We start from the raw sequence: 60,948 nt of genomic DNA on the forward strand, positions 1-60,948 counted from the left end.
TATTCAACAGCCAGTGAAATAGCAGGGCGGCAAATTCAAAACAACAAAAATCTCATAATTCAAATTTCTCAAACAAACAACTATTATATCCCATTTTATAGATACACTTCTCGTTAATCCAACCACATTGTCCGATTTCAAAAAGGCTTTACGCCGAAAGCATAACATTAGATTATGTTAGGACAGCGCCGAGACAAGAAAAACCACACAGTCATTTTCCAAGCAAAGAGAGGCGTCACAAAAACCAGAAATACAGCTAGAATTAATCACTAACCTTTGATGATCTTCATCAGATGACACTCATAGGACTTCATGTTACACAATACATGTATGTTTTGCTCGATAAAGTTCATATTTATATCCAAAAACCCCATTTTACATTGGCGTGTAATGTTCAGAAATGTTTTGCCTCCCAAAACTTCCGGTGAATGAGCACATCAATTTACAGAAATACTCATCATAAACGTTGATAAAATATTCAACAGTTATTCAAAGAATTATAGATACACTTCTCCTTAACTCTTACATCTAGACGTTCCGCTAGCGGAACACCTGCTCCAATATCCAATGATAGGCGTGGCGCGAATTACAAATTCCTCAAAAATACAAAAACTTCAATTTTTCAAACATATGACTATTTCACAGCATTTTAAAGACAAGACTCTCCTTTATCTAACCACACTGTCCGATTTCAAAAAGGCTTTACAGCGAAAGCAAAACATTAGATTATGTCCGCAGAGTACCCAGCCAGAAATAATCAGACACCCTTTTTTCAAGCTAGCATATAATGTCACAAAAACCCAAAAGACAGCTAAATGCAGCACTAACCTTTGATGATCTTCATCGGATGACACACCTAGGACATTATGTTATACAATACATGCATGTTTTGTTCAATCAAGTTCATATTTATATCAAAAAACAGCTTTTTACATTAGCATGTGACGTTCAGAACTAGCATACCCCCCGCAAACTTCCGGGGAATTTACTAACAATTTACTAAATTACTCACGATAAACGTTCACAAAAAGCATAACAATTATTTTAAGAATTATAGATACAGAACTCCTCTATGCACTCGATATGTCCGATTTTAAAATAGCTTTTTGGTGAAAGCACATTTTGCAATATTCTAAGTACATAGCCCAGCCATCACGGGCTAGCTATTTAGACACCCGGCAAGTTTAGCCTTCACCAAAATCAGATTTACTATTATAAAAGTTTGATTACCTTTTGTTGTCTTCGTCAGAATGCACTCCTAGGAGTGCTACTTCAATAACAAATGTTGGTTTGGTCCCAAATAATCCATCGTTATATCCGAATAGCGGCGTTTTGTTCGTGCGTTCCAGAAACTATCCGAAATGGTAAATCAGGGTCGCGCGCATGGCGCAATTCGTGACAAAACATTTCTAAATATTCCATTACCGTACTTCGAAGCATGTCAACCACTGTTTAAATCAATTTTTATGCAATTTATCTCGTAAAAAAGCAATAATATTCCGACCGGGAATCTCCTTTTCGGCAAACAGAGGAAAAATCACAAAGACGGGGGCGGCCAGGGCACGCGCCTAAGCCCACAGTCCCTTGATCGGCCACTTGAGAAAGGCGATAATGTGTTTCAGCCTGGGGCTGGGATGACGACATTCAGGTTTTTCCCGGGCTCTGAGCGCCCATGGAAGACGTAGGAAGTGTCACGTTAGAGCAGAGATCCTTTGTAAAAGATAGAGATGGCAAAGAAGTTCAAGAAATGGTCAGACAGGCCACTTCCTGTAAAGGAATCTCTCAGGTTTTGACCTGCCATTTGAGTTCTGTTATACTCACAGACACCATTCAAACAGTTTTAGAAACTTTGGAGTGTTTTCTATCCAAAGCCAATAATTATATGCATATTCTAGTTACTGGGCAGGAGTAGTAACCAGATTAAATCGGGTACGTTTTTTATCCAGCCGTGAAAATACTGCCCCCTAGCCATAACAGGTTAATGCAACCGCTGTGTCAGATTTCAAAAAAGCTTTACGGCGAAAGAAAATTTTGCAATAATCTGAGTACAGCGCTCAGATATCAAAACAATCCATACAGATACCCGCCATTTTGGAGTCAACAGAAATGACAAAAATTACATTATACATTTTCACTTGATGATCTTCATTGGAATGCACTTCCAGGAATCCCAGTTCCAGAATAAATGTTTGTTTTGTTCGAGAAAGTTCATCTTTATGTCCAAATACCTCCATTTTGTTCGCGTGTTTAGTCCACTACTCCAAATGTAAGGCACGCGCTTACTAAGTCCAGACGAAAAGTCAAAAAAGTTATACTACAGTTTGTAGAAATATGTCAAACGATGTATAGAATCAATCATTAGGATGTTTTTATCATAAATCTTCCATAATATTCCAACCGGACGATTCCTTTGTCTTCAAAAAAGAAAAGGAACACAGCTAACTCCCACGTCAGTGCGCGCCACTGAGCTCATGTCATTTTCTCACTCATCTACTTCGAGGAGCTCTTATTCTCTCCCTATTCACAGTAGAAGCATGAAACAACGTTCTAAAGACTGTTCACATCTAGTGGAAGCCTTAGGAAGTGCAAAATGAACCCTAAGTCACTGTATACTGTATAGGCAATCACTTGAAAAACTACAAACCTCAGATTTCCACACTTCCTGGTTGGATTTTTCTCAGGTTTTTGCCTGCTATATGAGTTCTGTTATACTCACAGACATCATTCAAACAGTTTTAGAAACTTCAGAGTGTTTTCTATCCGGATCTACTAAAGATTTGCATATCCTACCTTCTGAGCCTGAGTAGCAGGCAGTTTACTACGGGCACGCCTTTCATCTGGACGTCAAAATACTGCCCCCTACCCTTAATCAGGTTGTAGCATAAGCCTGTGAAACATTAGGAAACTACATATAAAGTGGCAAGAAAAAGTATGTGAACCCTTTGGAATTACCTGGATTTCTGCATAAATGTGTCATAAAATTTGATCTGATCTTCATCTTAATCACAACAATAGACAAACACAGTGTGCTTAAACTAATAACACACACATTATTGTATTTTTCTTTTCTATATTGAATACATAATTTAAACATTCACAGTGTAGGTAGGAAAAAGTATGTGAACCCCTAGGCTAATGACTTTTCCTAAAGCTAATTGGAGTCAGGTGTCAGCTAACCTGGAGTCCAATCAATGAGACGAGATTGGAGATGTTGGTTAGAGCTGCCTTGCCCTATGAACACTCACAATATGTGAGTTTTCTACTCACAGGAAGCATTGCCTGTTGTGAACCATGCCTCGAACAAAAGAGATCTCAGAAGACCTAAGATTAAGAATTGTTGACTTGTGTAAAGCTGGAAAGCATTACAAATGTACAGTCGTGGCCAAAAGTTTTGAGAATGACACAAATATTAATTTCCAGAAAGTTTGCTGCTTCAGTGTCTTTAGATGTTTTTGTCAGATGTTACTATGGAATACTGAAGTATAATTACAAGATTTCATAAGTGTCAAAGGCTTTTATTGACAATTACATGAAGTTGATGCAAAGAGTCAATATTTGCAGTTGACCCTTCTTTTTCAAGACCTCTGCAATCCTCCCTGGGATGCTGTCAGTTAACATCTGGGCCACATCCTGACTGATGCAGCCCATTGTTGCGTAATCAATTCTTGGAGTTTGTCAGAATTTGTGGGTTTTTGTTTGTCCACCCGCCTCTTGAGGATTGACCACAAGATCTCAATGGGATTAAGGTCAGGGGAGTTTCCTGGCCATGGACCCAAAATATCGCTATTTTGTTCCCCGAGCCACTTAGTTATCACTTTTGCCTTATGGTAAGGTGCTCCATCATGCTGGAAAAGGCATTGTTTGTCACCAAACTGTTCCTGGATGTTTGGGAGAAGTTGTTCTCGGAGGATGTGTTGGTGCCATTCTTTATTCATGGCTGTGTTCTTAGGCAAAATTGTGAGTGAGCTCACTCCCTTGAGAAGCAACCCCACACATGAATGGTCTCAGGATGCTTTACTCTTGGCATGACACAGGACTGATGGTAGCGCTCACCTTGTCTTCTCCGGACAAGCTTTTTTCCGGACGCCCCAAACAATCGGAAAGGGGATTCATCAGAGAAAATGACTTTACCCCAGTCCTCAGCAGTCCAATCCCTGTACCTTTTGCAGAATATCAGTCTGTCCCTGATGTTTTTCCTGGAGAGAAGGGGCTTCTTTGCTGCCCTTCTTGACACCAGGCCATCCTCCAAAAGTCTTCGCCTCACTGTGCGTGCAGATGCACTCACACCTGCCTGCTGCCATTCCTGAGCAAGCTCTGTACTGGTGGTGCCCGCAGCTGAATCAACTTTAGGAGACGGTCCTGGCGCTTGCTGGACTTTCTTGGGCGCCCTGAAGCCTTCTTCACAACAATTGAACCGCTCTCCTTGAAGTTCTTGATGATCCGATAAATGGTTGATTTAGGTGCACTCTAACTGGCAGCAATATCCTTGCCTGTGAAGCCCTTTTTGTGCAAAGCAATGATGACGGCACGTGTTTCCTTGCAGGTAACAATAATTGATATAGGAAGAACAATGATTACAAGAAACACCCTCCTTTTGAAGCTTCCAGTCTGTTATTCGAACTCAATCAGCATGACAGAGTGATCTCCAGCCTTGTCCTCGTCAACACTCACACCTGTGTTAACGAGAGAATCACTGACATGATGTCAGCTGGTCCTTCTGTTGCAGAGTTGAAATGCAGTGGAAATGTTTTTGGGGGATTTAGTGCATTTGCATGGCAAAGAGGGACTTTGCAATTCATTGTAATTCACCTGATCACTCTTCATAACATTCTGGAGTATATGCAAATTGACATCATACAAACTGAGGCAGCAGACTTTGTGAAAATTAATATTTGTGTCATTCTCCAAACTTTTGGCCACGACTGTATCTCTAAAAGCCGTGATGTTCATCAGTCCACGGTAAGATGAATTGTCTATAAATGGAGAAAGTTCAGCACTGTTGCTACTCTCCCTAGGTGTGGCGGTCCTGCAAAGATGACTGCAAGAGCACAGTGCAGAATGCTCAATGAGGTTAAGAAGAATCCTAGAGTGTTGTAGAGGAATTCTGCCCTCTGTTATACAAGAGACCACAGGAAACTTCTTTGATCAGGGGTAGTTTTTTTAATAAGGATTGCAAGCCAGATTGCAACCCGGAGTATACACTTACAGTAATTTGCAAGTAACACACTCAGCACAAAATATGGTGTTTTCCCTTTTTATCCCCATATAAGCTCATAATTCATAGTTGCTAATACAAAGATATCTCTGCTAGGCGGGGTTCAGCTTATTGCGTTATTGGCAGTTAGTTGCCCAATCACTCTTCCCCTTATTGTAATCATGTGCTAGCAGAAGTAAGACTGGAACATAGCAACAACAGGAACTCTTGGTTCCCTTTATCCATCTGTTACCTAAAGTATAGTTTTAACACACAGACATATGACTTTGTACAGTTGACCTTTTCATGCACTTGCAAGGTCTATCACTGATTCTTAACCTCAAGCTAAAGGAAAACATTAATCATTATACTTTTGTAATCACAGGTAGAATTGTAATGTATAGACAGCCACTGCTGTCAGCCACTGCTGTCAAAAAAAACATTGCTCCACGTCTGAAGTTTGTAAAAGAGCACCTGTATGTTCCACAGCGCTTCTGGCAAAATATTCTGTGGGCAGATTAAACTAAAGTCGAGTTGTTTGGAAGGAACACAAAACTCTATGTGTGGAGCAAAAAAAATGCACAGCACACCAACATCAAAACCTCATCCCAACTGTAAAGTATGGTGGAGGGAGCATCATGGTTTGGGGCTGCTTTGGTACCGCAGGGCCTGGACAGCTCGCTATCATCGACTGAAAATAATTCCCAATTTTATCAAGACATTTTGCAGGAGAATGTAAAGCTATCTGTCTGCCAATTGAAACTCAACAGAAGTTGGGTGATGCAACAGGACAACGATCACACAGAAGTAAATAAACAACAGTATGGCTTCAACAGAAGAAAATACCCCTTCTCGAGTGGCCCAGTCAGAGTCCTGACATCATCCCGATTTAAAATGCTGTGGCATGACCTCGAGAGAGGTTCACACCAGACATCCTAAGAATATTGCTGAACTAAAACAGTTTTGTAAAGACGAATGGTCCAAAATTCCTCCTGACTGTTGTTTGGTTGAGTTTATTGCTGCCAAAGTTGGGTCAACCAGTTATTAAATCCAAGGGTTCACATAATGTGTTCAATAAAGACATGAAAACGTATAATTGTTTGTGTGTTATTAGTTTATGCTGACTGTGTTTGTCTATTGTTGTGACTTAGATGAAGATCACATTTTATGACCTTTTTATGCAGAAATCCAGGTAATTCCAAAGGGTTCACATACTTTTTCTTGCCACTAAAATTCTTGTTTTACAATGACGGCCTACCCCGCCAAACTTTTCCTAGTGTAGTTTTATTCCATAAACTGTCAGGTCCAAAATGATTGGCTCCGAAGAAGAAGGCAGACGTTTGTTTATTTGGGTTATTTGTAACTTTTTTTTTTTGTTGTACATAATCTCTTATGGCCGAAAATAACTTCTGAACATCAGGACTGCGATTTCTCACCACGGACTGGCAGAATCCTTTTTTCCCTTTAACGAGTCTGACGAGGCCGACACAAACGATATACTGCTTTCTCGGGAACAGGTCCAGATCCCCGTAATTTGCCTGAAGAGGAGGCGGAGAAAAAGGGGCCAGAGAGCGGGCTGCCTTCTGAGAATTCGTAGGCGATCGAATAAACCCCCACTTCCTTCTATTCTGCTAGCAAACGTGCAATCTTTGGACAATAAAATAGATGACCTACGCGGGAAGTTTAAACTACCAACGGGACATTCAAAACTGTAATATCTTATTCTTCACGGAGTCGTGGCTGAACGACGACACTATCAACATACAGCTGGCCAGTTATACACAGCACCGGCAGGATAAAACAGCGGCGTCTGGTAAGACAAGGGGCGGAGGACTATGTATTTAAGAAAATAACAGCTGGTGTACGATATCTAAGGAATTCTCGAGCTATTGCTCGCCTGAGGTGCAGTATCTCATGATAAGCTATAGACCGCTTTATCTACCTAAGGAGTTTTCATCTGTATTTTTCGTAGCTGTTTACACACCACCACAGTGGTATGAGGCTGGCACAGAGGCTGGCACGAAGACAGCATTGAATGAGCTGTATTCTGCCATAAGCAAACAAGAAAACGCTCACCCAGAGGCGGTGCTCCTAGTAGCCGGGGAGCTTATAAGAAATCCCGCTATGCCCTCCGACGAACCATCAAACAGGCAAAGTGTCAATAAAGGACTATGATCGAATCATACTACACCGGCTCTGACGCTCGTCGGATGTGGCAGGGCTTGCAAACTATTACAGACTACAAAGGGAAGCACAGCCGAGAGCTGCCCTGTGACACGAGCCTACCAGATGAGCTAAACGACTTCTATGCTCGCTTCGAGGCAAATAACACTGAAACATGCATGAAAGCACCAGCTGTTCCGTAAGACTGTGTGATAACGCTCTCCGCAGCCGATGTGAGTAAGACCTTTAAACAGGTCAACATTCACAAGTCCGCAGGGCCAGAACGATTTCCAGGACCAACCGGCAAGTGTCTTCACTGACATTTTCTAACTCTCCCTGTCCGAGTCTGTAATACCAACATGTTTTAAGCAGACCACCATAGTGCCTGTGCCCAAGAACACAAAGGCAACCTGCCTAAATGACTACAGACCCGTAGCACTCACGTCTGTAGCCATGAAGTGCTTTGAAAGGCTGGTCATGGCTCACATCAACACCATTATCCCAGAAACACTAGACCCACTCCAATTTACATACCGCCCCAACAGATCCACAGATGATGCAATCTCTATTGCACTCCACACTGCCCTTTCCCACCTGGACAAAAGGAACACCTATGTGAGAATGCTATTCATTGACTACAGCTCAGTGTTCACCACCATAGTACCCTCAAAGCTCATCACTAAGCTAAGGAACCTGGGACTAAACACCTCCCTCTGCATCTAGATCCTGGACTTCCTGACGGGCCGCCCCCAGGTGGTGAGGGTAGGTAGCAACACATCTGCCACGCTGATCCTCAACACTGGAGCTCCCAAGGGGTGCATGCTCAGTCCCCTCCTGTACTCCCTGTTCACCCACGACTGCATGGCCAGGCACGACTCCCACACCATCATTAACTTCTTATGGAACACTGGGACGCTAGCGTTCCATCTCGACAACTTCCAGTGAAATTGCAGAGCACCAAATTCAAATTAAATTACTATAAATATTTAACTTCCATGAAATCACAAGTGCAATACATCAAAATAAAGCTTAACTTGTTGTTAATCCAGCCGCCGTGTCAGATTTCAAAAAGGCTTTACGGCGAAAGCAAACCATGCGATTATCTGAGGACAGCGCTCAGCAGACAAAACATTACAAACAGTTAGCAGCCAAGTAGATTAGTCACGAAAGTCAAAAATAGCAATAAAATTAACTTTTTTAGGATAGGGGGCAGCATTCGGAATTTGGGATGAAATGCGTACACAAAGTAAACTGCCTGCTACTCAGACCCAGAAGCTAGGATATGCATATAATTGGTAGATTTAGATAGAAAACACTCTAAAGTTTCCAAAACTGTTAAAATAATGTCTGGGAGTATAACAGAACTGATATGGCAGGTGAAAACCTGAGGAAAATCCATCCAGGAAGTGCCATTATTTTGAAATGGCTGTTTTTCCAATGAAAGCCTATCCACCATTTAAAGGGATAGGACCCAGATTCCGTTCCCTATGGCTTCCACTAGTTGTGAACAGTCTTTAGACATTGTTTCAGCCTTTCATTATGAAAGATGAGGGAGAATTACCAGTTTCAATGAGTAGATAGTGGGATGTCCCCAGAGCTGGTTACTGCACATGACCTTTTTTGTTTTTCTTTTATATTGACAATGCTATTGTCCGGTTGAAATATTATCGATTATTTAGGCTAAAAACAACCTGAGGATTGATTATAAACATCTTTTGACATGTTTCTACGAACATTACGGATACTATTTGGAATTTTCGTCTGCCCGTTGTGACCGCATCTGAGCCATTGGATTACTGAACAAAATGGAGGTTTTTGGATATAAAGAGTGACTTTATCGAACAAAACAAACATTTATTGTGTAACTGGGAGTCTTGTGAGTGCAACCATACGAAGATCATCAAAGGTAAGTGATTAATCTCTACGGGATCAGTGTCCCTCCACCGGGATGGTTGAGCTAACATGCGCTAATGTGATTAGCATGACGTTGTAAGTAACAAGAACATTTCCCAGGACATAGACATGTCTTATACGGGCAGAAATCTTAAATTCTTGTTAATCTAACTGCACTGTCCAATTTATAGTAGCTATTACAGTGAAAAAAGACCATACTATTGTTTGAGGAGAGTGCACAACAACAAAAAATGTTTATCTTGGCAACTGGTTTGATACATTCACCTCTGAAGGTAAATAATGTACTTACATTCAGTAACCTTGCTTTGATTTATCATCCCGAGTGTCTGAAACTATGCACTTACACTGCTGCCGTCTCGTGGCCAACATCTAAATTGCGCCTAAACTGCAATAATTTATTATGGCCTTTATCTTGCATTACAAAGATGATGGGGGAAAAAAAGGAAGAAACTTATATATTTTTTTGTTTGTATTATCTTTCACCAGATCTAATGTGTTATTTTCTCCTACATTAAAAACCAAAGCCAGACTAACATTTCAGTAGCCTAACTAGGACTGTGGCATGTGTTTATACACTTTCACTCTGCTGTGCAAGTTAAAAGGGACACATGAAAGCATCGGAATTGATGTTGAATTCACTGATGTGAGTGCATCAGGAAGTAATTTCATAAGTAGATGACTCAACTGTTGACTCATTTATACTCATTCCTCAGGGGGAGTTGGGATTTGCCAAAAAATACAACACATTTCCAATTTAGAGATATGTATAGTACGAGTATGTGAGAAATAGGACAAATATAAGCACCCACCTGAATACAAAAATAAAACATTTTAGAAAAAGCTCAGTGCCGCTATTCTTGCAAGGTAAGATATTGAAAGGTATTGAAAACAGAGATGACAATAATTTTGAGAAGAAAAATAAAATCATATAGTACAGCTCAGTATTTGCATTATTTATTTTATACAGTCTTTTTGCTTATCTTTATACAGGGTGCCAATCAAATCAAATTGTATGAGTCACGTGCGCCGAATACAACAGGTGTAGACCTTACAGTGAAATGCTTACTTACAGGCTCTAACCAATAGTGCGACAAAAAGGTAGGGGGGGGGGGGGTGTGTGTGTGTGTGTGTGTGTGTGTGTGTGTGTGTGTGTGTGTGTGTGTGTGTGTGTGTGTGTGTGTGTGTGTGTGTGTAGGTAAGTAAAGAAATAAAACAACAGTAAAAAGACATTTGAAAATAACAGTAGCAAGTCTATATACAGACACCAGTTAGTCAGGCTTATTGAGGTAGTATGTACATGTAGGTATGGTTAAAGTGACTATGCATATATGATGAATAGAGAGTAGCAGTAGCGTAAAGAGAGGGGTTGGCGGGTGGTGGGACACAATGCAGATAGCCCGGTTAGCCAATGTGCGGGAGCACTGGTTGGTCGGCCCAATTGAGGTAGTATGTACATGAATGTATAGTTAAAGTGACTATGCATATATGATGAACAGAGTAGCAGCAGCGTAAAAGAGGGGTTGGGGGGGCACACAATGCAAATAGTCCGGGTAACCATTTGGTTACCTGTTCAGGAGTCTTATGGCTTGGGGATAAAAACTGTTGAGAAGCCTTTTGTCCTGGACTTGGCGCTCCGGTACCGCTTGCCATGCGGTAGTAGAGAGAACACTCTATGACTGGGGTGGCTGGGGTCTTCGACAATTTTTAGGGCCTTCTGGATGGCAGGCAGCTTTGCCCCAGTGATGTACTGGGCCGTACTCACTACCCTCTGAAGTACCTTGTGGTCGGAGGCCGAGCAATTGCCGTACCAGGCAGTGATGCAACCGGTCAGGATGCTCTCGATGTTGCAGCTGTAGAACCTTTTGAGGATCTCAGGACCCATGCCAAATCTTTTTAGTTTCCTGAGGGGGAATAGGCTTTGTCGTGCCCTCTTCACGACTGTCTTGGTGTGTTTGGACTATTCTAGTTTGTTGTTGATGTGGACACCAAGGAACATGAAGCTCTCAACCTGCTCCACTACAGCCCCGTCGATGAGAATGGGGGCTTGCTCGGTGCTCCTTTTCCTGTAGTCCACAATCATCTCCTTAGTCTTGGTTACGTTGAGGGATAGGTTGTTATTCTGGCACCACCCGGCCAGGTCTCTGTCCTCCTCCCTATAGACTGTCTCGTCGTTGTTGGTGATCAGGCCTACCACTGTTGTGTCGTCTGCAAACTTTAAAGCTTGACAATGTATAACCAAAAAAACTAAACCTGCAACAAAACACCATGAAAAGGAAAAACATGTAGGCCTGTTACAGCAACATTTGAGTAGTAGCCTAGGCTACTCAACTACAAGCCATTTTGAGTGCACCATGCAGCAATGCTGCTTTTAACTGCCAGGGTAATCCATGAAGTGCAACATTTAAAAATAAAAAAAACGAGTTTAAATGTTACAACCACCTAGCTACGTTTTTGTTATTTGGAGTTATTAAATACTTTCTTTTAGGGTCTTTGCATATTGTGCACATCTGCAAGCATAGCAGCAAAGGCTGGACAAATATTATTGATCTGTTTTATATATATATATATATATATATATGTGTATATATGTGTGTTAAAATGCAATATAAAGCATCCTATGTTCATTCGTGGACATTATGAAAATACATATTTTTTTCTAACAAACAACAGGCAGTTTGGGTTGCAGTTTTACGCGTGTTTTTTTGTAAAAACAAACATGTTAGCCCGCAAATTCATTGTTTTTTCAATATGGCCCTTGTGCTGATTTGAGTTTGACACCCCTGATGTAAAGCAACACTTTCTAACAAAATCTCTATGCCACATAGTGTTGTCAGTCTTCTGTAAACCACATTCAGATTTGATTTCTACTGATATGAACCCATAGAGAAGTGGTCCATGTCTGTACTAATATGATGACATAGAGGTAGTATGTACATGGAATAAGAGGGCAGACACAGTAGACTGAAGGGTTATGTTGTTGCTATGAGACCAATCACCATATTAGTTTCTACAGTGCCTTGCGAAAGTATTCAGCCCCCCTTGAACTTTTCGACCTTTTGCCACATTTCAGGCTTCAAACATAAAGATATAAAACTGTAATTTTTTGTGAAGAATCAACAACAAGTGGGACACAATTATGAAGTGGAACGAAATTTATTGGATATTTCAAACTTTTTTAACAAATAAAAAACTGAAAAATTGGCCGTGCAAAATTATTCAGCCCCCTTAAGTTAATACTTTGTAGCGCCACCTTTTGCTGCGATTACAGCTGTAAGTCGCTTGGGGTATGTCTCTATCAGTTTTGCACCTCGAGAGACTGAAATTTTTGCCCATTCCTCCTTGCAAAACAGCTCGAGCTCAGTGAGGTTGGATGGAGAGCGTTTGTGAACAGCAGTTTTCAGTTCTTTCCACAGATTCTCGATTGGATTCAGGTCTGGACTTTGACTTGGCCATTCTAACACCTGGATATGTTTATTTGTGAACCATTCCATTGCAGATTTTGCTTTATGTTTTGGATAATTGTCTTGTTGGAAGACAAATCTTCGTCCCAGTCTCAGGTCTTTTGCAGACTACATCAGGTTTTCTTCCAGAATGGTCCTGTATTTGGCTCCATCCATCTTCCCATCAATTTTAACCATCTTCCCTGCCCCTGCTGAAGAAAAGCAGGCCCAAACCATGATGCTGCCACCACCATGTTTGACAGTGGGGATGGTGTGTTCAGGGTGATGAGCTGTGTTGCTTTTACGCCAAACATAACGTTTTGCATTGTTGCCAAAAAGTTCGATTTTGGTTTCATCTGACCAGAGCACCTTCTTCCACATGTTTGGTGTGTCTCCCAGGTGGCTAGTGGCAAACTTTAAATGACACTTTTTATGGATATCTTTAAGAAATGGCTTTCTTCTTGCCACTCTTCCATAAAGGCCAGATTTGTGCAGTATACGACTGATTGTTGTCCTATGGACAGAGTCTCCCACCTCAGCTGTAGATCTCTGCAGTTCATCCAGAGTGATCATGGGCCTCTTGGCTGCATCTCTGATCAGTCTTCTCCTTGTATGAGCTTGCACAGTGCTCCTTGGGATGTTTAAAGCTTGGGAAATCTTTTTGTATCCAAATCCAGCTTTAAACTTCTCCACAACAGTATCTCGGACCTGCCTGGTGTGTTCCTTGTTCTTCATGATGCTCTCTGCGCTTTAAACGGACCTCTGAGACTATCACAGAGCAGGTGCATTTATACGGAGACTTGATTACACACAGGTGGATTCTATTTCTCATCATTAGTCATTTAGGTCAACATTGGATCATTCAGAGATCCTCACTGAACTTCTGGAGAGAGGTTGCTGCACTGAAAGTAAAGGGGCTGAATAATTTTGCACGCCCAATTTTTCCGTTTTTTATTTGTTAAAAAAGTTTGAAATATCCAATAAATTTCGTTCCACTTCATGATTGTGTCCCACTTGTTGTTGATTCTTCACAGAAAATTACAGTTTTATATCTTTATGTTTGAAGCCTGAAATGTGGCAAAAGGTCGAAAAGTTCAAGGGGGCCGAATACTTTCGCAAGGCACTGTATATTGTGATCCACAAGAATGAAGAGTAGTTACAGGCCTGTCCTGAAGGGGGCGATAAGAAACCCCAGATCTCAACCTTGTTTCTTGGCACAGTGTCTCACACTCTACATCAAACCACTTAGATATTTTTAGAGGTAAATAGTAAAAAAAAAAAAAAAAAAAAAAAATCTGCATTTATGTATTCAGCATGTAATGATGTGAAACTATTGAAACTCTACACTTTAACCTGGAAATCTAGTTACCCAGCTACAGCTTTGAAACTCCTCCCATCTCTGGTCAGTGGTAATAAATTCTGCACAGCTCTGCCTCTGATGTACACACACACACACACACACACACACACACACACACACACACACACACACACACACACACACACACACACACACACACACACACACACACACACACACACACACACACACACACACACACACACACACACGCGATACAGTACATGAACAATAGCCCTGATACACAACACATAAACATACATATTGAAATACAACCATAAACAACACAATAAGAAACATATATATCTATGAAGACAGTATCTAACTAAATGTATTCCTCATAATTGAGGGGGTGACTGAAGATGTCAATTTCCATTGTGGAACAACTGAGGTAGCTGGCTAGGCTTGCCACCTGAGAAAATGTTTGAGTGGAGGCTTACAGTACTCTGTCTGTCTGTCTGTCTGTCTGTCTGTCTGTCTGTCTGTCTGTCTGTCTGTCTGTCTGTCTGTCTGTCTGTCTGTCTGTCTGTCTGTCTGTCTGTCTGTCTGTCTGTCTGTCTGTCTGTCTGTCTGTCTGTCTGTCTGTCTGTCTGTCTGTCTGTCTGTCTGCAATGGTGGGTGCAACATGAAACAAACATCTGGACACTGATATCCAACCACAAGCTCTGATCTCTGTTCAGGTCTCAATTCTTCCAATAATGAGGAAGGAACCAGTGTGAGACCATAAAGCCATCCATAAGGAGAAGTTGGTCGGAATATAAACACGCTATCAATTGCTACTATTTTTTTCTCACAGTATTTTTACATATCCCTTGAATCTTTCTCTCTCTGTCTTCCCCATTATCCCCTGTGTATTTGTCCCTGTATTCTCTGTCTGTCTGTTGCCAGTTTGTTTTGTTTTGTGAAACCTGCCACCGTTTGTTCCCCTGCACAGGTCTGTTTCTTGCTCCTGTTTTCTAGTCCTCCCAGGATTTGACCGTTCTGCCTGCCCTGACCCTGAGCCTGCCTGCTGTTCTGGACCTTTTGCACCTACTCTGGTTTACTGACCTCTGCCTGCCTTTGACCTGTCGTTTTCCTGCCCCTGTCCTAGAAATAAACGTTTGTTTCTTCGACACTGTCTGCATCTGGGTCATAACTGAAACCTGATACGGTGGGCATTTAACCAGGTCATCACTCTGGAACTAAAGATTGATGCCAACTCAGTGCTTCCAAAATGTGCTGTCAATGACAATGAATATAAAATGCAATATTTGTTGGATGTGTTGTAGTATCAAGTTGTGATTATTGTAAATGGTTGAGGGTTCCTTCGCTACAGTTATAGTAAACTGTGTTAAGAGATTAATGAGTGGTGTTTTGGTGTTCTTGGTCTCTGTGCTCTCTCTGTGTGCAGAACACGGGAAGTCAGTGGCCATTTAAAGCTGCAGTCCATAATTCATACTACCACAAAACGCTCACCATGCCACTTGCTATGGTATACGGCTCATCTACATTGTTTACAATAACTGTCATAAAATAACCGTATATTTTGGGTTATGATGGGATAAGACTTGAATTTCTGTAATTAATTTAATAGTGCAGAAATCTATGTAGAAAATGGAGATTGCACCTTTAAAATAAAGTACAGGATGGATTTGGTAATCAGTAACATGAATATGACGTTGTTATTTAGTTCTATCTAATATTGGAGCAATGTTACTTTCTTTGTTGTAGTGCTGAGTACACACATCTACTCTGGACACTTTGAAGATGATGATGATAGATATTTGTACACTTGATCAAGCCTTCACCTCTTAATACTTCATCATATTTCTTTGTGATTTTTAAAGCTGCTTTTGGATAAACATATTTTGTGTTTTGAGTGTCTCAAAATAACATGTGTAAAGCAATTGTGTCATGCTGTTTCTATTTTGTTTAGGAGTGGCAAAGGCTTTTCTGACCATACACCCCAAATCTTCATATATATTCAGTGTAGAGTCTGTCACTCTCAGATGTAACATACTGTTATGGGAATTAAGTTATCAATGTTCTTAAACCGAACTTCAATTAAACTATTCAGTCTTGAATGAGAAGGTGTGTCCAAACTTTTGACTGGTACTATATATATATATATATCTATTTATGTGTATATTTATTAAGTTACCAAGCATGTATCCAGATGTTTTGATATTCTGCTTACTGTTTTCTTAGCTCTTCCTGAAACTACACTGACCGTAAATCCAAACCCTGCTTACACTAGAGAGACAGTAACTCTGACGTGTTCAGTGGGGTCTGACAGTGGCTGGAGGTATACATGGTACAAAGAAAACACTAAGAAAGTAGTGACCTTGTCTGGCAGACACAGAGTAAGTTCAAAACATTAATGACCGGATATAATAGTATGCATTTCTCATTACAGGTTCTTGTTGCAACAGAATATTCTGGTGAGTACACCTGTCTTTCAACGACATTCCTTATCATACAGTAAAATATAATCTGTGTGTTTCATGAGTATCTCTCTCCCTGTAGGCCCCACCAGCCCCAGATGACCAACCTGGACCCCCAACAGGACCAACGATCTACCCAGGGCCGAGCTCCTGATGCTGGGTATACATGTCTGCAGCATGGTCAGTCTCTCAGCCCAGACCACTGTCACTCTACTCTCTCTGTAACTGCACACACTTGTCACAGTGACTTTTCAATATGCACTTTGTATACAACATGGTACCGTACTCTATGACCCTGGGCAAGCTGAGGGAAAACCAACCAAGTAATCTTTCTCTCTCTTCTTTGACCAACAGGTGGCACCAACCTCTATGATACAATCACTTCCTCAGACAATAATGACAGTGGTAGTGTACACGTTATGTTAAGTTTAGCATGAATACAGTATAGAGTTGTTGTTGCAATTGTTCTTCATTTGTTTAATACAGTGCATTCGTAAAGTATTCAGACCCGTTGTCTTTTTCCACATTTTGTTAGGTTACAGCCTTTTTCTAAAATTGATGAACATTTTTTTTCCCTCATCAATCTACACACAATAGCCCATAATGACAAAGAAAAACAGGTTTTTAGACATTTTTGCTCATTTATTAAAAACAAAAAACAGATATCACATTTACATAAGTATTCAGACTATTTACTCAAGACTTTGTTGAAGCACCTTTGGCAGCAATTACAGCCTCAAGTTTTATTGGGTATGATGCTACAAACTTGGCACACCCGTATTTGGGGAGTTTCTCCCATTCTTCTCTGCAGATCCTCTCAAGCTCTGTCAGGTTGGATGTGGAGCGTTTCTCGATCGAGTTCAAATCCGGACTCTGGCTGTACGGACAATTCCTTCGACCTCATGGCTTGGTTTTTGCTCTGACATGCCCTGTCAACTGTGAGACCTTATATAGACAGGCCTTTCCAAATCATAAAAAATAAATAATCCAATCATGTTGTAGAAACATCTTAAGGATGATCAATGGAAACAGAATGCACCTGAGTTCAAGTCTCATAGCAAAGGGTCTCAATACTTATGCAAATAAGGTATTTCTGTTTTTTGTATTTTTTTGTATTCCTTTGCAAAAATTATACAAATCTGTTTTTGCTTTGTCATTATGGGGTATTGTGTGTAGATTGCTGAGGATTTGTATTTATTTAATCCATTTTAGAATAAGGCTGTAACGTAACAAAATGTTGGAAAAAGTCAAGGGGTCTGAATACTTTCCGAAGGCACTGTATAACTAGCATACTAAGACTAATTAGCGATATTATGTTTCAGATGCTGGTGCTGCTACTGCTGGATCAAGTGATGTGATGTACGCCCAGATTCAACTCAAAAAGTTGGGCAAGAAAAAGAAAAGTAATTCTCAACTGTCACATAAATTAATACAAAATGTAGCAGTGATATACTCAGCAAATTTTATACAAACAGATTGACTAGCTCTATAATATTCTGTATTATTGTAATATTTTATCCTCACCCTTAACTGAAACAGAAACCCCACATCAGGCAGATTCGGTCTATTCTCAAGTGAATCCAGTCACAGCCCCAAGTAAGACTAAGTCACATGCTATTGTTACTTAAATTGATACTAATATGGAACTAATTCTCTGATATCAAAGTATAATGTATCTATTTAAAGTATGTCTCTTTGTTTGATTCTTAAGAGTTTGTTTGACTGCATGTCCTATGTCCTGTGTGGTGATATGTTGCAGGTCCTTGAGGGATGGAGGGAGGGAAGGATAGAGAGAAGGATGGAGGGACACACAAACAGAGCAGAAGCAGAAGGATACCTGGGAAGGATTATTCACGCTCAACGTACGCAAGAAAACACACACACACACACACACACACACACACACACACACACACACACAATAACACCTTGTACTTTAAGGATTTTTTCTCATGTTATTTTTCAACAGATATATTTTACTTATTCATGGTTTAATTGTGTATTACTGTAACAGCTTTGTTTAATTATATGGTGTAATGATAATGGGTTTTATCTGCAGCTTCAACAATTTTAAATCGGCTTTGTATTGTGTACTGAGTTTTATTGTTTTCTTGTAAATGTATTCACCTGTATGGGATCGGTGTACCTAAACTGGGCCAGTTGTTGCTCAATATGCGATAATGTGACTAGAATGACATTGTAAACAACAACCAACTTTCCAGGACATAGACATGTCTTACATGGGCAGAAAGCTTCTCAGCTTTATGGGCTCCTGAGTGGTGCAGTGGTCTGAGGCACTGTATCTCAGTGCAAAAGGCATCACTACAGTTCCTGGTTCAAATCCAGGCTGCATCACATCTGGTTGTGAATGGGAGTACCATAGAGCGGTGCACAGTTGTCCGGGGTAGGCCGTCATTGTAAATAAGAATTTGTTCATAACTTGACATATAAAAAAATATGATGTCATATCCTCTCTGCAGGAGTTCTGAGAAGCTGGTTAGTACTGATACTGTGTATCACTTCCTCTTTAATGTGGACATGCATGTCTATGATGGCCAAGTAAAGAAAAGTCAGACTTATGAGCCAGGGTGTGATATTTACTGTGTCGAATTCCAAGTAGAAACCTCCGTGTGCATGACGACCAGTTCTCCCATATTGCCTCCTCATACTACAGACAGGTCATGACGATTCATGACATTAGTGGTGTATGACTATTTTCTGTGTCCCTGCATGGCCTGGAAGATCACTGTTCCAGTTAGGGGGATTATGTGTCTATGTGGTCAGAAAGACAGCTAGCAGCAAGGTCATTGTCTCTGCTCCTGAGAAACAGAAACAGTTTACCACGTAAACCACAAGTCACAGGAAGTGACATCACCACAAGATGTTACCCGAAACATAGAAGGGGGGACTTTGTCAGTAACCTGGGACCCACTACCGTTCTGAAACAGTTGACAGGGGTTTCATGTCACTCAGCCACATTGATTTATGAGCATGCAGAAGAAGTCATGCAAACACTTCTGCAGGCATATGAGGCCTAGAAGAAAACTATAGAACTATAGAATGTGACTTCCTTTTCAACTAACATACAATAATTATTTATAGAACAGCAGCCCTCATCAAAAGGAGGTCTCTGCTCTTTCTCTGCTCTTCTCTATGTGTTTTGGTTAGTCAACTGCTAGCTACCAGTGACAGTGATAGATAAGGACATACAGCCAGTGGAAACAGTCATACAACACCTTAAAGAGATGTTTGGTTGTCCCTTCTCCTGCTTCTCCAAACAGGGAATAAAAAAGTTTTGTAAAAATAATATACTTTCTCCTGTTCATGCTTTGTATTGAATGTGCTTTCTTGCAAAACAGGATACATTCTGTCTTGCCTAAATGGATAACCACTTACTGACTTTAGTCAGTTAGCTGCTTAGGTTCTTTTCAACGGTCTCCTTATTCTAATGTGAAACGAAGAGGGTAGAATCATCCCAAACAGGATCTATTACATGTGCTTGCTTGCATGATAAAGTAAGGAAAACCGTCAGATTTCTCTAATTTCATTGTGTGTGTTGACTGTAGAATGCCTGGTCGTCAGTGATTGGTTGGATATTTAGAATCTTTTGCTTTATTACCTACATAATACCTGTATTCAGAAACATATCATGATGAAGTGATTCTGCAGTTTTGAATGAGTACCAATGGTGTGGTTGGGTCAGCAGCTGTTGCAGTGCTTCTAGAATACAACAGATCTTATGACCCTGTGCTAGATGCATGTCATTCATTAAATTTAAGTCAATATGGGAATGTATCGAATTATTGTTTTTATTACAGCCGGACTAGGATAACTGCAGTTATGCCCCAAACGCCACACTTCATTGAGCTGTAACTGTCTTCATTTGTCTTAATTCATGACAGAGGTTTTTTTTTGTGTAAGGGTTTATAATTCATTACTTCAGACTGACATGTATTTATAATGTCGCCCATGCAGTATATGGTGCATTTCTGGTGAATAATTACACAGTAAACACAGTGTGATTTGTACTTGTGAGCCCCCACTTCTCTTTCCTGTCATCTCATCCTGTTCTGCTGAATGTGGGGGAGAGGTGGACTTTAATGAAGTAAAATAGGACCCACACAATCAGATACGTAAAGATATAAAGATATACGCCACATACAGTATAAATGAAATCTGGAAAAGCGCTATATCAATCCAATCCATTATTATCTATTATTGATCAGGTAACAGTGTATTGTATTATTGTGTAATTATTAATGCACAAACAAGTATTACAGTGTAACAATGAGTAATTACAATACTTGCTACACCGTACTTACATGAATAATTACACAGTAGTAAGTGCACTGTAATGTAAAGTGTAACCATTGATTGATGTCAGAATGCCAATGTACATCTTTGTGTTTCAGGTGTGGTTGTTTCTTCATACCTGTCGTTCCACAAGACAGTAGGGGACTCCGTGGAGATCCCTGCAGGCTTAGAAGGGCAAAATGTCACCATAATGCAGTGGAAGTATAGAGGAAAGGATATTGCAGAATTCAACTCAAAAGTTGTATTTACACCTGGATCCCAGTTTGAGGGGAGGCTAGAGTTGAATGCCAATGACTTCAGCTTAACAATTATTAGGAAACTGACTCTGCAAGACTCAGGGGAATTTCTAGTTATTGCTGAAACAGACAAGCAGATTCCCACTAAGGCTGTCACTCTGCAGGTTCACGGTAGGCAGCTGTCAGCTTTTTTACATAGATAGATAGATAGATAGATTACTTTCTATGACTATCTATCTATCTATCTATCTATCTATCTATCTATCTATCTATCTATCTATCTATCTATCTATCTATCTATCCATCTATCTATGGTGGGTGCAACATGAAACAAGCCTCTGCACATTCTGATATCAAAACACAAGCTCTGATCTCATCACTTCAGGTCTATATTCTCAATTCTTCCAATAATGAGGAAGAAACCAGTGTGAGACCATGTAGCCAACCATAAGGAGAAGTTGGACAGTGTATAAATACGCTAAGGGTACCACATGAGGGAGGAGGATGTCTTTCCTGTAACGCACAGCATTGAGATTGCCTGCAATGACAACAAGCTCAGTCCGATGATGCTGTGACACACCGCCCCAGACCATGAGAGACCCTCCACCTCCAAATCGATCCCGCTCCAGAGTACAGGCCTCGGTGTAACGCTCATTCCTTTGACGATAAACACGAATCCGACCATCACTCCTGGTGAAACAGAACCGCGACTCGTCAGAGAAGATAACTTTTTGCCAGTCCTGTTTGGTCCAGCGACGGTGGGTTTTTACCCATAGGTGACATTGTTGCTGGTGATGTCTGGTGAGAACCTGTCTTAAAACAGGCCTACAAGCCCTCAGTCCAGCCTCTCTCAGCATATTGCGGACAGTCTGAGCACTGATAGAGGGATTGTGCATTCCTGGTGTAACTCGGGCAGTTGTTGTTGCCATCCTGTACCTGTTCCGCAGGTGTGATGTTCGGATGTACCGATCCTGTGCAGGTGTTGTTACACGTGGTCTGCCACTGAGAGGACGATCATCTGTCCGTCCTGTCACCCTGTAGTGCTGTCTTAGGCATCTCACAGTACGGACATTGCAATTTATTGCCCTGGACACATCTGCAGTCCTCATGCCTCCTTGCAGCATGCCTAAGGCACGTTCACGCAGATGAGCAGGGACCCTGGGCATCTTTCTTATGGTGTTTTTCAGAGTCAGTAGAAAGGCCTCTTTAGTGTCCTAAGTTTTCATAACTGTGACCTTAATTGCCTACCGTCTGTAAGCTGTTAGTGTCTTAAAACCTCTTGGGGCTATGTGGGACGCTAGCGGGCCACCCGTGGTGCACCCTATCAACAGCAGGTGCATTTCAAGAGCGGCAAATTTGAATCCAAATAAATGTCAAAATTCAAATTTTTCAAACATACAACTATCTTACACCCTTTGAAAGATAAACATCTCCTTAATCTAACCACGTTGTCCGATTTCAAAAAGGTTTTACGGCGAAAGCATAAAGTTAGATTATGTTAGGACAGTACATTGACAATAGTTGTGTGTAATGTTTTGTCAATTCAAAGACAGGCGTCACCAAAACCATAAAATCAGCTAAAATTATGCACTAACCTTTGACAATCTCCATCAGATGACACTCCTAGGACATTATGTTAGACAATATATGCATTTTTAGTTCTATCAAGTTCATATTTATATCCAAAAACAGCGTTTTACTATGGCGTTGATGTTCAGGAAATCGTTTCCCTCCAATAACCGGCAGTCAAGTCAGCACCACAAATTAAATAATTAAAATTAGAAAACATTGGTCAAATATTATATTGTCATTTAAAGAATTATAGATTTACATCTCTTGAACGCAATCAACTTGCCAGATTTAAAAATAACCTTACTGGGAAATCACACTTTGCAATAATCTGAGCACTGCACCCAGAAAAATACGCTTTGCGATACAGACTAGGCGCCATGTTGGAGAGATCTAAAATCGAAAATAGTATGTAAATAATCCATTACCTTTGATTCTCTTCATCAGATGTCACTTCCAGGAATCCCAGGTCCATAACGAATGTAGTTTTGTTCAAAAAAGCTCATCATTTATGTCCAAAAAGCTCCGTGTTGTTAGCACATGATCTCAGCCCGCCGGACTTCACTTCATGAACGAGGGGAAAAAATATATTTACGTTCGTTCAAACATGTCAAACGTTGTATAGCATAAATCATTAGTGCCTTTTTTAACCAGAACATGAATAATATTCAAGGCGGACGAATGCATTCTGTTTTAAAACGTATTGGAACGAGGGTACCCAACATGAACTCGCGCGCCAGAGTCTAATGGGCCATCACCGTTCCAAGGCTCTTGTTCGGTCAGATCTCACAGTAGAAGACTCAAAACACTTTGTAAAGGCTGGTGACATCTAGTGGAAGCAATAGGAAGGGCCAAAACATTAATGAGCCCCTGTGTTTTTCAATGGCATAGGTTTAAAGGTAATACAACACATCAGGTATCCACTTCCTGTCAGAATCTGTCTCAGGGTTTTGCCTGCCAAATGAGTTCTGTTATACTCACATACACCATTCAAACAGTTTTAGAAACTTTAGGGTGTTATCTATCCATATATAATAAGTATATGCATATTCTAGTTACTGGGTAGGATTAGTAACCAGGTTAAATCGGGTACGTTTTTTTTATCCAGCCGTGAAAATACTGCCCCCTAGCCCCAACAGGTTAAGGACCGTTCCACAGGTGCATGTTCATTCATTGTTTATGGTTCATTGAACAAGCATGGGAAACGGTGTTTAAACCCTTTACAATGAAGATCTGTGAAGTTATTTGGATTTTTGTGAATTATCTTTGAAAGACAGGGTCCTGAAAAAGGGACGTTTCTTTTTTTGCTGAGTTTAGCTGCAATCCGTACTTCAAACTATCACAAAATGTTCATCTGTCCACTTGTTGTTGTACACGGTTGTGTGATGGTGCTAAGGAAATTGTAATGTTCAATTCTGTAACTGAATGATTGCATCTCCTAAATACAAACATATAAGACGTTAAGATATTGTGAGTGATTACTCCAGATTTACAGTATTATTTATATATTATGTTGCACAGCTGGTGCTTTAATCCTGGAGCGCCCTGCCTATCCCATGTCTGAGGGAGACTATGTGACTCTGCGCTGTACAAATAGTTATCAGGAAACAAACCTGAACCCCATGGTTGATTTCTACAAAGATGGAGTACTCATCAGGAATGAGACCACAGGAGAGATGACCATCCCTGTAGTATTCAATTCAGATGAAGGCTCCTATAAGTGTAAATCTAATGAGTTTTGCTTGTCCCCCCAGGTTCTGTTGTCTCCATCTCTCTGCTGCCCAGGCTGCTGTGTGGTCTACTGGTGGTGTCTCCCTTTCTACTGGTGTCTATTGTGCTGATGATGAAATGTTGCAGGGCTCGAGGTGTCCACTTTATTTCAGTATTCTCCTTCTTTATGTCATGCTCTTAAATCACTGCCTTGGCAATAGCTAATGGGAATCCCTAATAAATCCAAATACAAAAATACTGTTATCAAGTAATGTTGACTGATATTGTTCATTTCAAATGTAAATAGACAAAGGTGTAGCTATTTCTGTTAAATGTCTTCTATGGACATTTTTTACCCTTAAAAATGGCAAACTAACCTTTCCATTACTTGTGATGTTGTGCAGTTGAATCCGTTTAACTCCAATGCTAATCTCTGTCCATGATATTCTTATAGGCTTGTGTTCAACACCCAAATCTCCTCAAGACGAGTTACGATCAGATGTCATCAAACAGACTGAATCATCCATTTGATCATTACAATATGAACTGTCAGCTGAAAAAACATGTTTATGATTTTGAAGTTTTTGCTATTGCCTTGCCATTGATTTATGATTGTGTTTACTGAGTTTAATATCTGAATGTTATGATTTTGTAGGTTGACAATTTCAGCTTTTGGTGGCTTGTGTCCCTTCCTTTGTTATTGTTAAATGTTTTCGATTTTTTTATTATATTGCACTTACCTCTCTTTAACTTCTGTTAATTTAACAAGTGTAGTGCCTGTTTTTATTTCAAGGCCCAGTGCAACAAAAAAACATGATTTTCCTGTGTTTTATATATATTTCCACACTATGAAGATGGAGTAACACAATTGTAAAAATTGTGATAATTTCCTTTTTAGTGTAAGAGCTATTTGAAAAGAACACTTGACATTTCAGCATTTTGGTGGGATGGAGTTAATAGACCATTAGTTAATAGACCATATTGAGATAAAAACGGCTGCATTGGACCTTACTGTATTTACTGTATTTTCTTAATATGTTGTATTTTACATAATTTGATTATTTTTACATGCAGGTTTATATACAGTATATTGCACATGAATCCTTTCTGTTTTTAATTTGAAAGACTTTTAAGGTGGGTTTATACTTGGTTGGCCGACCTACTATAAGAACATTAACAGTCAAGTTGGAACATGTATATTATGTTCTCAATTCAATTAATATATATTTTTTATATATAGATTTGACTTATTTTTCAATTCAATATCAGCTTTTAGTAAAAAATACGTTGTTTGACAGTAGGAAGCAGATGAGTGTTCCACTATGCAACTTGAGTGAAGAGGGTGTGCATTGTCAGATATTGTGTCAGATATCGTGACGATTCCGCCTGACGAGCATCACTTAGGAGTCTTGTGTTGTATTTTGTATCAATTCTCATATATCAAATAAAAAGTGATGATTCAAATCAAATCCAATGTTATTAGTCACATACACGTGTTTAGCAGATGTTATTGTAGCGAAATGCTTGTGCTTCTAGTTCCGACAGTGGAGCAATATCTAACAAGTAATATCTAACAATTTCACAACATATACCCAATACACACAAATCTTAGTATAGGAATGGAATTAAGAATATATAAATATATGAACAAGCAATGTCAGAGCGGCATGGACTAAGATACAGTAGAATAGTATAGAATACAGTATATACATATGAGATGAGTAATGCAAGATATGTAAACATTATTAAAGTGACTAGTGTTCCATTTAATAAAGTTGTCAATGATTTCAAGTCTGTGTATATAGCCAGCAGCCTCTGTGCTAGTGATGGCTATTTAACATTCCCAGCTTTGATGCACTTGTACTGACCTTGCCTTCTGGATGATAAAGGGGTGAACAGGCCGTGGCTCAGGTGGTTGACAGGATGTTCTCAATTGTGCATCTGTAAAAGTTTGTGAGGGCCAGGGAGCCAAATTTTTTCAGCCTTCTAAGGTTTAAGAGGCGCTGTTGGACCATTTCAGATTGTCAGTGATGTGTACGCAGAGGAACATGAAGCTTTCCACCTCCCCACTGTGCACCCTCTGCTGTTTCCTGAAGTCCACGATCAGCTCCTTCGTTTTGTTGACGTTGAGGGGGAGGTTATTTTCCTGGCACCACTCCACCAGGCCCCTCAACTTCTCCCTGTAGGCTGTCTCGTCATTGTTGGTAATCAGGCCTACACTGTTGTGTCGTCTGCAAACTTGATGATTGAGTTGGAGGCGTGCATGGCCACGCAGTCATGGGTGAACAGACAGTACAGGAGGGGGCTGAGCACGCACCCTTGTGGAGCCCCTGCGTTGAGGATCAGCCAAGTTGAGGTGTTGTTACCTAACTTCACCACCTGGGGGCGGTCCGTCAGGAAGTCCAGGACCCAGTTGCACAGGGCAGGGTTCATACCCAGGGCCTTGAGCTTAATGATGAGCTTGGAGGGTACTATGGTGTTGAAGGCTGAGCTATAGTCAATGAACAGCATTCTTGCATAGGTATTCCTCTTGTCCAAATGGGATAGGGCAGGGTGCAGTGCGATGGCGATTGCATCTTCTGTGGATCTATTGGGGAGGAAAGCCAATTGAAGTGGGTCTAGGGTGTCAGGTAAGGTAGAGGTGATATGATCCTTAACTAGTCTCTCAAAGCACTTAATGATGACAGAAGTGAGTGCTACGGGGCGATAGTCATTTAGTTAAATTACCTTTGCTTTCTTGGGTACAGGGACAATGGTGGCATCTTGAAGCAAGTGGGGACAACATGCTCTGAGGACATGGCTAAGGATGCCGTCTGGACCTGCAGCCTTGTGAGGCTTAACTTGCTTAAATATCTTTCTCACATCGGCCACGGAGAACGAGAGCCCACAGTTCTTCGGAGCGGGCTGCGTCGGTGTCACTGTGTTATCCTCAAAGCAGGCAAAGAAGGGGTTTAGCTTGTCCTGGAGCAAGACGTCGGTGTCCGTGACGTAGCTGGTTTTCTCTTGTTAATCCGCGATTCTCTGTAGACCCTGCCACATATGTCTCATGTCTGAGCCGTTGAATTGCGACTCCACTTTGTCTCTGTACTGAAGTTTTGCTTGTCTGATTGCCTTACGGACGGAATAACTCAGCTGTTTGTATTCAACCATATTCCCAGTCACCTTGCCATGGTTAAATATGATGGTTTGCGATTTCAGTTTTCCGCAAATGTTGACATCTATCCACGGTTTCTGGTTTGGGTAAGTTTTAATAGTCACAGTGGGAACAACATCCCCAATACAGTTCCTGATGTTCTCAGTCACCGTGTCTGTGTATATGTCAATGTTATTCTCAGCGGCTACCCAGAACACATCCCAGTCTGTGTGATCAAATCAATCTTGAAGCATGAATTCCCATTGGTCAGCCCAGCATTGAATAGACCTGAGCACGGTTACTTCCTGTTTGAGTTTCTGCCTAGAGCAAAATGGAGTCGTGATCTACATTGTTTTCAATAATTGTCATAAAATAACCGTATATTTTGCAATTAAAAGTTAGGCAATTAAAAGTTATACTCTTCATGAATGAATGGCTTTGATTAATTTAAAAGTGCAAAAATGTATGTAGAAATTGCAGCTTGACCCTTTAAAATAAAGTGCAGGATTGATTTGGTAATCAGTAACATGAATATGGCATGTTGTTATTTGTTTCAAGCTAATATTGGAGCAAAGTGACTTTCTTTGTTGTAGTGCTGAGTACACACATCTACTCTGGACACTCTGAAGATGATGATGGTAGATATTTGTATACTTTATCAAGCCTCCATCTCTTAATATTTCATCATATTTCTTTGTGATTTTAAAGCTGCTTTTGACTAGACATCTTTTGTGTTTTGAATGTCTCAAAATAACATGGGTATGGCAATTGTATCATGCTGGTTAATTTTGTGCAGCATGGGCAACAGCTGTTCTGACTATACACCCCAAATCCTCCCAGATATTGAGTGGAGAGTCTGTCACTTTCAGATGTAACATACAGAGGGGAGAAGTCACTGACTGGAAATATATATGGTGCAAGGATGATGCAGACTCAATCAGTAGGGAGCATGAATTTGAAATCAGTGAGGTTATGATTTCAGACAATGGTGACTACAGGTGTCTGGGTACACATACTGATCAGAAGAAGCATTCTGAGTGGAGTGATGCAGTCAGACTGACAGTCACAGGTAAGTCATTTAATCTCTCATTCACATAAGTGCCTCCATTCCAAAATCAACTTGACATTGGGCCCCATTTTAAAGATGCTCACTGAACAAAAATATAAACACAACATGTAAAGTTTTGGTCCCATGTTTCATGAGCTGAAATAAAAGATCCCAGAAATGTTCCATACGCACAAAAAGCTTATTTCTCTCAAATCTTGTGCACAAATATGTTCACATCCCTGTTAGTGAGCATTTCTCCTTTGACAAGATAATCCATCCACCTGACAGGTGTGGCATATCAAGAAGCTGATAAAACAGCATGGTCATTACACAGGTGCACCTTGTGCATGTACACGGCCACTCTAAAATGTGCAAATCTGTCACTCAACACAATGCCACGGATGTCTTGAGTTTTTAGGGAGCATGCAATTGGCATGCTGACTGCAGGAATGTCGACCAGACCTGTTGCCAGATAACTTCATGTTTATTTTTCCACCATAAGCCTCCTACAACGTAGTTTTAGAGAATTTGACCGTTCGTCCAACCGGCCTCACAACTGCAGACCACGTGTATGGCATTGTATGGGCGAGCGGTTTGGTGATTGGTGGTTTGGTCAACGTTGTGAACACAGTGCCCTATGTTGGTGCCCAATGTTGGCGGTGAGGGTATTGTATGGTATGGGCAGGCATAAGCTACTGACAACAAATGCATATTTCATAGTTTTGATGTCTTCACTATTATTCTACAAAGTAGAAAATAGTAAAAATAAAGAAAAACCCTTGAATGAGTAGGTGTGTCTGACTGATACTATATATATTTAAAATAATATATATTTAAAAAATATATGGGGGATTGAAAATGATACAGACAATTACATTGATCGAAGGCGCAGTCTATTTGCAATATTATGCTCCGGGCATGTACTGACCAACTAGAAGGTGTCTTCACTGACATTTTCAACATGTCCCTGATTGAGTCTGTAATACCAACATGTTTCAAGCAGACCACCATAGTCCCTGTGCCCAAGAACACTAAGGTAACCTGCCTAAATGACTACCGACCTGTAGCACTCACGTCTGTAGCCATGAAGTGCTTTGAAAGGTTGGTAATGGCTCACATCAACACCATTATCCCAGAAACCCAAGACCTACTCCAATTTGCATAGTGCCCAAACATATCCACAGATGATGCAATCTTTATTGCACTCCACACTGCCCTTTCCCACCTGGACAAAAGGAACACCTACGTGAGAATGCTATTCATTGACTACAGCTCAGCGTTCAACACCATAGTACCCTCAAAGCTCATCACTAAGCTAAGGATCCTGGGACTAAACACCTCCCTCTGCAACTGGATCCTGGACTTCCTGATGGGCCGCCCCCAGGTGGTGAGGGTAGGTAGCAACCCATCTGCCACACTGATCCTCAACACTGGAGCCCCTCAGGGGTGCGTGCTCAGTCCCCTCCTGTACTCTCTGTTCACACACGACTGCATGGTCAGGCAGGACTCCAACACCATCATTACGTTTGCAGACGACACAACAGTGGTAGGCCTGATCACCGACAATGACGAGACAGTCTATAGGGAGGAGGTCAGAGATCTGGCCGGGTGGTGCCAGACTTACAACCTATCCCTCAACGTAACCAAGACAAAGGAGATGATTGTGGACTACAGGAAAAGGAGGACCGAGCACATTCCCATTGACGGGGCTGTAGTGGAGCAGGTTGAGAGCTTCAAGTTCCTTGGTGTCCACATCACCAACAAACTAGAATGGTCCAAACACACCAAGAAAGTCGTGAATAGGGCACGAAAAAGCCTATTCCCCCTCAGGAAACTAAAAGGATTTAGCATGGGTCCTGAGATCCTCAAAAGGTTCTAGAGCTGCAACATCAAGAGCATCCTGACTGGTTGCATCACTGCCTGGTACGGCAGCTGCTCGGTTTCCAACCGCACGGCCCAGTACATCACTGGGGCTACGCTGCCTGCCATCCAGGACCTCTACCAGGCGGTGTCAGAGGAAGGCCCTAAAAACTGTCAGACCCCAGCCACCCCAGTCATAGTCTGTTCTCTCTACTACCGCATGCCACCCCAACCCCTTTTACGCTGCTGCTTCTCTCTGTTTATCATATATGCATAGTCACTTTAACTATACATTCATGTACATACTACCTCAATTAGCCCGGTCAACCAGTGCTCCCGCACATTGGCCAACCGGGCTATCTGCATTGTGTCCCACCACCCGCCAACCCCTCTTTTACGCTACTGCTACTCTCTGTTTATCATACATGCATAGTCACATTAACCATATCTACATGTACATACTACCTCAATCAGCCCGACTAACCGGTGACTGTATATAGCCTCGCTTCTGTATATAGCCTCGCTACTGTTATTTTTCACTGTCTTTTTACTGTTGTTTCTATTTCTTTACTTACCTATTGTTCACCTAAAACCTTTTTATTTATTTTTTGCACTGTTGGTTATAGCCTGTAAATAAGCATTTCACTGTAAGGTCTACACCTGTTGGATTTGGCGCACGTGGCAAATACACTTTGATTTGATTTGATTAAAGCTGATACACCTCCTAAAATGTTATTACAAAAAAATACAGTTGAAGTCGGAAGTTTACATACACTTAGGTTGGAGTCGTTAAAACTAGTTTTTCAACCACTCCACAGATTTCTTGTTAACAAACTATAGTTTTGGCAAGTCGGTTAGGACATTTACTTCGTGCATGACACAAGTAATTTTTCCAACAATTGTTTACAGATAGATTGGTTCACTTACAATTCACTGTATCACAATTCCAGTGGGTCAGAAGTTTACAAACACTAGGTTGACTGTGCCTTTAAACAGCTTGGAAAATTCCAGAAAATGATGTCATGACTTTAGAAGCTTCTGATAGGCTAATTGACATAATTTGAGTGAATTGGAGGTAACTGTAACTGTGGATGTATTTCAAGGCCTACCTTCAAACCCAGTGCCTCTTTGCTTGACATCATGGGAAAATCTAAATAAATCAGTCAAGACCTCAACATTTTTTTGTAGACCTCCACAAGTATGGTTCATCCTTAACACACTTTTACACAGGGCTTCCTGATGAATAATACAGTGAAGAAATATAAATTCCTCAGAGTTAGGGCTTTCTTCTTTTACTTTGTCTTGTAATCTTTTTAGTAGGCCAATGTTTTTACAGGTTATATAAGTCAGAGCCCCTGTTTGTTCCCATCTTTGATTCCATCGCAAGAAGTTCCTCTGTTATTTCAAAGTTCTCATTTATTCCTCTGACAAAAATGTAAAGTTTAGTGATGTCTCTGATGTCAGTACTCTCATACAGTGCTAATTGAAAAAAGATCGAAGCCATCTGCTTTTTTCTTCAACTCAGAGATTAGCTCTTCACCTATCACTTTCAGACACCTAATGATGGTCCTGCGTGATAAGCAAATTTTCTCGAATTGGCTTTTACTCTCAGGACAAAGTATACCAACAGTATACCTACCATACACTCTTTCACAAACTCCCCTTCAGAAAAAGGCTTGCTACGTTTTGCAATTTTATGTACCACTACGTAGCTTGCCTTAGTTATGGAGTCTTGAGTAGAGCACCATTTAGTGAACGTATTTTGTTGGGCTTTTAAGTTTGTGGCAAGTTTTGAGGGCTTGCTTGCCTTTTCATGAGAGGTCAGATTGCTAGCGTAGTTAGCATGCTTGCTTGAAAAATGACGATTGAGATTATATTCCTTAAAAACGGCAACACTTTCTGGGCATATCAGACATACCGCCTAATGTCCAATATTAGTAAAAAAGTATTTTGCTGTCCATTCTTCTTTAAACACATGACATTCATAGTCCACTTTTCTTATTTTCGCAGCACTCATTTTTCACGTCAAAAGCCATCAAGCAATGAAGTGGCTACGATGACTGAGCGCATTCTGAATCTGACTGTAGGCCCAAATACAGATCGCAGTGCCAGACTACATCGCCATCTATTGGAGGTTGTTTGTATATCATGGAATGAGTAATTTTAGGCCAAAAATTGTAACTCAAATATAATAATATTTTATATATTTCAAAAATGTCTCGCAGGGGCTCCCAAGTGGCGCAACGGTCTAAGGGCTAGAGGCTTTACTACGGTCCCGGGTTCATATCCCGGGCTGTGCCACAACCGGCCATAATCAGGAGTCCCATAGAACGGCACACGATTGGCCCAGCGTTGTCCGGGTTAGGGGAGGGTTTGGCTGGTGGGGCTTCACTTGGCTCATCACACTCTAGTGACTCCTTGTGGGGGGCCAGGTGCCTGCAGGCTGACCCCGGGTGCCAGTTGAACAGTGTTTCCTCTGACACATTGGTGCGGCTGGCTTCCGTGTTAAGGACTCTATCGTGGGCTGGATTGAAGTGACTGGCAGGTTGGATACGGACCGCACTTTGCCCCCCTTGAGCTAGCAGCTACTTTTGATTATACAACATTATTTGATAATGCTAGCGAACCAGGCTGGCCATGATACCACACAGATGAAAGGGGAATGATACTGTTGCTAGCAATATATAGTTCAAGTTGGAAGTTTACATACACCTTAGTAAAACACATTACAACTCAGTTTTTCACAATTCCTGACATTTAATCCTAGTAACAATTCCCTGTTTAGGTCAGTTAGGATCACCACCTTATTTTCAGAATGTGAAATGTCAGAATAATAGTAGAGATAATTATTTATTTCAGCTTTTATTTCTTTCATCACATTCCCAGTGGGTCAGAAGTTTACATACACTAAATTTTATTAGGTAGCGTTGCCTTTAAATTGTTTAACTTGGGTGAAACGTTTTGGGTAGCCTTCCACAAGCTTCCACAATAAGTTGGGTGAATTTTGGCATATTTCTCCTGACAGAGCTGGTGTAACTGAGTCAGGTTTGTAGGCCTCCTTGCTCGTACACGCTTTTTCAGTTTTGCCCACACATTTTCTATAGGATTGAGGTCAGGGCTTTGTGATGGCCACTCCAATACCTTGACTTTGTTGTCCTTAAGCCATTTTGCCACAACTTTGGAAGTACGCTTGGGTCATTGTCCATTTGGAAGACCCATTTGCGACCAAGCTTTAACTTCCTGACTTGTCTTTAGATGTTGCTTCAATATTGTCATAAAATAAGTTGTACTCATCCTTGAAAATGTCGTACTGGAGAGAAGAGGACCAAGGCGCAGCGAGACTGTGAATACTCATACTTTAATAGACTCCAGTAAGGCATCCACAGGAAACCAATAACACGACAATAACAGTCTGACTAGGCACACGGCTAAGCACAGAACAATTCCCCACAACCCCAAAGACAAACACACACACCTATATAGGACTTCCAATCAAAGGCAACTATACACACCTGCCTTCAATTGGAAGTCCCAATCATCCACCCAACATTTAACCAACACAAACATGCCACGTCCTGACCCCAAAACTAAAACACTAGCTCCATCTGCTGGTCAGGACGTGACAAATATATCCATATATATCCACATTTTCTACAATGTAGAAAATAGTAAACATAAAGAAAAACTCTTGAATGAGTAGGTGTCCAAACCTTTGACTGGTACTATATATAAACACAGGGAAATCACTGGGCCTTCAATGCACTTTAGGCTACTGTTTGATCAATTCATGGTTTTAATAGTTGCACTCTGGTGTTGAAAGCTAGGGCCGTTGTGAACGGTGTGGGCTGGCATCTACCAGCTAACGTTTGTTGCCTATGCTTTAGGCCTAGTGCTTATTTGACTCATTATATACCTAGCTTTATTTAACAGCATTATTTGAAAGGATTTGAGGGTTAGTTTAAGACAGAGTTTCCCAAACTCGGTCCTGGGTACCCCAAGGGGTGCATGTTTTGGTTTTCCCCTAGGACTACACAGCTGATTCAAATAATCAACTTATCATTGGGCTTTTATTATTTTAATCAGCTGTGTATTGCTATGGAAAAAAACAAAAACGTGCACCCCTTAGGGTCCCCAGGACCGAGTTCGGGAAACGCTGGTTTAAGAATTGGGGAAACAGGGCAGCAGGTCATGGGATATGTCGTTGAAGATTTTACGCACGGGCCCCTGTAGACTATAAGCAAAGCAGCGCAGTTCAAATCAAATTTTATTGGTCACATACAAGTGATTAGCAGATGTTAATGCGGGTGTAACGAAATGCTTGTGCTTCTAGCTCTCACAGCGCAGTACTATCTAACAAGTAATATCTAACAAATTACACAACATATACCCAATACACAAAAATCTAAGTAGGAATTATGACTATATATACAGTACATATGGACGAGCGACGTCAGAGTGGAACGGACTAAGATACAGTAGAATAGTATAGAAAAACAGTATATACATACGAGATGAGTAATGCAAGATATGTAAACATTATCAAGTGAATGAGATACCGTAGAATAGTATAGAAAACAGTATATACACGAGATGAGTAACGCTAGATATGTAAACATTAACTAAGATACCGTAGAATAGTATTGAATACAGTATATACATATGAGATGAGTAAAGCAAGATATGTAAACATCATTAAAGTGACTAGTGTTCCCTTTATTAAAGTGGTCAGAGATTCATAGTCTATGCCTATAGGCAGCAGCCACTAATGTGCTAGTGATGGCTGTTTAACAGTCTGATGGCCTTGAGATAGAAGCTGTTTTTCAGTCTCTCGGTCCCAGCTTTGATGCACCTGTACTGATCTCGCATTCTGGATGATAGTGGGGTGAACAGGCAGTGGCTCGGGTGGTTGATGTCCTTGATGTTCTTTTTGGACTTCCTGTGACATCGGGTACTGTAGGTGTCCTGGAGGGCGGGTAGTTTGACCCCGGTAATGCGTTGGGCAGACCGCACCACCCTCTGGAGAGCCTTGTGGTAGCGGGCGGTGCAGTTGCCGTACCAGGCGGTGATACAGCCCGACAGGATGCTCTCAATTGTGCATCTGTAACATTTTCTGAGTATTATAGGTGACAAGCCAAATTTCTTTAGCCTCCTGAGGTTGTTGCGCCTTCTTCACCACACTGTCTGTGTGGGTGGACCATTTCAGTTTGTCAGTGATGTGTACACCAAGGAACTTGAAGCTTTCCACCTTCTCCACTGCGGTCCCGTCGATGTAGATAGGGGCTTGCTCCCTCTGTTGTTTCCTGAAGTCCACGATCATCTCCTTTGTTTTGTTGACATTGAGTGAGAGGTTGTTTTCCAGGCACCAAACTCCCTGAGCCCTCACCTCCTCCCTGTAGGCTGTCTCGTTATCGTTGGTAATCAAGCCTACCACTGTTGTGCCGTCTGCAGACTTGATGATTGAGTTGGAGGCGTGCTTGGCCACGCAGTCATGGGTGAACAGGGAGTACAAGAGGGGACTGAGAACGCACCCTTGTGGGGTAACACTTTACTTGACAGCCAGCGTCATAACATGTTATGACACGGTCATAACCATGTCATATGTCAACACTGTCATGACACTGTTGTGACATACACCAGAAGGCCAAAAGTATGTGGACACCTGCTTGTCGAACATCTCATTCCAAAATCATTGGCATTAATATTTTTATTTTAACTAGGCAAGTCAGTTAAGAACAAATTCTGATTTTACAAAGACAGCCCTGAGTTGGTCCCCCCTTTGCTGCCAACAGCCGCTAGGAACATTGCTGCGGGGACTTGCTTCCATTCAGCCACGAGCATTAGTGAGGTCAGACACTGATGTTGGGCGATTAGGTCTGGCTCGCAGTCGGCGTTCCAATTCATCCCAAAGGTGTTTGATGGGGTTGAAGTCAGGGATCTGTGCAGGCCAGTCAAGTTCTTCCACACCGATCTTGACAAACCATTTCTGTATGGACCTCGCTTTGTGAACGGGGGCATTGTCATGCTGAAACAGGAAAAGACCTTCCGCAAACTGTTGCCACAAAGTTGGAAGTACACAATCTTCTAGAATGTCATTGTATGCTGAAGCGTTGATTTCCTTTCCCTGGAACTAAGGGGCCTAACCCGAACCATGAAAAACAGCCACAGACCATTATACCTCCTCCACCAAGCTTTACAGTTGGCACTATGACTTTGGGCAAGTAGCGTTATCCTGCCATTCGCCAAACCCAGATTCGTCCATCGGACTTCCAGATGGGGAAGCGTGATACATCACTCCAGAGAACTCATTTCCACTGCTCCAGAGTCCAATAGCGGCGAGATTTACACCACTCCAGCCGACGCTTGGTTCCAGCCGGCGCTTGGCACTCTAGCCGATACTTTTCACCACGCCAGCCGATGCTCGGTAGTGAGTGTTGCAAACGAGCATAAACAATTGTTACACACTTCGTCACTCGCCACTCCCTTTCTGAGAACTTGTGGCCTACCACTTTGCGGCTGACCCATTCATGCTCCTAGATGTTTCCACTTCACAATAACAGCACCAGTAGGGCTGAAATTTTATGAACTAACTTGTTGAAAAGGTGGCATCCTATGATGGTGCCACATTAAAAGTCATCGAGCTCTTAAGTAAGGTCATTCTACTGCCTATGTTTGTCTATGGAGAGTGCATGGCTGTGTGCTCGATTTTATACACCTGTCAGCAAATAGCCGAATCCACTAATTTGAAGGGGTGTCCACATACTTCTGTATATATAGTGTATATTGCTTTATTTTATGGCTGATTATGACACCTACATAAGTGTCAAAACCCACAAAACCTACCACACAAGGCAAAACATTCCATTACACCATAGTCTACTTGTCAACAGAATATTTATGTTATGTAACATTTTCTGAAATTGACCATTATTAAATTATTATTATTGTAATTGCGCACACATTCATGTCAGACATGCACCTACCCCAACGCTCAGTTTCTGATTACTGGGATGAATGGGGGACCAGATTTAAGGAGCAGGACAAGACACCCTCTTTTTGACTGATGACGGACATAAGGGCATTTACCTGACAGGCCTATCTGGCTTATATGATTATGATGGTCATAATGCTTCTTCACAGTGTTATAAAGTGTATTTTCTTAGTCCAAGTAAAGTGACACACGATGATCACAATGCTTTATGACAGTGTCATAAAGTGTATTTTCAAACAAGTGATTTAAAATGATGAAAAAAAACATGACTAAAGAATTCATTACAACAACTAAGGACTTAAGAAACAAACTTTCAAAAGAAAAAAGCTTATTGGCAGGGAAAAAAATGATTTGAATAAATGTGGGTTTTGACACCTATCTACAAAGCATTTGGAAAGTATTCAGACCCCTTCCCCTTTTCCACATTTTGTTACGTTACAGTCTTATTCTAAAATGGATTAAATAAAACCATCAATCTACACACAATACCCCATAATTACAAAGTGAAAACAGGTATTTAGAAATGTTTGCAAAATGTACATGTCAGAGCAAAAACCAAGCCATGAGTTCGAAGGAATTGTCCGTAGAGCTCTGAAAAAGAATTCTGTCGAGGCACAGATCTGGGGAAAGGTACAAAAGAAATCTGCAGTATTGAAGGTCCCCAAGAACACAGTGGCCTCCGTCATTCTTAAATGGAAAACGTTTGTAACCACCAAGACTCTTCCTAGAGCTGGCCGCCTGGCCAAACTGAGAAGTCGGGGGAGAAGGACCTTGGTCAGGGAGATGACCAAGAACCCGATGGTCATTCTGACAAAGCTCCAGAGTTCCTCTGTGGAGATGGGAGAACCTTCCAGAAGGACAACCATCTCTGAAAATAGCTGTGCAGCAACGCTATGTGTGATATTTCAGTTTATTTGTAATACAATTTGTAAAATGTCTAAAAAACTGTTTTTGTTTTATCATTATGGGGTATAGATTGATGAGGGAAAAAAACTATTTAAACCATTTTAGAATAAGGCTGTAACGTAACAAAATGTAGAAAAAGTCAAGGGGTCTGACTACTTTCCGAATGCACTGTAGGTGTCATAACCAGCCATAAAGCAGTTATGACCATGTCATAATGTGTTATGACGCTGGGTGTCAAGTAAAGTGTTACTGTACCTTCAATATCATGGATTGCTGCATGTTGCAAAAATGTATATTACTATTGTGACCCATAATTGCCATGGTAATTTTGTAAAAATCCAGTCAATGAGCATTATGGGTAATGGAGTCATTCTACAGATTCAAAATGGGCCTACAATTGCTTACATCAAATGCATTATGACAGCACGATTTCCCCTGGCAAAATTGCCATTCCAAACACAAAAAAAATGTATAATATACAAAACACAGCGACATATCAAGTGTACAGCCATGTGTAAGAGGACGACACTCTGCTTTTTAACCTAAAATGAAGAAAATCTGCCCAAAATTGTAGACTCTCCCGCAGCTTAGAAGGCTTATATTATAATATAGATAAGCAGCATTAGGTCAATATGGATGTGAAACAGTCTTAAGCATTTTCTGGAAAGTACTTTTTTTTTAAGTACAAATAACATCAGTCAGACCATTTTCTCATCACCCTTAGAGAAATTCCAAAACAAACTAAGAGGAATTCCTGTTTCTAATGCCGTGAAAACATCAACAGACTTTGAACAGCAGATCTGTGTGTTTCCTAAAATACTCTGTTCTGTTCTATCATTACCTCATCATTCAAATAAAATCAAACTTTATTTACAAAAGTAAATTAGTCACACATCTATATGAATATGAAATATCCAGAGTTGTTTTCTTCTGTTTTTTCCCCGCCTAAGAGTGTCCACATCCTACCCTTTTGTTTCCTTCTTCTTACATAATATCTATTTGTCATAATTTAATTGCTTCTATCAATTTTCATCCAATTTAATTCCTTTGTGGATGGGTTTTCACATGTGTCAGCAGGCTAGACTTTTGAGTGAAGCTTCTCCCACAGTCACCACAGCTAAATGGTTTCTCTCCTGTGTGAGTCAATTTATGCATGTTTAGGTGTTGCTTGAGATTGAAGCTTTTCCCACAGTCACAACAGCTAAATGGTTTCTCTCCTGTGTGAGTGAGTTTATGCTTCCTTAGGTTCCCCTTCAAATTGAAACTTTTCCCACAGTCACCACAGCTGAATGGTTTATCTCCTGTGTGAGTCAGTTTATGCTTCCTTAGGTTCCCCTTCAAATTGAAGCTTTTCCCACAGTCACCACAGCTAAACGGTTTCTCTCCTGTGTGAATACGTATATGTTCAGATAGGGTCCACTTCTGATGGAAGCCTTTCCCACAGTCACTACAGGTAAATCGTTTCTCTCCTGTGTGAGTAAATATATGCTTCTTAAGGGAACCCTTCTGACTAAAGCCTTTTCCACAGACACCACAGCTAAATGGTTTCTTTCCTGCGCCAGTCAGTATATCTATGGTTAAGTGTTCCTTGAGATTGAAGCTCTTCCCAGAGTCATCACAGCTACAGCTAAATGGTTTCTCTTCTGTGTGAATCATCATGTGCTTGGACAGATCTCCTTTCACTTTGAAGGTCTTGCCACAAACAGGACAGGTGCAGGGTTTCCCACCATGACAGAGTTGGACATGTGCCTTCAGTTTACAGGTGGAGTTATAGTCTTTTTTGTAGAAGCAGCATTCACTGGGTCTCTTCTTGGGGAGAGTAACATGCCTCTGTAGGTCAGCTTTCAGAGCAAACGTTTCAGCACAGTCACAGAAGCTGTGAGTTTTTCTAGACATGGTGATGGGTTTGAAACAGTGTTCCCCCAATGGTGGGCTGCTGTCAAGTCCTACTGGGTTGCGGCTTACAACTGAGCAATGGCTGGAGTCATTGTTTTGATTATATGGAGGGTCACTGGGATTGTCGAGACCCTTTAGGTGGGTCACAGTGCCAAAAGGTTTAGAATCCACTGTTTTAGAGTCACTGTCTCTGTTCTCCACAGTCTGGGTTTGGGGAAGAGTCAAGGACCAAAGTGGGTCTTCCTGATCCCATTCACTTTTCACACAGAAAGGAGTGAATTTAAACTCTATGATATCAGCCTCCAGCCTCTGAAGCTGCTCTTCCTCCTGACTGGTGCCGAGTTCCTCCTGTTCCTCTTTAATCTCTGTGTGCTCTAGGTCCTCCTGCCCCAGACTAGGGCTCCACTCCTGCTCACAGTGCTGCTGCTCAGGGGGAACCTCCTCTTCAGAAGCTATGGGAGAGAGCTGCAGGGAGTCTGGAGGGAAGAAGAGGAGCAGAGGTTTGCTATATACCACATAATTAAATAGAATACCTGAATCACACAGTCATCAGCCTTTAGACATGCCTGAGTACACCTAGCTACACTAAATATACAAAAGTAGTATGTTTTTATTTTACCATTATTTTGTCAGGTAAGTTGACTGATAACACATTCTCATTTACAGCAACGACCTGGGGAATAGTTACAGGGGAGAGGAGGGGGGGGATGAATGAGCCAATTGTAAACCGGGGGATGATTAGGTGGCCATGATGGTATGAGGACCAGATTGGGAATTTAGCCAGGACACCGGGGTTAACACCCCTACTCTTACGATAAGTGCCACGGGATCTTTAGTGACCACAGAGAGTCAGGACACCCGTTTAACGTCCCATCTGAAGGACAACACCCTACACAGGGCAGTGTCACTGCCCTGGGGCATTCGGATATTTTTTTAGACCTGAGGAAAGAGTGCCTCTATGTGGTAGATTATAAGGTGCTATCTGAACACAAGCGTGAAGTATAGAGTCTTTTTTTATGTTTTGGTCAAATATCACGACTTAGTTCAGCATATTGGTTATGAAATTGGACATTTGAAACCAGGGTTTTGATACTGGGCAATACATCGAAAATCCACGACAACAGGAAGCAGAAACAGTACTTTTAAGATAATTTTTCAACAGGGATCAACTTAATCAGGTAAAAACTGTCGAACGAGCCCCAAAAAGTGCTATGATTTATAGATTTTTATGATATTAGTTAATCATGAAAATGCGTTTGGCCTGCCTAGCTAATTGGCAGTGTTGGGGAGTAGTGAACTACATGTAGTTTAAAGGACCAATGCAGCTGTTTTTAAATCAATATCAAATCATTTCTGGGTAACAATTGGGCACCTTACTATAATAGTTTTCCATTAAAATGGCAAAAAATTGCTCTTAAGCAAGAATTTGGCTAGGACTGTCTGGGAGTGGTCTGAATGGGGAGGGAGAAACTTAAAACTAGCTGTTATTGGCAGAGAGGTTTGGAACTCTCTGTATTATTGGTATATTAACCAATTTACCACCTGGTGATGACTCCAGGCAAGCCAAAACTCCCACCCATGGAAACAGGCAGATGAGAAGGTCCTGTGTAGATTGCATTTTCAACCAGAAAGTATCAGGAATTCAGCTATTAGTCACAACCTGTTGCTGACAGGTGAATTACATCGAGCACAAATCCATGCAATCTCCATAGACAAACATTGGCAGTAGAATGGGCTGACTGAAGTGCTCAGTTACTTTCAACTTGGCACTATGATAGGATGCCACCTTTCCAACAAGTCAGTATGTCAAATTTCTGCCCTGCTAGAGCTACCCCGGGAAACTGTAAGTGCTGTTATTGTGAAATGGAAATGTCTAGGAACAACAACGGCTCAGCAGCGAAGTGGTAGGCCACACAAGCTCACAGAATGGGAACGTCAAGTGCTGAAGTTTGCAGCGCGTAAAAATCGTCTGTCCTCGGTTTCAACACTCACTACCAACTTCCAAACTGCCTCTGGAAGCAACGTCAGCACAATAACTGTTCTTTCGGGAGCTTGCCGCCATTGGACTCTGTAGCAGTGGAAACGCATTCTCTGGAGTGATGAATCACGCTTCACCATCTGGCAGTCCGAAGGAAAAATCAGTGTTTGGCAGCTGCCAGGAGAACACTACCTGCCCCAATGTATTGTGCCAACTGTACAGTTTGATGGAGGAGGAATAATGGTCTGGGGCTGTTTTTCATGATTCGGGCTAGGCCCCTTAGAAATCTTAACACTGCAGCATACAATGACATTCTAGACGATTCTGTCCTTCCAACTTTGTGGCAACAGTTTGGGGAAGGCCCTTTCCTGTTTCATCATGACAATGCCCCCATTCACAAAGCGAGGTCCATACATAAATGGTTTGTTGAGATCAGTGTGGAAGAACTTGACTGGCCTGCACAGAGCCCTGTCCTCAACCCCATCGAACACCTTTGGGATGAATTGGAACACCAGCTGCGAGCCAGGCCTAATCGTCCAACATCAGTGCCCAACCTTACTAATGCTCTTGGGGCTGCATGGAGGTCCCCGCAGCAATGTTCCAACATCTAGTGGAAAGCCTTCCCGAAAGAGTGAAGGCTGTTATAGCAGCAAAGGGGGAACCAACTCCATATTAATGCCCATGATTTTGGAATGAGATGTTCAATGAGCAGGTGTCCACATACCTTTGGTCATGTACTGTAGTTTCTTAGCAAAGAGCAATTCCTCAATTTCTGCAGGACTGTCTGGGAATGGGGATGGGAAATCTGAATACTAGCTTTTATAGTTGCGAAGAGACAGAATCACTAGATCACTTATTCTGGTATTGAACCTATGTAGCTTGTTTCTGGTCACAGGTTCAGGAATGGCAGAAAAATCACACCATTCACCTAAAACTAACCCTACAAATAGCACAGTTGGGAGCATTGGAAAACCATAGTCAATAAACAAAAAATAACACTTAGTAAAAATATAAACGTTTGACTTACAATCTGTAGATACTATGCATGTGTATGTGAAACAACATAGCACAGGTGAAAAATATACGGCACATGGAAATCATAAGCGGGTGGTCTACAGAAATAGGTGAGGTTGGCTGAGGGTAGCTAAGGGGTAGGATTAAAAGCTCATGATTTATAATAGTTATGACTGAAAACACTATTTCACATTTACCTGATATGTTTAAGTACAATCTATCCAGATGTCAGAGCTGGGCTCAATTCAAATTAACGTCATTTTCATTTAAAATTCTGAGATGTAAATAGTTTGGTAATGAATAGCTTCTACTTGTCAGTTTATTGAGAAATCATTGAAAATAAATGAACATTTTACAATTACTGAATTGTAATTTTAGTTTACTTTCTGAATTGACTGCCTTCAATTTGAATTGAGCCCTACCCTGATGTATATCAAATAACTATATTTTTGCTATGTAACTAATGTGTAAAAAAAAAGTGGCATGTATATAAAATGTGTGTAGAGTTTTGTCTTCCGATGACAAAAATGGGCAGCAAAAAAAAAAGCTGTTATTGGCAGAGAAGTTTGCAACTCTTTCTTATTGGTCTATTAACTCATTTACCGTCTGGTGATGTCACCAGGTAGGCCAAAACTCCATCCCACCAAAACGGGATGAAATGGCTCTTTTCAAACAGCTTTTACACTGAAAAGGCATTATCATAATTTTATCATAAAAAAAAATATAAAACACAGGAAATCACGTTTTTGACTGCACTAGGTCTTTAAGTGAACTATATTTTGTTAAGGGTGGCTTTCATGTCACTTAACTTCCTTCAGTGTGAAGTACTTTCACAGTATACCTATTAAGTGTACCTACTAAGCCCACCAAAATCGAAGTTTAGATGTTTCTAACATATACTGCCCTAATTTTTGTAGAAGTAAATATAAAATGACAGATTAATCTCTTGTGAAGTTTTATTAGTTTACTTTAATTTTTAAAGTTTTTATAAGACATAAAATATTTGATAAAATATGTGAAAAGTCCGGACTGGGCTTAATGGGTACCGAGTGTACCCTTTAAGCTCATGCATGTGTTCCAAATAAGCCAACCTCTTAAAAAATATATTTTAATTCATTTCCAAATGTTTAGAACTTAAACTGACATTTCATATGGTAAAATTATTTACTTGTCAAACATGTAAGCACAACATGTAAAGTGATGGTCCCATGTTTCATGAGCTGAAATATAAACAACCCCAGAAATTTTCCCATACGCACAAAAAGCTTATTTCGATAAAAAAAATGTTGCACAAATTTCTTTACATCCCTGTTAGTGAGCCTTTCTCCATTGCCAAGATAACCCATCCACCTGACAGGTGTGGCATATCAAGAAGCTGAATAAACAGAATGATTATTACACAGGTGCACCTTGTGCTGGGGACAACAAAAGGACACTCTAAAATGTGCAGTTTGTCACAAAACACAATGCCACAGATGTCTCAAGATTTGAGGGAGTGTGCAATTGGCATGCCGACTGCAGGAATGTCCACCAAAGCTGTTACCAGAGAATTTAATGTTCATTTCTCTACCATAAGACGACTCCAACGTCATTTTAGAGAATTTGGCAATAAGTCCAACCACCCTCACAACCGCAGACCATGTGTAACCACACCAGCCCAGGACCTCCACATCCAGCTTCTTCACCTGAGGGATCATCTGAGACCAGCCACCCGGACAGCTGATGAAACTGTGGGTTTGCACAACCACATAATTTCTGCACAAACTGTCAGAAACCGTCTCAGGGAAGCTCATCTGCTTGCTCGTTGTCCTCAACAGGGTCTCGACCTGACTGCAGTTCGCCATCATATAACGGACTTCAGTGTGTATGTTGTTGTGTGGGCGAGCGGTGTGCTGATGTAAACGTTGTGAATAGAGTGCCCCATGGTGGCGGTGGGGTTATGGTTTGGGCAGGCATAACCTGCTGACAATGAACACAATTCCATTGTATCAATGGCAATTTCAATGCAGAGATACCATGATGAGATCCTGAGGCCCATGGTTGTGCCATTCATCCGCTGCCATCACCTCATGTTTCAGCATGATAATGCACGGCCCGATGTTGCAAGGATCTGAACATAAATTCCTGGAAGCTGAAAATGTCCCAGTTCTGCCATGGCCTGCATACTCACCAGACTTGCCACCCCATTGAGCACGTTTGTAATGCTCTGTATTGACCTGTACGACAGCGTGTTCCAGTTCTCGCCAATATCCAGAAACTTCGCACAGCCATTGTAGTGGAGTGGGACAACATTCCACAGGTCACAATCAACAGCCTGATCAACTCTATGCGAAGGAGCTGTGTCGCGCTGCATGAGGCAAATAATGGTCACACCAGATACTGACTGGTTTTCTGATCCACGCCCTGACCTTTTTTTTAAGGTATCTGTGACAAACAGATGCATATCTGTATTCCCAGTAATGTGAAATCCATAGATTTGGGCCAAATGCATTTATTTCAATTGACTGATTTCCTTATATAAACTGTAACATGTTGCGTGCGTTTATATTTGTGTTCAGTATACATACGAACCTATACATGTTATCTTCGGTGTGATACACAGCTGTCTCCGTAGCCGATCATTCTCCTCCTGGTACCCCACTACCGTTTTCTCAACTGCCCCGAAAATCTCCACAGCAGCAGCCGTTAAACGCTCATTCAAAAACACACGCAAGAACTCTAGTTTAGACATTTTTTGTCAAATTAGTTTTGCGTTGCAAATTCAACTGAGTCAGTTGGTATTTCTTTAGTCAGCACAATGAATGTTCAAAATCCAAACAAATTCGTCTCCAATCCTACTTCCGCGTTCTACTCAAGGAATTTTAGACGATTCCTTGGTTCTAGCAAGCGTGTGAAGCCCAGAAACACAACAGCGCCGCCAGCTGGTTGGGGGTTTACTACCGCGCAAGGCAGCCAGTCTGGAGACGAGTAAAGTGAAACGATAACTACATTAAAAAAATAATGTTTTAACATTACATAAACAGTGGTTATCATAAGTATAGGATGATCTGGGAGAATCAATTATTTCTCAGGAGTCGATTGTATATCAATGAATGAAAAATAGTCTTCAAGAAATGGACAGAGATCTTTTCTGGAAAGTATATATTTAATGTATCAACAATAACATCAGTCTGACCATTCATTCTCGAAATGGTTTCTCTCCAGAGAGAAATGGTTTCTCCCCTGTGTGAGTTGCTTTGTGCTTCCTTAGGTAACCTTTGAGACTGAAGCTTTTCCCACAATTGAATAATTTATCTCCTGTGTGAGTCAGTTTGTGCACCATTTGGGTCTTTAGGGTCTGCCTTAGCCCAAGAATGTACTCTTAAGGAGTGTAGATGAGCCTGAGCCTTGTCAGCTCAGGGATTCGATCTAGCAACCTTTCGGGTACTGCCCCAACGCTCTAACCACAAGGCTACCTGCCGCCCCTACACTAACCCTAACCCTATAAAGATGTGTATTAATTTAACTTTTTTTTTGTGAAAATGATTTCTTGCTGATATGAAAGATACATTCCTTATGTTTCCAAAACTGTACCGCAAGCTATGCCTGTTCACATTTACACCAAGCGTAGGGGCTGTTATCAAAAGTCCCCTGAGAAGAAGTTACCGTCATCAATAAGCGCTAAAGGTAAATAGCGTCTATGAATAGGGTCTGCCTGTGATTGACATTTTCCCACAGTCACCACAGTTAAATGATTTCTCTCCTCTGTGAATCAGTTTATGCCTGGTTAGGGTCCCCTTGAGACTGAAGCTTATTCCACAACAACAGCTAAATTATTAATCTCCTGTGTGAGTCAGTATATTTGTCCCTAGGTCTCCCTTCTGACTGAAGCTTTTCCCACAGTCATCACAGCTAAATGGTTTCTCTTCTGTGAGAGTCAGTTTGTCCTTCCTTAGGTAATCTTTGAGACTGAAGCTTTTCCCACAGTCACCACCGCTAAATTATTTCTCTCCTGTGTGAATCTACATGTGTCTCGACAGAACTCCTTTCAGTTTGAATGTCTTGACAAAAACAGGACAGGTGCAGTGTGTCCCACCGTGACAGAGTCGGACATCGGCCTTCAGTTTACAGTTGTAGCACTTGTTGCAGAAAAGGCATTCATTGGGTCTCTTCTTGACGAGAGTCACATGCCTCTGCAGGTCAACTTTCAGAGCAACCGTTTCACCACAGTCACGGCAATGGCACGTTTTTGTAGACGTGGTGCTGGGTTTGGAACAGTGTTCCCCCATTGATGGGTTTGGATCCAATGGAGGGTTTGGATCCAATGATGGGCTGGGATCCAATGGTGGGTTTGGAACCAGTGGTGGGTTGGGATCCAATTGTGGGCTGCTGTCAAGTACTACTGGGTTGCTGCTTATGGGTGAGCTGTGGCTGGAGGCATTGTTTCAAGATTTAATGCCACATGCACAATGAAGTACAGTGAAATGCCTTTCTTGTAAACTCTAACACCAAGGCAGTAATCAATAACAATGTAATACTAAAAATAACAAGGTTTAACAAAACAAGAAGAGCACGATAAAGTAAGTAAGCCTACCATATACAGGGTCAGTTCCAGTACCATATTTACAACGTGCAGAGATACTGGATCGATAGAGGTAGATATGTAAAGGGGTAAGGTGACTTGGCATCAGGACACATGATAAACAGAGTAGCAGAAGCTTATATGAGGATTGTATGTGAGTGGGTGTGTGTAGCGTCAGTATAAATGTATGTTCATATTATGTGTGTGTGAGCAAATGATGGAGTGAGTGTTTGTATGTGTGTTGGAGTATCAGTGTGTGTAGTGTGTAGGGCCCTGTGAGAGTGCCTGTAGAGACGGTGCAAATATAAGAAGAAAATATAAAGGTCAACTCAGATAGTCAGTGTAGCCATTTTGTTAGCTATTTAGTAACTGTAGCTATGTAGGATTCTTATGGCATGGGGATAGAAGATGTTCAGGAGCCTGTTGGTGTCAGACTTGATGCACCAGTTTGCTTGCCGTTCGGAAGAAGAGAGAACAGTCTATGGCTTGGTTGGTATGAGTCTAACGGTTTTCCAGGCCTTCCTTTCACACCGCCTGATATAGAGGTCCTGGATGGCAGGGAGCTCGGCCCAAGTGGTGTACTGGGCTGTCCTCACCACCCTCTGTAGCACCATTAGAAGGCGGTGCTATTGCCGTACCAATCAGTGATGCAGCCACTGAAGATGCTCTCAATGGTACAGCTGTAGAACTTTTTGAGGATTTGAGGGCCCATGCCAAACCTTTTCAACCTCCTGAGGGGGAAGAGGCACTGTTGCGCCTTCTTCACGAATGTGCACGCGTGTGTGAACCATTTTAAGTTCTTAGTGATTTGGACACAGAGGAACTTGAAGCTCTCGACCCGCTCAACTGCAGCCCTGATGTGGATGGGGGCATGCTCACACCCTCGTTTCCTGTAGTCCGCGATCAGCTCCTTGGTCTTACTGACGTTGAGGGAGAGGTCGTTGTTCCTTCCCCACACTAACAGGCCACTGACCTTCTCCCTGTAGGCTGTCTCATCGTCACTGGTGATCAGGCCTACCACCATTGTTTTTGATTATCTAGAGGGTCACAAGGAATGTCGAGACCCTTTAGGTGAGTCACAGTGCCAAAAGGTTTAGGATCCACTGGTTTAGTCACTCTCTCTGTTCTTCACAGTCTGAGTTTAGGGAAGAGTCAGGGACTGAAATTGGTCCTCCTGATTACAATCACTATTCAGTCAGGAAGTAGTGAATTTAAACTCTATGATATCAGCTTCAAGCCCTTGAAGCTGCTCTTCCTCCTGACTGGTCCAGAGTTCCTCCTGTTCCTCTTTAATCTGTGTGTGCTCTGGATCCTCCTGACCCAGACTGGGCCTCCTGTCATGATGTGCGCAACTGGTTGAAGGTAAGTCAGGTGCAGGAGAGCAGAGATGGGTGATAACAGGCGCACTTTATTCATGCCCAAGGAAAACAGCGATAACGCCCAAAGTACACAAACGGTACAATAAACAAAACACACGGGCCAAACACATACCCGGCGCAAACCAGCCTGATGCGAACCACACGTAACAAACAAACAATTCCACACACAGACATGGGGGGAACAGAGGATAATATACATTTAGTCAGATGAGGGAATGCGAACCAGGTGTGCGAAAAACCAAGACAAAACAAATGGAAAATGAAAGGTGAGCGGCGATGGCTAGAAGACCGGTGACGTCGACCGCCGAACGCCACCCGAACAAGGAGAGGGACCGACTTTGGTGGAAGTCGTGACACCTCCACTCCTTCTCACAGTGCTGCTGCTCAGGGGGAACCTCCTCTTCAGAGACAGCAAGAGAGAGCTGCAGGGAGTCTGGAGCGAAGGAGAAGAGAAGCAGAGGTTATTGATATACCACAGAATTAAATAGAACACTTGAATTACACACATGAATTATGGATCTCTTTATTGGCCTGGATCTCTATGATCTATACAGCCTTCAGTGAAGATAGCTGACTAGCTATTTGCTTTCTTTCACACAAGCCCATTAATAATCCTTTCCTGCGCAACGGTTTTGGAAACCTTAGACATTGTACTTTCATATTACCCTAAAATAACTTTACAAACAAAAATATACATTTACTGTGCACAGTTTTATAACAGATTCCCACAGAGGTGTTTCGAGTTGCACATTTAGCTGAACTACAATACTTCCTAAGCTAATGCAAACTCAGAAGGGAACACAACAAAAGCTGTGTTAGACAAAAAAAACCTGTGGAAAACAGCTAACATTAAGTAAATTGTTTCTAAATAAGAGTTTCACACATGACCTAATTATCCTCCTCAGCTAATCAAAAGGGAATTAATCCGACGTAGCATTGGAGTCAGAAAGGCAACTTTCTGGAAAATCAGAGTAAATTAAAAATATAATTTTATTCAGAATTCTTCAATGTAAAAATGTGTGACACTGCTGTACAAGCAAGGGGAATCATTGGCTCGTCGGTGCTACTTCTATCCATTCACGGTAAAAGTATAACAACAACTTCTTATAAGGGCACAAGGCCAGACCCAGATGCAGACACAGGAGGCAGATGGTAGAGCTCCGATATTTATTATAACAAAGGGAGTAGGCAAAGGCAGGTAAGGGTCAGGCAAGAGTTCATAAACCAGGTCAGAGTCCAAACAGTACCAGACGATAGGCAGTCTCGAGGTCAGGCCAGGCAGGGGTCAGAAACCATATCCGAGTCCAAAAAAGTATAATGGGATAGGCAGGTTGGTAGTCAGAACAGGCAGAGTGGTCAGGCAGGTGGGTTCGGAGTCAGGACAGGCAAGGCTCGAAACCAGGAGGACTAGAAACAAACAGAGACTGGGAAAAATAGGAGCAAGGAAAACCGCTGGTTGACTTGGCAAACAAGACAAACGAACAGAGAGAAAGTAAACACAGGGATATATACACCGGGGATAATAAGCGACCTGGAAGAGGTGGAAATAATCATATGGACAGGTGAACCAGTTCAGGGTGTGACCCTTCTTAAAATTGTTGAAATGGTGATCACTGAAAGACTAAACGGTTAAGTAATTGAGTAGAACTGTAGCTAGACATTAGTAGATCTATGTACGAACCTATTCTACGTAATTGTATCTCCAGTATGATCCACAGCAGTCTCTCTGCTACGTTATTTCTCCAAACGTGCTGCGTAAATTCTCCTTACCTGCTACGAAAACGTAACTTCCGGTCGTAGCTGTATACCTAGTCAAAACAAACCTGGCGCAACTACATGGTTGTGGACGGACTTGCAGAATTGCATCTCGGCATTAGAACTGGACGGAGTCTGAGGACAATATAAGAGGAACGATCTTGGAGAAACTGAAGATGGACCACAGGAAGATTGAGGTGGAGCTCACCCACAGGACTGGAAAACCCACCACCGGCCCAGGTGACAGGCCCAGGCCGATAGTGGTCAAGTTCCTGAGTTTCAAGGACAAGGTAGCTGTTCTGGAAAGAGCTAGGAACTTGAGAGGAACGTATATCTTCTTTAACGAGGACTATCCTGAAGCTGTGTTCCAGAAGAGGAAGTAACTTATCCCAGCCATGAAAGCTACCGGAGTACGTGAGGACATTGCTTACACCCGCTATGACAGGCTCATTGTCCACCCTCTCTCCGAATAGCCTGGAATGGATGAGAGAGCCAAGCCTATGGGTTCGTAGCTTCAACCCCACAGCCCACACACACACTTACACACACCAACTGATTAATGGATTGCTGAATGTATAACTTTTTTCTCTTGCTTTGTTTGTTCTATTCCATATTATGTATCTCTGATAAGTTACCCAGGAAAGGACTGAAAAGGGCCCATATTAATATATGTAGCCGTAGAAATAGTTAATTAAATCAATAACTTGCTAACATCAGATAACATTCATATATTAGCCTTTTCTGAGACCCACTTAGATAATTAATTTGATGATACAGCATTAGCAAAACAAGGATATAACATTTATAGAAGAGACAGGAATGCTTATGTTGGAGGTCTTGCTGTATACAGTGCCTTCGCAAAGTATTCAGACCTCTTGACTTTTTCCACATTTTGTTACAGTATCGGCCAATATTAGCTAAAAATGCCAACATCGGCATTGGCTCGATGTCTTGTTTAAAGCCGATGTGCAAAACCGATGTCAAAGCTGACGTGCATAACTATATAACGTATGTAGATTAAGTAATGACGCCACAAAAAATATAGCACTACAAGTGCAGTACAGCATTCCTAACCGAGCCCACAATGTCTGCTGTGTGGATGGAGCAGTCAACAAGTCGAGCAGTCATTTGAAAGCGTAAGAACATTTCAGCGAGACAACTCAAAGGTGAAATCCATTAATGCCAAGATAATAGAATTCATTGCCCTTGACAATCAACAATTCTCTGTGGATGATGTTGGCTTTCGCCGACTGGTCGAGCACCGGTACACACTACCAAGTAGGCGCTATTATTCAACATTACAGGCGCTCTCTTAATGTTTATTTTTTGGTTCCCCTTTTTTAGTTTGAGGCATATTTTTTTGAGCACCGACATCTTAAGTTTCCCAGGTGACTAATTTCAGCTTTTTTTATTTTTTTTTATCATGAAAAACAACTGGAAAAGTAGGGGTTAAATGTGAAATGCAAACTACTAGGCTAATCAAACCTATAACAATGGAGAGTAGTTATTGGCTATAGATTTTGAATCCAGTTTAGTTTATTCTCTCTGCCTTTTGAAGTAGCCTTTTTCCCCTTTTTGAAATCCCAAAGCAAGGAGTTTTCTGCTGCTGTTGTGATAGCCAATCACTACTTTCCATTGTTGTAGTTTTGATTAGCCTATTAGTTTACATTTCACATTGAACCCCTACTTTACCAGTTTTTCATGATAAAATTTATTTTTAAATGGATGAAATTGGTCACCTGGGAACTGAATAAATTGGAGGCAGGGAATCATTGAAGGTGCTGGTCAGAAACAGCGACCCACAATATAAACCTAAAGTGCTCGACGCTATGAAACAACTCCACATGCTGTGTGTTTCTTTTCACTCCTTGTACAATAATATCTCTAATGGGGAATTATGTAGCACGATTGGTTTGTACCCCTCCTCCGAGTTTGACATCTGCCAGCCTAGGGCCCAATGACAAATCGACCCCTAGACCCTACGCCAGCCACACTCAACTGGCAGACCACGGTTCATATCTGAACCTAGAATGGGGTGAATATGGACTGCGGCCCTGATGTACATTTTTGTCAAATAAAACATTTAGGAACTGTCGGGCGTTCAACTTACTGCTGTTGAGAGTTATAATAGTAGAATGTCTGCACGAGGTGCAATTTAATTTCGAAATTGGTTAGTGCATGAACATTGTTCCTCTTGTTATACATTTTTCCTCTTGACATCCCAGGTGGCCCCCATTGATTTTGCTGAGTCACTCAGATATGAAAAGACATGGCAAAATGTGTAGAATTGCAGGAATTGAGCTTTAAAATAGCAACAGTGGGTTTCGAGGTGGGGGTTTGTTACTACGCCGATAAATGACAATATCCATCCGGCCCTTTGCCACTTAGGACATTTGTGTAACCGGACCTTCTGAAATAGTACCCAGCTGTGTGTATTGCATCACCTTTGATTCGGGTCACATGCACTGCCTGTATTCTAGTCTCATATTGATGCTGGTGGATAGCAACCCCGTGAACTGGCCAGCAAAGAAAAAATCATCACGTGATTTGTGCTTTTGGCTAGACACCCGGACGCAACGCACGACGCAACAGTCTCATCCAAAATGATTGTGTGTGTGTACACCGTGCAGAGACGGATGTGGAACTTCCCTTGGCTGTGTCGTGGTCTGTTGTAACATCTGTTTTTATCATTAGGAAAGTGGATGTGGGCCAAGAAGTACTCTGCTTTGGGATTTACATTGACATTTAGGAATGTCCTCTCTGACACCACGCCAACTAATTACATGTCCCTTGATTTGATTTACAGAAATGTATAATGAAAGACGGCATGCCAAAATCACTTCATATTATTAATAATACATGAGATTTATATAGCACTTTAAGGACCCGAAGACATTATTATTATTGTTGTTCAGACATTTGTGCGACACCTCATCGAGAGTGCACACTATTATACTATTAAATAATCAAGTGTCTCTTAGAGTATGTTGGGCCTCACATGCCAGTTATGATTCATACTGTTTGTCTATCTATGTACAGTAATATTCTTAAGCACTTTGGGGTTTTCTGAATTGGCTAATTGACCTGCCCAATGAATCGGTTTCTAACTTATTTGTCTTGTTTGATATGATAATACTATTCATCCAACAGGTTTTTTTTGGGCCATCCTCTCCTTTTTCTTTTACCTCTACATGACTCCACGTTTATTTATTTTTTTGTGAGGCGTATATACTGTATATATTTTATATTTTTGAAGTACCTCATGGGAGCAGCACTGATCCAAAAATATGAAACGCTTCACTTCTGAAGACTTTTGTAGTTCTAGAGACATCACTCCATAGATGCACTACGTCTCCCACGATGCATAGCCGAGCTCAGGCTCAGTTGACAAATAACAACACTTTTCTCTCCAACTGAAACAGGCAGACCACGCCCTTCCAGGGCACAGGCAACATGGAGTGAGTTCTGGTTACTTCAACCTTCCAAATATGTTCTCTAGATGTAGAAGCAGAGACTTTCTGGTATAAACCCTGAAATATAACCAAAAGCACTGCTGACACACAAATAGTGTGTGTAAAAAGGAGAACCCCCACCCACCTTCCTATGTACAAAACCATTATATGTAGATTATAGGCACAGAAAAGTGGAAAGGGCCTAAAGTCCTCCTATACACAGTCATTGCTGTGAGCCATCATCTAAAGTAGCCCTACAAACATAATGAATGGGATGCTTGTTTTAAACAACCAATCATGTGTGTGTGTGTGTGTGTGTGTGTGTGTGTGTGTGTGTGTGTGTGTGTGTGTGTGTGTGTGTGTGTGTGTGTGTGTGTGTGTGTGTGTGGACGCAAACTCTCAAAACAGGTCCAGTTTATTTTGGAAAGCAGCCCTGTGCAGGCAGGCACACAGTCACAAACATGTATATCTCAACTTCTCCGTTCTCTCCCTCTCTCTTTCCTCTCCTCCCGTCATTTCCCCCTCATAAACACACCAGCCGGCCTCTCACCTCCAGTAGCATGATGTCCGGCAACGTGACCAACAAGACGGACCCTCGTTCACTCCATTCCCGGGTTTTCATCGGGGAACCTCAACACACTCCTGGTCACCAAGGCAGATGTGGAGGCCATCTTCAAGTAGGTAGCACAATACTATGGCTGCTCTCTGCTCCAACATCCCCAGCCTCTGTGTATGTGTGTCTTTCGCCAGGGTTGGGATAGAGCAGAAGAATTCAATTCAACGCTGTCCCAGAAGGGCAATTCTTGTGTAGCGTAAAAATATCCATTGAACAGCCACAGATGTACAAAAGACACATTTCCATTCGTTGTACATTGGACAATAAATTAATTTGTTGTTCTTCTTCAGCAAGTACGGCAAGATTGGGGGCTGCTCCGTCCACAAGGGGTTCGCGTTCGTCCAGTACGCCAACGAGAGGAACGCCCGGGCCGCTGTAGCGGGCGAGGACGATTGTAGGACAGGTGCTAGGTAAGAACCCAGGCAGTGGTATTCCACTCCTGCTCCTGTGTCCCCACTCTACCTCCAATATGTTTCCCCTCTTCTAAAGGCATAGTATACAGTTGAAGTCAGTAGTTTACTTACACCTTAGCCAAATACATTTAAACTTAGTTCTTCACAATTCCTGACATTTAATCCTAGTAAAAATCCCCCGTCTTAGCTCAGTTAGGATCACCACTTTATTTTAAGAATGTGAAATGTTAGAATAATAGTAGAGAATGATTTATTTCAGCTTTTATTTCTTTCACCACATTCCCAGTGGGTCAGAAGTTTACATACACTCGATTAGTATTTGGTAGCATTGCCTTTAAATTGTTTCGCTTGGGTCAAACGTTTCGTTTAGCCTTCCACAATAAGTTGGGTGAATTTTGGCCCATACCTCCTGACAGAGCTGGTGTAACTGAGTCAGGTTTGTAGGCCTCCTTGCTCGCACACGCTTTTTCAGTTCTGCCCACACATTTTCCATAGGATTGAGATCAGGGCTTTGTGATGGCCACTCCAATACCTTGACTTTGTTGTCCTTAAGCCATTTTGCCACAACTTTGTAAGTATGCTTGGGGTAGTTGTCCATTTGGAAGACCCATTTGCGACCAAGCTTTAACTTCCTGACTGATGTCTTGATGTTGCTTCAATATATCCACATCATTTTCCTCCCTCATGATGCCATCTAGTTTGTGAAGTGCTCCAGTCCCTCCTGCAGCAAAGCACCCCCATAACATGATGCTGCCAGCCCTGTGCTTCACGGTTGGGATGGTGTTCTTCGGCTTGTAGGCCTCCCCCTTTTTCCTCCAAACATAATGATGGTCATTATGGCCAAACAGTTCTATTTTTGTTTCATCAGACCAGAGGACATTTCTCCAAAAAGTACAATCTTTGTCCCCATGTGCAGTTGCAAACCGTAGTCTGGCTATTTTATGGTGGTTTTGGAGCAGTGGCTTGTTCCTTGCTGAGCGGCCTTTCAGGTTATGTCGATATAGGTCTCATTTTACTGTGGATATAGATACTTTTGTACCTGTTTGTTACCAGCATCTTCACAAGGTCCTTTGCTGTTGTTCCGGGATTGATTTGCACTTTTCGCACCAAAGTACGTTCATCTTGAGGAGACAGAACACGTCTCCTTCCTGAGCGGTATGACGGCTGCGTGGTCCCATGGTGTTTATACTTGCGTACTATTGTTTGTACAGATGAACGTGGTACCTTCAGGCGTTTGGAAATTTCTCCGAAGGATGAACCAGAGTCACTGAGTTTGAATGTAGGCCTTGAAATACATCCACAGGTACACCTCCAATTGACACAAATTATGTCAATTAGCCTATCAGAAGCTTCTAAAGCCGTGACATCATTTTATGGACTTTTTCAAGCTGTTTAAAGGCACAGTCAACTTAGTGTATGTAAACTTTTGACCCACTGGAATTGTGATACAGTGAATTATAAGTCTGTAAACAATTGTTGGAAAAAATGACTTGTGTCATGCACAAAGTAAATGTCCTAACCGACTTGCCAAAACTATAGTTTGTTAACAAGACATTTTTGGAGTGGTTGAAAAACAAGTTTTAATGACTCCAACCTAAGTATATGTAAACTTGATAATGTGGATGTTACCCCTGTATAGATATATAGCTTCCTCTTGTCTCTCTCTCTCTCTCTCTCTCTCTGACATTAACCTCGCTTGTGAACCGAAGCCTCAGAGATCGAAGACGGTTAAGCGCTCCGCAGGAGACATGTACAGGTTTACCTCAACTCCTCTCTGTGTGAATAAAAATAATTAAATAGGATCTGTACCTAGTGCTTCAGTTAATCTCTCTCACTCTCTCTCCCACCACCCTGTCCGTCTGTCTGTCTGTCCGCCCAGCTCTTCATTTGATTTGGACTATGACTTCCAGAGAGATTACTATGACGTCTTTGGTTCACCATTGCCACACACACTGTACTTAAAAAGGGATAAAAAAAATCGGATATTTTTGCTGTACCTCTTTCTTAAACTGCAGCGTTCTTTTGAGAGATGTTACACATCGAATGCATTACATTTGTAACAGCCTTATGTCGTATAACCTGTGTGTGTGCCTGTTTGTGTTGCCGTTGTAGGATGTACTCGTACCATTCCCGTGTGCCCCCTCCGCCTCCACCCCTGTCCCGGCCGACGATCCCCTCCAAACATCCCCGGGTCAGTTTGAGTGGAGGTGGAGGGGGCAGCCGACGCACCAAGACCAGCTTCTCATCTTCCAGCAGCCAGAGCAGGACCTCGACCTCACGCACCAGTCAGTGCCACACACATACATGGAATGACAGACGCTTTCGACACTTCCGACATTGATCAAACACACTCTTACTAACTACACACGATATAGCTTGATCTCATCCTTGCCACACACTTACTAACTCAATTCACTCAGACCATTTACCCATGATTAATTTACCCTGTAGACACATGTATCCATGTTAATTCTATGGAAGTGACATCCATACCGACTGTATGTACTCTATGCCTCTGACTCTCTCCTCTCTCCCCCCTATTCCTAACCCAGTGAAGACAGATGACCTGCAGATCATCAAGAGAGAGCTGACCCAGATCAAACACAAAGTGGACTACCTGCTGGAGAGTCTGGAGCGCATGGAGAAGGACCACAGCAAGAAGTCCGGTACGACGGGACAGACACGAGTGATGGATGTGCACTTGTTGCCCACTGCATTTTCAGACATAAATATGTATAAAGCAACTCATTTCTGTTTATCAATAAAATCTCTCTGGCTCCCTCTCTAGACATGAAGAGTAGTGGGAAGCAGGAGACAGGGGAGGTGTCTCATCTCCTCAACTGTGGAGGGAAGGAGGAAAGCCTAAAGAGGGAGAGAGAGAACCAGTCTCTCAACGACTCAGAAGAGGAGGTAGACCTACTGGAGGAAGAGGTGTAGCTTTCGTTTACATTTTAGCTAGTCATTTAGCAGAAGCTCTTATCCAGAGTGACTTACAGTAAGTAGTAAGTGCATATATTTCCGTACTTCGTACTGGTCCCCCTTGGAAATCCAACCCAGAACCCCAGTGTTGCAAGCTTTATGCTCTACAAACTGAGCCACACTTGAGAGGGGAAAGGAACTGTGGGGAATGAAGAAGCGCTAGAAGAGAAGTGCAGATGGAAAGGAGTTGTAGTGTGAAGGAAAACATTGAGGAGGAAGCAGTGGCTGTCAGTGCACTACTTTTGACTATGGCTCTGGTCAAAAGTAGTGCACTACATAGGGAAAAGGATGCCATTTGGGAGGCAGGCGGTGTCTCATGTCAGCTTATTGAATCCTGTCGGCAGGTACAGAGTTGAGGAAGGGAGGATAATGATGAAGGAGAGGATGATGGAGATGGCGCCAACGGAGACGATGCTTAAGCAACGCAAACACGCACACAAATCTTGACCAACACACAACAAAATGTGTATAACTGTACATGCCAACACATACACATACATGGACAGTTGTACTTACTGAGCTCTGTATTCAAATGGGCGTTTCAACTATATACTGCACGGTTTCGAATGTGTGCTCCCACATACACATTAACTCTACTACACTCTACTATTTACTGTATGTCAAGGAAATATCTGTCCCTCTTCTTCTCTTTTGATGTCTCTTCTGTATTATTTTGTAGCCTTGTTCGACCATCCTGATCTCGTAAGCTTACATTCTGTGAAGTGAAAGGAAACGAGAGTGAGAGAGAGTGGTCAGGATGTTTCTTTATTTGTCATTGAGATTTCGTTTATTCTAGTTTGGGTCAATTTCATTTAAATTCAGGAAGCACACTGAAATTCCAATTTTCCTGTAAATGAGGAACATTTGGAATTGGAATTTGGTTTACTTTCTGAATTGACTGTTATTGAAATTGAATTGACCCCAACCCTGTTCTGGATGCAGTGGTTCTGAAACTTCACCGCGGGAACCCCAGCCATTCCATGTATTTGATCTATTCCAGAGCTAGCACACCTGATTCAACTTGTCAACTAAACAAAATTGTGAAACGTCTGGGGGTCCCCTCGAGCAGGGGTACTCAACTCTTACCCAACGAGGTCCAGAGCCAGCTGGTTTTCTGTTCTACCTGATTATTAATTGCACACACCTGGTGTCATAGGTCTAAATCAGTCCTTCACTAGAGGGAAAGAAAAAATGCAGTGAAACTGGCTTCGATGTCCAGAGTTCAGTTTGAGAGCCCTAGAGCATTAGTTCCCAAACTGTGAGGCGTGAGTTAAATAATTTTTTTTAAGGAACTCAGTTCGGCTTTAAACTTACTCTTTAAAGTTGCAATAGTAGAATGGCAAAGGTGCAATTTCAAAACTGGGTAGTGAATCAGCAGTTTTCCTCTTTTCATGTCAGTCGTTGGATACCTTTAGAGAACTATTTATAACTTGTCAGAAATGTCCAGATCAACTAGCCCATGTCAGCTAACGCTTTTTTTCCTTTGTTTTAGCCCATAGATATATATATATATTTTAATCACTCATGTCACATAGATTAGACGTGGCAAAATGTATAGAAACTCAAACATTTTCTTTGCACCTGTAACGCTCTGGCCATAGGTTTTTTTTGTTCGTTATTTTGGTTAGGCCAGGGTGTTACATTGGGTGGGCGTTCTATGTTCATTTTTCTATGTTTTTGTATTTCTTTGTTTTGGGCCGTGTGTGGCTCCCAATCAGGCACAGCTGTAGTTTGTTGTTGCTGATTGGGAGTCACACATATGTAGCCTGGTTTTCCTTTGGGCTTTTGTGGGTGATTGTTTCTGTTTAGAGTTTTTCCTGACAGGACTGTTTGGCTGTCGTTTTTGTTTATTTTTGTAAAGTGTTCTCTTTTCATTAAAATTCTAATGATGAACACATCCTCCGCTGCACCTTGGTCTAATTCTGATGATGGCCGTTACAGCACCCCACGACAAAATATGTAGAATTGCAGGAAATAAGCTTTAAACCTGCAAAATTCTCTCCACCAACAAGAGGAGTGAGAACAGTCTGTGTCATGAACAGTGGATGGGCCCATAGAAATAAACAGGGCGCGTGCACACAGGGGTGCGCTGGATGTTCCCCAATGCTGGAAGGGGGGGCCCTGAGTGAAAAGGGTTTGGGAACCCTTGCCCTAGAGCTGGGGTCGGCAACCCAAAATGTTGAAAGAGCCATATTGGACCAAAAAAACTAATCTGTCTGGAGCCGCAAAAAATTAAAAACCTTATAAGCCTTATAATGAAGACAACACATGCTGTAAGTGTCTATATTAGCTATATTAGCTATATTAGCCTACTATCAAAATGATAAGTAGGCTACAAATACATAATGAGCATTCATGATTAAACGTTTATTTTACCTGCAGCACATCCTGGAGAGAATGACGCACCACGTGACTACTCTGCTGTACGATGGTGCTTTAAGTTTAACTTCCATTATAATATGTATTATGTTTCGTTGCATTGATGAAATTATAGAAATACAATACAGAAATCAGATTTTTGATGTCATTTTTATTTTAGGATTCGAAAAAACAACAAAATGTGCAACATGCATAATAGCCTCCTGTAATTTCAGATCACCCCATGGAAATAAAATGCAGTCCTTTTCAATCCTCAATAATACGATAC

General features: G+C 41.6%; 1 protein-coding gene and 1 pseudogene across 2 annotated transcripts; one reads left to right on the forward strand and one right to left on the reverse strand.

Annotated features, from left to right (window-relative positions):
* Nucleotides 1-38,924: 38,924 nt before the first annotated feature.
* LOC106608987 (uncharacterized) lies at nucleotides 38,925-45,990 on the reverse strand. Its single transcript, XM_014207301.3, has 2 exons — nucleotides 45,718-45,990; nucleotides 38,925-40,630 (listed from the first exon to the last, which is right to left on the reverse strand). Exons 1-2 carry the CDS (start codon nucleotides 45,875-45,877, stop codon nucleotides 39,297-39,299), a joined length of 1,494 nt encoding a protein of 497 aa, XP_014062776.3. The 5' UTR covers nucleotides 45,878-45,990; the 3' UTR covers nucleotides 38,925-39,296.
* An 8,846-nt stretch (nucleotides 45,991-54,836) lies between these two features.
* On the forward strand, nucleotides 54,837-60,048 carry LOC106609025 (heterogeneous nuclear ribonucleoprotein C-like; annotated as a pseudogene). Its single transcript, XR_014392813.1, has 6 exons — nucleotides 54,837-54,970; nucleotides 55,200-55,319; nucleotides 57,202-57,254; nucleotides 57,350-57,658; nucleotides 57,875-57,988; nucleotides 58,111-60,048. The product of XR_014392813.1 is annotated as a heterogeneous nuclear ribonucleoprotein C-like (transcript).
* The last annotated feature ends 900 nt before the right edge of the window (nucleotides 60,049-60,948 follow it).

This window comes from Salmo salar, chromosome 07 (assembly GCF_965601325.2).
Source record: "Salmo salar chromosome 07, fSalSal1, whole genome shotgun sequence".
Lineage (NCBI taxonomy): Eukaryota > Metazoa > Chordata > Actinopteri > Salmoniformes > Salmonidae > Salmo > Salmo salar.

Coding starts and splice junctions, on each gene's coding strand:
- LOC106608987 (XM_014207301.3), bottom strand. CDS start 45,877: ATGTCTAAACTAGAGTTCTTGCGTGTGTTTTTGAATGAGCGTTTAACG. Junction 40,631..45,717: donor ACCGAAGATAACATGTATAG/GTTCGTATGTAT, acceptor TCTTCCCTCCAG/ACTCCCTGCAGCTCTCTCCC.